The sequence below is a fragment of the Agelaius tricolor genome, unplaced genomic scaffold (assembly GCF_023055355.1).
Source record: "Agelaius tricolor isolate 1412-34295 unplaced genomic scaffold, bAgeTri1.0.p SCAF_12, whole genome shotgun sequence".
Classification (NCBI taxonomy): domain Eukaryota; kingdom Metazoa; phylum Chordata; class Aves; order Passeriformes; family Icteridae; genus Agelaius; species Agelaius tricolor.
This window is the reverse complement of record NW_027269272.1, coordinates 8,669,369-8,741,457: the sequence shown is the minus strand read 5'-3', so window position 1 is coordinate 8,741,457 and position 72,089 is coordinate 8,669,369. Positions and strand designations below refer to the sequence as shown.

The window sequence follows — 72,089 nt, the reverse complement described above, 5'->3', positions numbered from 1 at the left end:
TCCATTATTTACTTCTCCCAAATACATACCTTTCCCCTTAACAGCCTTGTTATTTCTACTGTTCATCATAAGAGAAATTATGTTCTCTCTGGTATTTCTTATTGCACTTCAAATGAATCTTCACTCATTTTTATAGAACTGGACTTACTCCCCTGAGTCTGTTTTTGCATGCATCTTTTGTTCAGCTTTGCTAGATGAAGTTTTTCTGCCACCAAGCTCCATGTGGAAGGCATGAAGAAGACTTATTCATGAACAGGCTAAGGGCCTTTTCATGCTTAGTGGTTTGCAACAGAGGAAAATTTTGAATTTCTTTTCTTGTCTCACTACATTGCTCCTTTTATCTTGGAACTGCAGTTGCTTAAAACTGTGTGTTCCTGATCTACTCAAGCTGCCCTGAACTCCATTGCTCTCACTTTGTATTTACAACTATTTTCCCTCCCCTTAACCAGCATTTAGTGTTATCATCAGCTAAACTGGCATCGTGTTTCTTCAAGGTTGTTTAGCATTAAAAGAAAATCTTTTCCTCAATTAGCTGTGTGATTTTCCCTTCACAGCCTGCCCCCCTTCTTCCCCTGCCTTGCCTGCTCTTATTAAAAGCAACCCTGAGAAATGGAGCATCAGCTCATCTCCCAGCCCCTGCTTTAGTGTGTTTTCTGCCTTTATGGGGAACTCAGGCACTGAGGAGCTCACAGGGCAGCATCAAGGGCCCTATGAAGGTGTAATGTGTGTGCTCTGCACCCAGCAGCAGCCCAGGAACCCTTGCAGCAGCCCCAAAACCCCAAAACCCCAGCCTGTGCCAGCCAGAAAATACTCTCTGTCTTCTCTACCCATTTCTATACAGAGCTCCCTAAACCCAGCTCCCTAAACTATTCAGCTGAGAATAAAGTTCTGTTTCTTTTACATGTCCAAGATGATCTTTTTATCATTGTTTTGAATGTTAAAAGCTTTGGAATCCATGTGGATAGCTCTGGCTGAGCCTGGGCTCCAGTGCAGGGTGCAGTCTTTGCTCCACACTTGTTCACATGCAGGATTTTGTTATGCTGCTGCCAGTATTGCAGGAGTTGATTCTGAAGCTCTGTGTGAAGCAAGCAGACTTTTTTAACACTTGTTTATCTTCCAGCATCTTCCTTTTCCCCCTCCATTGCTCTATCCCATTCAATTTCACCCAACATTTCCCCCTTTCTTCTTGCTGGCAAGTAATTCATGTAGTTATGCATCTTTGCAATGATGAAACTTTCTAGCAATCTCTTCTCTGCAACAGAAAACTTTAAAAACTTCCCTGATATAAATGCTCAGTCAAGTGCACAGTTATCTCTCCTGAGCTGTGCTAACAGAAAACATTTTTCTGGGCAGAGAGTGCAGAGAATTTTCTTTTTAGTTTACTGGTTATTTCAGGACACAATGTATGCAAAACATAAGAAATCTCATTTTACTGAGATAATGCATTTTAATTACAATTTTCATTTTAAGTTAGTGGTCTGAAAAGTGCCATATATCAAAATACATAACCATAGACTGAGTACTACAGGAAAATCAGAGTAAAGCAGCTTGACAGAAAGTTTTAGAAAATTCTTTATCTCACTCTTCACCTTTATTTTCTGTTTCTGATTTTATGACACATATTTCTTACAGACATTATTTAGTTAAGAAAGAAAACTTAGGAAATTTTAGCAGTTATCGTTCTTCTAAGTATTTTGAGAGGTTGGTTGTCCATTCTGCTTCTGAAAAGACTCTAGAGAGCATCACATTTCTTAGTCAGCCCTGGTACTCTGAACTAAGCAGTCTTTAGTATCTCACCACCATCAGATCAAGAACTTTATGGGAAAATACTAGGACAACTGAAATGCATTATTTTTTCTGTATTAATGAGCTCTCTTAGCTGTGAAGTTTTCTTTTATATTCCTTATTATACTTATTTTCGGAAAAGGAGCACCCTAGTTTTCACACTAGTACTGATATCTCACTTCTAAACTGACATGTGCAAGGTGAATTTTGGTGGATCTCAGAAGAGAAACCAGCAACTAGTTTGAGGGAAAAAGCCACATCTGGTATTTTCTGAAAATCAGAGTGTAAAACAAGCCTAATATGTCAGATCAGGCAGTTGAGGATTATGTAAAACATTGTTCAAGCTAATGTAATTTCACTGTTAGCTGTGTTTCTTATGATTAAGTTTTTCATATCACAAGCCATTGTAAGACTGCCAGTAGTATATGTTGTCTGGAGTAGATGAAAAAATTTATTCCTAAAGCATTGTTAGGACTGGGGAAAGCTACTGGCAGTGCATTATTTCCTTGTGCTTTTTCAGGAAAGAGACAGGATTCATGATTAAGGAGAAAGACAACAGGAGTGTCTCATACTTATTTGGGACCTACTGGGAAGCAAAAAGTGAATCCAGAGCAGTGCTCAGCCTGTTGGCTCCTCTATGGGGAAGCTGAACTTTGAGTACATAAAGTGACTTGTGTTGAAAATTGTGATATAGGAGGTACAGTGTTATCTTTTACCTTCATAGTCATGAGTTTACCTCTGAGTGCCAGTGATGTTATTTTAGGGCCCTGGCCCAGCCAAAAGCAAGAATGACTTTATCAGCACATCAGCACTGCAGGAACTGCCTGACTGCCAATGCTTCTGATGCTGAGTCTGATGTTGAATAACAACATTGTTCAGTAAGAGCTGTTTCCTTGAGGCTTAGTTACAGAAGTGTTTGGAACATGGTGGTTTCACTATTAGCATTTTTGGAGTGAATACTCTTCATTGTATCTTATGCAATTTATCACTAGAGTTGACTTTTCCTTCTGCAATTCACTGTAGAATGAGCCAGAAGGAGAATTAAGCATGTAAAGTTTAAAACAAATATATGTAAAAATACTTATCTGCATAAATCCTGCCATCCCATTCATCATTGATATGTTCTGAATACAGCAGGACAAAGTATGACCCCTTTTATCTTTAAATATATTTCAGGAATTGGCTTGGAGACAATTTACAGCATGTTTATTTTATTTAACATGCTACTTTATTTCCTATATCTGGATAATGGGGTGCCTCTTCTCTCTGTTGAGAAACTTCTCTGTTCAGGGTAGAAAGATCCTTGTCCAAGGCTTAACCAATAGAAGATTCTTAATTGATCTTAATAATTGTGCCAATGCATCCAAGACAGCAGAACTACCAAAAGGTCTGTCTCTTCATGCATCAAGATGAAACAATAAAAGTTAAATATTTGATGGTATAAAGCCACGAATTCAGACTTTTGTAGTCAAAAGTTTGAGGACTTAAGCTTGTCATAAAGACAAGTTAGTGTGATGTTTGCTGCTTACACATCTTTTTCTAGGTCCCAAGTGCCCCCAGATTCCGTCACTCCAAATGGAGTCACCTGTACATCAGTGTTCACGTTTTCTGGACTGTTTTCACAGGTTTCTCTGTAATTATATGTAGGCACAGAGTTTGTGGTGATTGGGATGGGGCTGGCCAAGCCTGATCCCCAATGAGCTACAGCTGTGAGCAGCAGGTGAGCAGCACTGACAGCAATGAGCCATGGAGTGCCCAGGGGCACTGCCCAACCACCAAAGGGAGCAGAGGGCACACAGGTGCAGGGCATCAACAGGAGGGGATAAAAGGCTGGGCTAAAGAGCAAGAAGGGCAGTTACTTGCAGCCTTCTGAAGTGATAGGATGTTATTCTGTATGAGTTGAAGCTTTCTGAAATTGTGTGGTGGTACTCTCTGTATTGTGACCATCTCAACTGTGACATTTGCTGAAGCAATTATAGAAAAGATCCAAGTTCCTGCAATGGCCTTTGTTTCTCTGGTAGGCTGAGTGTGTATCCCTGGGACTGGAAAGGGTCTGAAGTGTGTCCTCTGCAAGGTAAGAATCTCACCAACACATTATGTATTTTTTACCTTGTGAATTAGATTTTGATGGAGTATGTATGAAATTTATATTTCAATAATTATGTAGGTTTTTTTCCAGGAGGTGAATAATGAGGACATGTGGGGACTTTGTGGTTTAACATGGATAACAAAATACTAAAACAACCCCAACTTGTCAGTCAATGGAATTCATGCATAAAGCCTGGGCTCACAGTTTGATATTTCAATTTATCCCATGGATTGCTTTAACATTCATGCATGATATATGCTGAAGTGTTTTTGGGTGGTCCTAGGCTGTTTCATGTGAAGATGATGAGAATAAAGTGTAACTACAGCAAACCACTGATACTGCTCTTAACATGCCAGGCTAGTTAGTGAGGCTGTAGTTGAACTTTAAAACACCAAGGAATTACCCAGAAGTCCTTGGTCAGTGGACAGAGACCAGTTTCAAGCCTAAGCTTAATTTTTTTTTTTTTTTCTAATGTGCCTGGAGTGTCTTGAACTTAGAGCAGGATCAGAATTCCTTGTTTATAGTCCAATTCATGTTAGTTTCAGCAATGCTTTTTTTTCCCTGATCAGACCTTGACACTAACTGACTAATTCAACACGATAAGGCTCATTTCACTCCTAGGTGAATGAAGTCTATGGGACCAGGAAGGATACCTTTTTAAACAAAAGGATATTATTGAAATCTGAGAGGTAAACTCAAGAACTACACTGGCACTTTTTTTCCATAATAAATCTGGCTTTGCTTCAGAAGCAGTGGATATTTTTGAATGACTAAAGATTACACCTTGCTAAAAAAAAAATCTTGTTTAATAGTCAATGGATATGAATGGTTCTTATTTTAGTGTGGTCTAAAGCATTGTACAAACAAAAATTCAGCAACTTGCCAGTGTGCTGTTCCTCACCTATACGATGCCTATGATCTTGTTTGTATATTTTTCTGTAGCATTCATTCAGCTGAGGAATATCCTGTCTTCATGTTTTATACAGAGCAAGTGGTGTCTGCTAGCTCCTGGTGAGCAGATTTCTGGTTTAGTCTAAAGGTTCTTTTTCAAAGAGCAAGCATTTCTTTGGCAAATTGAGACACAAGCAAAAGAGTCCTTGGAGGTAGAAGTTGGACTTTGGATCTTCCCAAAGATTAGCTGGGGATCAAAAACACATAGAGCACCATAAAACCCAATCCATTATTTTTATTTTAGAAGATTATGGTGTTCTCTCACTGGATGGTGCATGAAGCCCTTGTGATTGACTTCTATAAAAATGGACCTTCATTTAGTTTAGTGGAATTCAGCAAAATGGCATCAAAGACAACACTGAACAAGATGAACTAACTGCCATCAAAAAGTACTTGGGGAATTCAAATAACATTTTTCAACAAGGGATAATTAATTATGAAATAATTAGAAACTACACATGTAGTTGAATGTGTCTAAATATGACACAAAATGATTCTGAGAATGTTCACTGAAGTACTCAGTGATTTAAATTACTTGAATTTTATGCCAAGAGACATGTAAGAACTTTGAGACTGCTTCTCTAGATATGCAGGATTTTCAGGCAAACATTATTCTAACTTCCCAAAAAGAAACGTTTCACTTCTCTTACTGCTCACTGAATAAAAAATTTGTTCTTGTTTTTGAAAGCATTTATGTAAGAGTTTTGTAGGCATACAGGTAACATACATTGTACACAAGGACTGTCTTTATCTCAGACCTTGAAAAATGGTGTTTGCTGATTCTGGAGCAATTTATTTCATCCCAGGTTTGGTACATCTTTAAAGTTTAATTTTTCTCTTTCAAGTCAGCTTTGGAGAAACATGTTACTGCAGTTTTTTTAACTAAGCATCAGATTGAAAGGAGAAGGAACACAGATCTAAGAACATTAAACTAATGTTTGACACTTCCAATAGATGTGTGTAAAATCTAAAGAATGTACAGCAACAGACCACTATGATGCTAAAGTAGGAACATAAAAATATACAAGCCTATCTGAGTTGTGTTGATAACTGAGCTTGAGGAATGTGCATTATGTCCTGAGCTCTGACAGCTTTAACTAGACAGGAAAACACAAGCACCTTTTCTCTGATAACAGTTGGTGCATTGATAGTCTTTACCCACCTTATCTGAAGAATAATAAATGCTTCAGTTCCTCAGTTTGTCCTTATTGCATTTCTCGGTTGATTTTTTATTTCCTTTGCCTTTTCAGTGTCAGATTCCTCAGATAATCAGGAAAAAAAATCCCCAACCTTTCGACCTGGACTGAAGGGATGACTGAGAAAACTGGCAGCAAGACACCTCTAAGTGCTCTATGGATTAAGAATGGCCAGACATTTTCTGAGGCCCTGTGAAGTGGTGACTGTGTTAACACTGATGTCAAAGGGATGCAGAGCAGTCACCCCTGTCAAGGTAAGACCCTAAAGATGCCAAAGGAACTGCTGTGTACAAATCCCAGGGTATAAGTCCAGGCAGGTGAATGCTCTTCCCTCCAGCACACAGCCCAGGTGCTCCCCAGCCAGAACTCTCTATTTGTGCAGCTGCAAGCAGCAGGAGAGTTTATAGGCAACAAACTTTCTAGAAATCCCAAGATAACCTCAGAAACATAATGAACCAAATAAATGTGAGTAGTTGTCCTACATTTAGCACCTTCAAGTTGGCTGGACTGTTCAATTATTGATCAGGAGGAAAATATCACAAAAAATGTCAGACCAAAAGCCTTTGATTTCTCTGGGCTTAATGTGTGGAGGGTTTTAGGTCAAATTCCAAAGGATACTGTGACAATCATACTGTCTTCAAGAAAACGAAACACTTACTAATAATTTCACTATTTTACTGCATATAATTTAGAGGCTGGATATTCTCCACAGTATGCAATCCTAGTTTTTATTTATTTTTTAAAAAATTATCTTCAGCAAATAAAAATACTTTCATATGGTTTAAAGAATGTTACTTATTATTTAACACCATCCTTTGAATCAATTGCATAAAAGGCCACAACAAATAGTCATAAAACAAATACAGATATTAAACCACATCATGGGCTCTTCCTATGTTAGCCTAATTCAGTTTCTTTGTTTACAAAATAAACATCAATATAAATATTTAACACAGTAGCTGCAGTAAGGAAAAGGACAAACTGTTATTATAGTGAGAATGCTGAGCACTGTGGAAACTGTCTTTTAAATTACAACTTTCTCTTAGCTTGAGCTAGGGCCTTTTTTCATAAAGGAAAAAGTCATAGCACATTAATGGCAAATATCCATCAGGAAATAAGTCTAAAAGCAACTCAGGAAGTATATTGCTCTGAGAAAGATGGCTTTGCATTTGTGCCATGTTTATAATAAGCTCAATTCCAATATCTTGAAAATAACAGTAAATATTTAACACAAGGAATATTTCATAAGATTGCAATAAATGTTTAATACAATGTAACTTTGCAGTACTTCAAAAACTTATTGCTACAAATATTTATCTAGAAATTTAATTAAATACATGTATAATCCATGAAATAAACTAGCTCAGCTTTGATTCAGCAGGCTGCTCTGCAGAAATGCAGAGATATGTCCCCATGCAGCTGGTCTCTGTGCCAGAGCCTGACACTGTGTTTGAGCTCCCAGCCCTCACCCTGATTGCAGATTCATCAGTGTCAGGACTACTCCTCTTTTCTAACTATTCCTACACAAATTCACTGACTAAAAAATCAGTGTCTGGCTTGACCCATTGTTGTACAAAGCTGGGACTGTAACCTTTGTCTGCCATTCCTGGGAGTTAGATGATCCCTTCTCCTTGCACAGCCAGCCAAAATGGAACCATAATTGTATTAGCCTCAGGAGATGTCCTCCTTCTGGATTGCTTCCAGGATTCTGAGTATCCAGCCTTCCTTCCCAAGGCTTCACTACTTGTAAAAGAAAATACATATTCTTTCATGTACTGGCACAGGGTAAATTTCATTTATTTCTTGTCGTGGAAAGAATAGAGGGTGCATTGTATCTGGGGAAGGGCAACTACAAATGCTGGTAGAGAGATTTGGGGAGGAGTTTCTAGCTGGAAATCACTCTGTGGCTTTGCCTGGAACATGTGGCAAGAGCCTGCACACTCTTGTGGTCTCAAGTAATTTCTGACTGTCCTGTGCCCCTCCTCAGTCCATCCTTGCACCCAAACATCCCCTGAGCTCCCCAACTGTGTCACTTCCTAGAGTCATCAGTCAGCCTTACATTTACTCATTTTGTCTAAAATGCCACTGTCTTTAAAACCACAGGCAAGGGATTTCTATGCACAGTTAGATTTTTTTGTGGCATGAAACACTTAAAAAACTTCTGGAATGATTTCTAGTAGTGCAGTGTTGCTCAGGTCTGGAATGACCTGTTGGTAGGGCACCACTGCAGCTTTCATTAAAATGAGTTATTTATTGGCCAGCTAAACCACTCTCTACCTGAGCATCAGGACACTAAGAAAACAATTCTGATAAATCTTGATTTAATGCTGCAGTGGAAATGTATTTCTGGCAATAACATGTTAACAGAGCAATGAACATTTCCTTCTTTTTGTAAGTCATGGTGCAGTAGTGTGTGATCTCTTTGACCTGTTTTGGAAGGATTTTCAGTGTAAAAAAATTGGCTGTCTGGGAGAGGGGAAGTGAGGAAAAATAATGCAGGGAAGAAATTATCTGCAGCTTGAGTCTATTTGCCACTTTCTCTTTTGGAATCCATAACTTCATTTCCTGATTCTGTTTTTGTGGAACTAGTTATAAAAACAAGTAAGGAAGCAAAATACTGGTGTTGTATGTGTTCATAACCAGTAACTAAACCCATTGTCTTTAAATCCTCTTCCTCTTATATTAGTTTTAGCAAAATTTTATTACTCCTTTTGCTCTTTTTAATGCTGAAAAGATACTATGATTGAACAGCTAAAAATATAGAGTTTCATTTGACATGTTGTAGTGCTGTGAATCTCTAATTTTTTCTACTGAAGTGCTGCTAGTCAGAGTAGAAATAGGCCCTGAGATGAAATAGAATTGACTGATCTCAGAGGGATTTGGATAAAACTTCAGAACTGCACAGATAGAGAGTGAGCATGTCATGAGAAAAAGAATCAAGATATTTCAAGGAAGAGCATCTGCATGCTTAGTGAATATTTAGTAGTGGTGATCATTGCTTCCTTTTCCTTCAGCCAAACAGCTGAGCACATTGGGAAGGTGATGTGGCACCAGAGCCAACGTGGAGCTCTAGAATTTGACCTACTTCTATGTGGTCTGAAAACAAGCTTAGGTCAAAAATCAATGAGTAGATTTCAAATTTTAAGGCTTTACATGACAAAATTACATTATGTTCGTACTGAAATAAATTGAGTTTGTAGAGCTGATTTTGGCAGGACAACCTCAGACGTTAGGGACCTGCATAACCTGACCCAGCAATTCCTTGCATGAAGAGCCTCCTTCTGTTTCTCAGGCTCCTGCCTCCTTCCCATCCTTTATAATCTGTCTGGAAGACACTTGCCTCTCACAATTCCTTCAAACCAATGAGTATTTGCAAGCAGACCATCCTGAAAGTACCCTCCCCTATAATTGCTTTTCAATCTGCACCCTTTCCTTAGTAGCCTATTTGAGCAATCATCAGCAAATAGATGCTACACATAAAGGCATTTCTGAAGCCATGTTTTGATGGTGCTGAATGGGGAGCCCTTAAAAAACCCACCTCTGTGTTGCTATGTGATATGCTTAGAAAAAATCAAGTCTTGAGTCAGGCAGAGAGACACTGTATGCATAGAAAAGATTTGTATCACAGCTTGGTAAACCTGAATGCATCTGGGGTTGAAGAACTTTATAAAAATGACTACTGCTGTAGTTTGGGCCATTAGTTATTCCATGCTGGGCTCTGTATTCTTTGTGTGGAGTACTTTGATAGAAACATTCCTTTCTTTTGAACTGTGCACTGTTTGTCATAACAGCATGGGATGTTGTGAAAGTTAAAAATGACACTGTCAGATGAATCATTTTAAAAAGATTTCTTATTGCTCAAAAGGATAACCTTTGAAAATGCAAAGATGAAGGCAAGTAAACAGCTTTTTAGAGGACAAAACTGGTTTAGATTTTTTCAGGTGACTTGGTGTTCTGTTGTTGTTTGTCTTGTAGTTTAGTGTTTCTGCTCCTCAGCTGACTTTGTGTCCTGCAGCCTGGCTCAGTTATTGCAGTGGGATGTCTCAATACATTTACCTGCATATCCACTTCCCTGGTGCTCTTTGCAGAGTGGATCCATGCATTCTCTCTGTTTCTTGTGAGTTAGACTGGCATTTTCCAAACACAGTGCATGGTGAAAAGGCAGGAAGGCAAATCATCATTATACATGAAGTATCAAACCTATGCTAATTACAGTTTGAAGGGAACATTGAGAGACACATGTGTAAGGAAAATATTTCCTCTAAACAATAATGTAGTTGCCCATTCCACCTGTGAGGAGTAGGGAATTTGGCTTTACTTCCTTGTGCTTCTGTTTAGGTAGGTGGAAATCTCAGCCCTAACAAACACGGGCAATATTTACAAAACAGGAATATTTCCATCCAGATTACTTTCTGGAGAAGCTGCCTTTATCTGAGCAATGTTCAGAAATCTGGGGACAGAGTCCTGTGTGGTACATTGATGGTACAAGCTTGAACAAAATCTGTGTGGAGTGTTGCAAAGAGGGGATAAATGGGAACAATTGCTTGTGAACCTCACCTCAAGGTTAACAGCCATTTTCCAAATGTTGTAAGAAGACAATCAGGTCTTCTTACAAAGAGCAAAGGTGCAACTGGTTAGAGGCAGTCAGTGTTTACTGCTCCTGTCTCTGCTGTTTACAGACCCACTTGGACATGTGCAATGCTGAGCCTGTGAGTCACACATGAGAATTCAGCCTCACGTTCTTTCCCTCTCCAATCCTGAGATGTGGCTCACTCATTTGGGAGCACTGGGAGGAGAGTCCTGGAACCTTCCATCCATAGCCCCAGGGCTCTGTGAGGGTCCCTGTGAGGGTCCCTGCGACTGCCCTGCCCCTGGGGCTGTGCCACAGTTGCTGGCAGGACCCCAGGGAGGCAGAGCAGACCCCACCAGCTGCTGGGACTGGGATTTGTCCCCCCGGGGGACCTCACATCCTGGAGCTGTGCCTGACAGTGGGACAGGTCATTGTGCTGACACAGCCACCAGCAAAGGAGCTGCTTAAAGGACCTGCAGAAGAGGTGACAGCTGTAGATAAGCACACAGACATGCTTCATGTCAACAGGAACTGTTCGTGGCCAAGCACTTCTGAAAAGGTTGGGATGCTGCAGTGAGATGGCTGAATGGGTGCCAGGGCTCTGGAAAATCAGGGCTCCATTGTGAGGGCTGAGCACTTGTGCAGAGGCAGCCTCGGGTGCAGATGGCCTGGCCCCCTCTCCACAGGCACAGATCACAGTTCCAAGGGCAGCAAGAGGGGGACTGGGGGCTCTGGGGAGAGGAGGCAGACAGGAGCTGGCAAAGGACAGGCTGTCAGGTGCAGCAGCTGTCCCAACAGGCACATTTGCCATGTCAGGATGCTGCTCTCTCTCTCATCCAAGCACTAAACTCTAATTATATTTGCTATGTGTTGATTATCATGGTCAATCTTGTATTTTTGTTTGAGAGTTGTGTATTTTTGTTGTTTGAAACTGTGCCAGCTGCTGGCTGAAGAGATGAATTAAAAACACAGAATTAACTACAGCCACCTGAGAATATTAGAAATTCCCAAAGAGGGAACTCAACTGTAATCTTGACTCTCTTATTCACTAAGAAAAAAGCTATCTGATCCCAAAATTCCCTAGGCTAAAGGAGACCTAGTCTTCCCCTCCTTTTTTTTCTTTTGAGACAATTTATTGATTGCCTCAGCCTTTTCTACACCCTGTATTAATCCTTAGAGAAATGCTGTAGTATTTCAAATACTATCAAAACAAATTTGAGAACCTTTTGGGAAAATACCCCAAAAATAGTTAAGCTTATGACACGGTAAAAATTAGAGTTATTGTCACTCAAGTAACCCTGACTCTGAACCTAACTGGGAAATGGAAACAAAATTTGGGTCAGCCTCAGCTTCCTGCTCCCTCAAGAGCAAATCACTCCAGCAGGTTGTGAGGACATAGAAGAGAGCTCAGTATCTTGTCCCAAAGGTTTGCAAATATAGAGGCAGATGAGCTGTTGGAATGAAGCCATTGCACCCTGTGGGTGTCATTTTGTGGAAAGTTAAAAACCAGAGTGTGGGAGACAAGTTTCAATGGTGAAGGCAACAAATGCTAATAATGACTGCTGTAGAAAGACAAGCAATGCATTCCTTGCCACAGAACTTACCAGAGCCAGGAGAAGGGCTGGCTAAAAGAACTGGAGTGGTTTAGCAGCACTGAGTTACCTCAGCCACAGCTGCTGTGGGGCTCACACCTCTGCTGCTTCCAGCTCTGGCACACAGGGAGAACAAACCCTGAACACACACCTGAGCCTTGGCACCACTGAGCCAGCACAGGCTGAGGTTTTGGTTAAATCATCTGTATTCCAAATGATTACACAGAATATTTTGGTAATAATGTAGCGTACAAAAATTTGAGTTCAGAAAGGACACTAAGAGGATTGAAGGGGTAGAACTTGGAAGAGAAGATTGGCACAAACTAAGTTGAAGTTCTTTATTAGACTTAAATCTTTTCTCTGATCTTTCCAGAAGGAAGATTATTTGAAGATTTAAGGAATGATAAATGTTCAGGAATCTCAGGGTTTTATTCTATGAATGAATATGTTAAACTTCCACAAGATCATGCTGATGGCCTGATGCCACCCAAACATTCTCATTGCTGTAATGGACACACTCCATGGCAGGAGGGGGTTTCAGAGGGAAAGGCTTTGGGGAGAAGGTCCCAATGCCAGGGTGACTTGGAAAAAACACAAATTCCATATCAGAGCTCAGCACATGGAGTCATACCACTGCAGGCTGCTCTGCTGAAATGTTCATTTATGGGGTGTCCTAAGGAAATGGGCCCCTGTATTTTAGACAGTGGCACCTCCATAAGAGGAGATCCTGGTCTCTGGAGCTTGCAGAAGATTATGGGAAGGGATCAGAAAAAAAATTATTAATTTTGCCAGGCTGTATGTGCTTTTTTTGATCAGTGAGCTGTGCTGAATGGTAATCTACATAGCTGAAGTAGGGGTGATAACATTTTGTTATATCTGATTAAAAGCATTGAAAAGCCTAAAATAATAGTTTTGCCCAAAATGACCTACTGACCTTTCTAGTTGGTTCTCCTATCTAGTTGGGTATCCTAGGCATTAAAACTGGACCATCTGTCATTTTTTTTCAGGTAATATTTTGCCTAGCTTTCACATGGAAGTCTCTTCTAATATACAAAGATGCTTTTCTAAAACTTGATGTAAACAATATGCTTCTGCTAAGCTAACATTGACTCTTCAAACCCCAAACACAATGTCAGATTTTATAGCTGATAGGTGAGATTACCTTGTACCAAAACTAAAATAACTACAGTTTGACTTAGTTTTTGCAAGACAGGACCCTTAATGTGATAAGCTGTGTGGTTCAAGAGTCACACACATTTCATTGCCTGAAAACTGCTCTAACCTTACCTTTTGCTACCCTTCAGCAGCAGTTAATCATCAGAGCAGGATCATTGCTCTGTGTGAGCAGAATGGAGGCATTGTTCCTGATTGCAGCTCTAATGACTCCAAGGGTGCAATCTCATAATTAGCTATGTCTTTAAATGTTGTTTACTTGACTTCACCTCCCAGAATTCAAGGAAGTGCAGTTATTGTGGGGAAGTTTTTGCATGTGCTGATGGCTTGCTTTAAAATTCTGCCCAACCTGTCTCCATCTTGTGTCCTTGTGACTTGAGCATAACAAAACTTTGGAAAAATTTGGATTCCCTTCTGAACCAGCATCTGATGGTTATCACCCAGGCACAACCTTCATTTTCAGCAAGTGACCTGGGCTGAACAAACACAGAGTGCTTACATATTTTACAAACCCACAGTTTATACAGAGATTATTTTATGTTTAGACATCACTCTCGAGCAACTGGGACAAAGCCAGCTGCAGACCTGTATAAACAACAGATTTTGCACATGAGGTAGTTCTAAAGGATCTGTTATAGTATGAAGTAAAGTGAAAATCTAGCAGTGGAAATCTAGCTCCACCCAACAGATTTTTTTTTTTTTTTTTTGCCAAGAAAAGCAATAGGGTGGCATTTAGACCAAGAAAATATTGAAAGCAAATGAGATATGTGCAATGTTCTGAATGAGGAGATGCTAGTGCTTTAAATGACTGCCAGATGTCAAATAACAAAAAACCCCTCCTTCCAAAAGAATTCCTAAAGAATAGTTGACTAATAATTCACTTTAGAAAACTGAGAGCCCAGATCTCTGTCAGAGATGTATTTGAGCTGTAACGTTTGATATGGGATGGGAGAGAAGATGCAAATATGGATGTAATAGAGTTTACCCTATAATCAAAGGAGGAGGAAGAAAAGTCTTTGCATTTTTGGATACTGGACCTCCATAAAACAAGAATTAAGAACAAATGCTAAGAGCAACTTTCCTTTCTTCTACCAAAGAAGCAGCAGTAAATTATGACATTGTTTAAAGACTGATGGTCAGTCTGAGGGCATACATTTCCCTGTAATAAATTCTCATATTGCAGGAGGAACCATGGCTGATCAAAATGTGATGCACTTCTACACACACATGCAGATATCTGCATCCCTGTGAATGACAGTGAGTGGAAATTCTATCTGTTTAGGAGGTTTTAATTTCTATATTTTAGTGATCTTTTTATCATATACAGAAATTAAACCCAGTTTAGTGCACGTCTCCTATATAATCAAAACCTACCATGTTTATGAATTGAGATTTTACAAAATCATGTCCTTAAACTTGCTGTACCACCACAGGTTCAGCTAAAGAATATCATGCTGCACTATTTGTTAGTGTAGGTGGAAGGAATCCATGCAGCAGTGGAAAGAAGGCATTCTGACTCTATAACTTTTTACATTTCAAAAGGCTTTGGGGAGGTATAATCACAAGAGACTGGAGAAAAAGAGAAGTGAGGAAGTTAAAGTTCAGTAATTCATCAAAAGACTGTGTGAGGCAAAAAATATGAGTAGTAAGGATAAAAGGTGAACTTTTATAATGGAAATCACAAAGTTTTGTGCTAGGACTAGACCCGATCTGGAAAAAGAAGATAGGCAGAAAAATGACAAAATCTGTTACTTTTGTGAAAGACAAGGAGAAAATTTTGGAGAGAGCTGGAGAAGGCTGGTGTGATGATAATGTCAAATCCCATTTTTTCTTCTGCTGGGGTGCGTTTACATGCAAAAGAAGCTAGTGTGCTAAATCTACTGAATGGTTCTACAATAAGTTTAATAATTTTTGCTATTAAGCTATGGTTACTGCTGGAGGAAAGAATAAGAGGTTTTATTAAATGTCTTAAGACTGCTTATAAAATTAAGGATCATTATCAGCCTGCATCAGGCTTAGATTAAAGTATGCTGTATGCATTCTTTAGTATTGTATGCTTGTATTAGAAATTCTAGTTAATTATGCAAATGTATAGGACATATGAGGATAGGTTATATGTGTTAATTGGCAAGTATCTATGTGAAATTTATGCCCACCCTTGAACATGAGAAATTATTGAGATAGATTTTTTTTCAGTGATAAGTTCCACTTTTCTTAACTCTGATGGTTTAATTATCTGCTGAGCTTGAAGAGAAAATCAGATTTGTTTCTTTTCTTGCTCATTGTAAGGGCTTGGTGGCCCTTCAGCCACTTTTGCAGAATTGTGTCCTGCAATGATTTATGGATGCTGCTTCTGGACTCCTCAGAAACATATCTGGTTCTGTGATGATTTCTCCTTAAATTCCCCAAAATTATTTCACAAACAAATCTTCCAGTTGAGCACCAAAAACGGAGATAGCACTGCTTTTGAACTGAACCTGTCCCCACTGAAAACCCCTCTCATCTCTAAGATTGGAGGCTTTGCTGGGGAACTTTAAAATAGCAAGCTGAGGAATGCTTGAAAATAGCTGCTAAAATATCTCCCAGCACACAGGCTTAAAGATGTTACTCAGATTAATTTACTGCTGGAGTATGATGCTTTATGCTCTGTACAAGCAGCAATTTGTGGGCAACTTACAGGACTGTGATTCTTGTGTGAGAAAGTGGGAGTAAAGAGGAGCTGAAACCCTTTCAGCCCTGCATAAAGGGCTGGGGAAATGTGGCCCTTTAAGATTACATTGTTTGTACACTGACTGACACACAAACGTGCTACAAACACTAAAAACCTGTTTGTTTTTAGTGCTGTTCTGCTCCAAGAAGTCTGTAAATGAAACTGAACATAAAACGTCTGGGAATGGTAGTGATGCATGTAGGAGGAGTCCTATATGTGAGGAGTCCTACATTGTGGTGTGCTGTGAGAAAAGTTATTTTGGCTGAAAAGAGCTACAACCTGGAGAATGAGATATGTGTAAAATTGAGATTACTGTGATTTTTATACTTGACAATTGCATTGCACTGACCTGGTGAGGCAAGTGAGGCTGGAGACTGTGGAGGATAACTGTATGGTGCCACAAATTATACTCTTAATTTTGCCTTTTTTCAACATCTGGTTTCCATTCCTCCTTCTCCTGCACTTCTATTGTATAATTTTGGGGAATTTTTTCATACTCTTAGCACTGTACACAGAAGATACAGTAATGCACTCTACCAGCCCAGTAATCAAGCAGAAAAAATATTTTCAGTTTGGTTACTCCCAGCCTTTTAATACTTCCTATAATATTTTGTTTCCATTTCATGCTCATAAAATGTAGTTCTGGGTTTGGAGTCCAGAGAGGGGAGTGGAAGGTGTGTAGAGGCAAAGCCAGGAGAAGCCTGGGGAGCAGCCTGGGGGATGTGTCAGGAGAGAGCTGGGCAGGGGCTGTGCTCAGAGGTGGCTCCAGCCTGTGTTTATCGAGGATGCAAGGCTCAACAGCCACGGGGAGCTCATCTGCAGCCCTGGGTTTTGTGACAAGGAGGGGGAAGTAGCTGATTCCACTGACTTATCTTCTTATTTTAGTGCAACTCACCCCTGGTTTTAGTGGTGCTTTTTGCTTGGACTAATCTGTAAGGTGCCCACAAGACATGACTCAGTTTGGAGCAGCATTTCAGCAATGTGGGTCAAATGTAACATACCCAAAGAACAGGCAGGAAATGTTTTAGCAGCTGCATTTAATTTGCAGTGTTAGTCACAAAGGTGTCTATCAGTGTTTTAGCCCAGAGTGGGGTAGAACTGACAGTTGTGGGGTACTCCTACCTTCCAGAATCCTTCTCTTTTATTTTTGTTTTTCTCCAGATTCAAATCTCTTTCAAATTGCTAAGAGGCAATCATATTTCCTGCAGAACACAGTCTTAAAGCAAATTATTTTTTCATTAATCCAGATTCTATTTTGTTCTCTTTCTCATAGAAAACCATTCAACAATAGCATGTCAGCACTAAGTCACCTTCAGGAAGGTCAATGGGAAAAAAATAAACCAACCATGTGATTTGAAAAGATGTCTCTGAATACACATGCATACTCTTTTTGTTGGCATAATCACCCACTCCCTGAAGAGTTTTGCTATGCCCAGGAGTTCAGAAGGCAAATATGCAAAATAAACTCAATTATTGTATTAGCAACTCTCCATGTTAATTCACAACATCATTTCCTGCTAAACCTTTAATATTTTACAGACACTTTTGACCATGTCATTAGAGCACAAGACTGCATTTTAAGAGTTCTGGTTTGATTCTTATTTTTGTCAGAGGTTTCTTATGGGGATGGGGAAAATCTTTTAGTCCCTCAGTGCCTAAGATCATAAAGTGTTCATAACAAGGCTTTTATTTCCATTCCCTGTCTTTATTGTCTATTTATACTGTAAGGTCTTACTTGAAGACATCATTTTTACAACTGGGTGTTGGTATTTTTCCAGTCTCAAAGTAGGGTCTCAATAAAAATACATGTATGTAGAGATTTATATTAGAGCATCTATTTATCCATTAGAATAGAAACACTATTGTTTCTATATTATGCATAACAAGTAAAGAAAAATCCATAGATATTTTTGTGTGATGCTTACTTTCTCAATAACTAATATGGGTAATTCCAAATTTTCAAGTGGCACAACCTTGATTACATCTTTGCATTATTAAAATACTGATAGCAAGGTGTTTTTACACACATACCAGTAGAAGCAATCTGTAATGTGCAGAGGGACATTTAAACTCACACAAATCAATTTGTGCTCATGGTTCCATGTCCCTAGTAGTTTTAAATTAACTTCTTAATGTATATTTGCCTCCTGTCAGTATATGGATTCAACTGGAAAGCTATTTTTAATAATTACAGTTCATTTCCCAGGAATCAGATGTTAGTGTACATGAAAGATCATTCCTGACTGGCTTTCAGCTGCCTTGAGAGTTTCAGTTATTACAAGTTAATTGAACGAGAAAAGTTGAGGATAAAAGTTGGCTTATCAGATTGAATTCTGTTAGAGAGGCTGATTGTTGTGTAAGGAAAGGCAACAATAGGTGGGACTGTACTATCATCACCTGCTTATTTTTAGGGACAGGATCAAAGAGGATGTTTGGTTCCTCATGGATGCCTGAAGTCAAAGCTGGGTCTCCAATCCTTTAGTAACTAATTGCACGTTGGATTTGCTACCTGAGCAGTGCTGGTACAGCCCCAGGCAGACTCATGTTGTACATTTTAACAGAAAAGCTCTATTCCTTTTCCTCTTAAAAAAAACCCTTGGTGGGACTATTTTGGGTACTTGTCTGGGGTTAAGCTGGAGGGACTCATGAGAAGCTGTCAGGTTTCCTCTACCTTGGTGTTCAGTGCTGCTTCATGAGCCCAGAAATATTGTGAGATAGGCACAGGATCAGCCAGCAAAGCACATTTCTAACCTGCCACTAAGGAAGTCTCCCTTCCTATTCCCAATTAAATGAGACAAAAGAAAAAAAATCAAAATAATTATTTAATTTCAGAATTGTTTTTGTTATGCTTCTTTGAAATTTTCTTTTTATTAGCATGATAGAAATAGGAGGGCAGACGCAAAATCTTGAAGTGCTATTCCATAAATGTAGACAACATTTCTTAAAAAAAACTCTTTGAGGAAAAAATGTTTCTCTCAAAAATTTTCTATTAAATACATATTTCTATGTGTGGATTTTAATTTTAGGGTAGGGAAGGCAACAACTGTTTTCCAATATTCAAATTATGTTGACACTATTTTTTTGCTCGACTGAATTTTAAGGCTGATGGGGTCATCCATGCTGCCCAGGGGATTTGGCTACTCAGATCCCATTAGAAAAATCTCAATCTTCATCCCAGTATTGACTGGAGAAAGCATTATATTAAATTCTATTATAGGTTGTTATCTAACATGCTCAGTGTTGAGTGACAAGAAGAAAATGATAATGTGCTCACCTAGGGACTGTAAGACAAATGTTTCATGTTTTCTGTGGGCTTCTGTTAGATAACATTATGGTCATGTTAAACAGGCACATCCTGCTTTTTATACTGGAGAAAGAATTTGAGTTATTGGCACAGGCAGATTCTTAAAAGGCAGATCAGGGTTTTTCAGCTTGATTTTTGAGATGAGTGTGTTTTCTTGACATATTTCTGGAATTGCAATATTTCACAGAGCTCACATTTAACATTACATCAAGTAAATATTCTCTGTGTGAGTTACAAAATGGAAATCACTAATACTACTGTATATTATGCAAATTGCAAAAAGGCCTATCCCTGTTTTTCAAATGGCACCCTGTTCTTCACCTGACACCACAAATTTGTTTGAAAGGTACAGAAATGTGATTTCAAAAGAAATCTTTCCCTTTGATACAGATATTTCTAAATACATCTATTGTTGCTCTATTATTTCTAGAGTCCCATAATGATATTATCAGACTTCTGAAGGCCATACCTCTTTGGTGTATTCTCATGGCTGCTGTTCTCTCTCAGGCCAGGGCTCCTCCAAGGCTCTCCCTGACTGGCTAACCCACCCCCTTTTATCCCAGTTATCTTCATTGGTCACAGCTGCAGCCCAATTGAGGACATGGCAGCTGCAGCCCATCAAGGGCAACTGGGACCTCTGGGGCAAAGCCTCTATACAGATATTCACATACATTTCCTTTACTATATGCATCCATTACTTGGCACAACGAGGTTCCATTTAAACCTTCAAATTAAGCCCTGGTGGTAACCAGGCTGGTGGCACTTGGGCAGGACAGAGCCTGTCCCCTAAAATCTGCTCCATGGCCACCTGTGTCTGGTCCATGAGCACAGCCCCTGTGCTGGACTGCAAGGTGCCCTCAGCCTGGGGCAGACTTTCCTCTGCTTAACATTCCCTACCTTCAACATCTGAGGCAGGCCAGGGATGGAAATGCTGGTTTTATTCTTGTTTTCATAGCTGACCTTTTCTGGGTATCTTTAAGAACAGCATATTTCCTGTAATTTCTTTGGGTGTGACATATTATTGCTTGCTTCTCTCAAAGAGGTTCAGGAGGTTTCTTCTGAAATTGAGAGCAAAATTGTAGTAGGTCTTGTAACAGGAAAACTGATTGCTCTGAAAAAGAATTGATATGAGGACATATCAAGGCAATCAGTAAGATCTCAAACTATGAAAAATAAGGCAATATTCTACTAAAACCTGTGAATCTGAGCAGACTTGGAATGATTTGCCTCTTTTTCCATTTGTCTTGGATGCTAAAAGAGAATAGAAATGTAGTATGAAAAGCTTCACAAGTGATCAAGCCTTCTGAACTGTCAGATTTCTGTAATAAAATGTACCTCAAGATGAAGTTTTTCAGTACAACTGTCATTTTCAAATACCAATACATTCTCTGTGATTGTTTCACAGACCTGTATTTCATCTCTTGTAAATACAGATCCTTCCCCTCAACTCACAAAGGTGACTCCAGCGAAAACATTTTAAGTGTGCTTCCACCTCCTCCCCTTAATTATATGATTCAAACTGAAAATAAAGAGGGCTTTCAAAGGCCTATTTTTTAATAAACAGTCTCAAAGGAACAAAGCACCATGAGCTTACTCATAAGGTACAGTAGCTTCATGGCTGAGAGCAGAAGAGCACAAAGGTTCACATTCCCTTGTTGCTTCAGTAGCTCTTTTCAAGATGTTTCCCATTTGACCTTTGCCACATAGATGAGGTCTGTCCAGAATCTTTGAAAAAAGTAAAGGAAAGCTCATGCAGAGATGTCTTAATATGGGCTTTGCACAAGGCTCTTTTCATGAGTACCTAAAAGCAGTGGACTATAGCAAATAAGTTGTGGACAGGAGCACTCAAGCCCACATGGCCTGGAGGGACACATTTTGGAGTGACCTTTTACCATCCTTTGACAGGAATCTGCATAGATGAAGTCAATTGTCTGAAAGCTCTGGCAAATAAAGGATGGTGAATGTCCCAGTTGTCACATTCCTCTGCAGAAATGATGCAAATCAACTGCTCTAAGTTTTTATCTCTGATTTTTCTGAGATTCTAAAGGCTATTTTAGGGAAGCAGAGGGGTTGCTAATCTTTAACAGTTCCAATAAATCCAAGCAAAATTATTTCATACTGAAAATCAGTAAGAAAAACTGAATTTGGCTACTAAATTGTGCTGATCTCTTTAGTAGTTTTTCCTCTGCTGTATGATTCTTATTGAAACTGTCTTTCTCTAAAAGCAAGTATATTGAAATAAGGAGTCTCACAAATTTTAGAGCTGAATTCCTCTTTGATGAAAATGTAAGATTAGTAAATTTGAATGGTATCTGAACTGAAAATGGGTTCAGAACAAGAATTTTCTGCTTGTTTCTTAAATATTTTCTTGCCCTTCACTTTTAAATTATATGAAAATCTTGCCCATTCTAAAAAAATGTCTCAAATGCTGGTATTTTTGGACAAAGTAAACTGTGAAAAGCTTTCAGTTCCTGCCTACAGAGTAATTGTATCTTGACTATGTGATCAAATTATCAAGTTTAGCTGAAAGGAAGGTAGGAAGCTGCTCAGCCTGACAAAATGTCAGCTTAGTTAGAATGCAGGATGTGGGGAAGCATTCAAATGGGCAAAGCTGATTAGGGTTAGCAAACTACAGGGTAAGGGAGACTATAGAAGGTAAGTTCTCTAATTAGCTGTTTGAGCCAGAGCTTCAAACTTTAGAGGTGGACTTGTGAACTGAACAAGAAAGGCTCTCAACAGGGGTTTTATTGTGGATTACAAGACTGGTGAGGAACAAAGGAGGGAGAACAAGGAAGAATGACAATTTTGGGATGCCTCCATCCTTCTCCTGTCATATGTCATGCAGTCAGGTAACAGAAAATTTTGGACTGCAGTAACTGACTTTATTTAAAGTCTGTCCAAGAAAATAACCAGTCTGCAAAGGGCCAGAATAGCAATAGGAAAGTTTTAAAAGTAGTAACCAGATTCAGAGGAAAAGGGAATTAAATCCAGTAATAAGCACTGGTGAAGCTGCACCTTGAATACTTTGTTCAGTTTTTTGGAATTTTATTGCAGGGGAAACATGGAGGGGCTGAAGTAGGTCCAGAGAAGGGAATGGAGCCGGGGAAGGCTCTGGAGCACAAGGGTGGCTGAGGGAGCTGGGGAGTTCAGCTCAGAGAAAAGGAAACTCAGGGGGAGCTAATCATTCTCTTAGCTAATCATTGGCATTAATATCTGAAAGAAGGGTGTAGCCAGGTGGGGGTTGGTGTCTTCTCCCAGCTACCAAAACAGAACAAGAGGAAACATCTTCAAGTTGCACCAGAGGAAGTTTAGTTCGGATATTTAGAAACATTTCTTCACAGGAAGGGTTATCAAACATTGGAACAGGTCATCCAGGGAAATGGTGGAGTCCTCACCTCTATCCATAGGTTCAAAACACCCATGGACATGGTGCTTAGGGTTATGATTTAGTGGTGGATTTGACAGTGTTGGGTCAATGGTTGGACTTCATGATCTTAGCAGTATCTTCCAAGCTAAATGATTCTGTGATCCTCCATGATTAGGTTTGCCTGTGGAAGATTTACAGGAAATGCTTTAGCACACTCATTCCACCTGATGGATTTGGCCAAAACAAAAGACAGCCTGAATTCTGAGTATTTGAACAATGCTGCAAACACATTGTTTTCCATGTACCAGTGTGTGTTTGAATAATTCACAGCCACCTTGTGAAAATTCCATAAGCAGGACCTCTGTGTTAATAATTCATTCATCATTATTATTGATTACTGAGGCTTTGGAATGGCAATATTTAGGTTCATGTCTACTACTGCTAAGAAATTAATACTATACGTTATATAAATGTATGTGTGCAAAGCTCCTAATGATTCTAAAGGCATCTGCTATGAGCACATTGCATTCCTTGGCAACCAGCAGTGTCCATCATTGGGAGTTGTGCCATGAATTTTGGCAGCAGCACAGCTGGGTCCTCCTATTAAAATCTAAGGTAGATTGATGAATGAGTTCAGCAGCAGACCAGCTATTCAACAACACAGAATAACGAGCAATATAATTTTTGTGGGAGTAGCAGCAAGTTTAAACACTGGGAAATAGCTGATTTTCAATATGTTGTATAAAATCTAGGCTTCATAGGGAAAGAAAAAAGTGCCTGGACAAGCCAACCTCTTCCCAGTCAGTGGTTTTGAAAGAGGTAAATTAGATATTGTTTAGGAAAACAGTGCAGATGAAGCCAACAGCTGCATTCCTTGGTTATATTCATGTTAAAGTTTTGTGTGTGCTTTCTATTTCCCCAGTTAACTGAATCTGCCTGGGGTAGCAGCATCCCTGTGTTCTGAGGAAGGCACATCCCAATCTCCTGTGTGCCTCCTGGACGTCTCCCTAATTTGAAACAGAACCACTACCACCCCATGAAGCTTTTGAAAATAATTGAGGTCTGACCAAAAATGTTCAGTGGTTTTATATGAAATGCATTTATTTCCTCTTCCTTTTTCTATGGAAAAGTTCTGGCTCCCTGGTTTATGGAAAGGAAAATATGTTGAGAACAAGTGGTTTTCTTGGTGCTGCCTAATGATAACTGTTTAATATCAAACTTTCCATTGAGACATAGCAAATTCCCAACTCTTAATCCTTGCCACCAGAAAAGTGGACTATCCCAGAATTAACAGTAATATTTATGGTCTTTCAAGTCCACTTTGTGTGATTCATTTTTATTTTCTCAATATTGAACAGAATACTACTGAAAAGAAACCATAATTGCATGTTTTTAAAGATGCTAACTGAATACATTATTAATGGGTTTGCAAAGAACAAAAAAATTGTGCATTTACGACATACCACCACTTTATTTTGGATATTTTCTATGAAACATTTGGAAAGCTTTGCTTGTTTTGTAAGACATCCATGAGGCAGAACTCAAAACTTGGTTTTGGTTGTAATCAATGCCAACTGAATCCCCAATGATTAACATCAGTGTTTTTGTTTTTCTGTCCTTTATGCACTTACAAAGCTCAAATTTTTGGTAACAAACTCATTTAAAATCTGGAGGGAATTAAAAAAATTGCTGAATGAAAAAAAAATCCCTCATGAAAACCTCATATATTAGACTTTAGAAATCAGGGTTCCTGTCAGTAATATCAATTAAAGATCTGGTTTTTTCCTTTCTCTGTCATTGCTTTAGGCAAAAAAACTACTACCATGAGGACACCATGCTTTAATGAGTCTAACTGAAGAAAAAGGTGTAAGAGAGGTGGAAGTGGTGATAGAAATTGTGCCAGAGAAGGATGAAGAGTAAAATAGGACTGTTGGTGTTGAAAATACCTCGCCGTTTCAGTAAGTAAAAATATCAAGTATCTTCCTGAAGTTGAAGAATTTGGGAAAATTAAATGTTAAGGGTTAGAAAAATTGGGAATTACTTTAAAGGTCCGTGAAACACTTGAAAGCAAGAAGCCAGCATCCAGCCAAAAGGGGATTGTCATCTGGCACTACTGCTGCCCATTCTTCAAAAGAGAAAGCACTCCTGACTTCAGCGGGTTTGTTTTCCTAGCAGACAAAATAATTATTTTTGGATGCTACGTTGTTAACCCAAGTCATCTCTGGCTGACCTACAGCTAAGCTTTTCAGTCAGGAGACAGGGCACCCCAAACTTAGCTCCTTCTGGCTAATTCAAGTGAATTTAGCATTGCACTGACCTTTTAAAAGATTATTCCTTTGCCACCTCATCCACGTGAATTTGCTTTTGTGCTGGTATGTTGGGTATTATGAGCAGAAAGTGACACACATGTTTGTGTGTTCTAAATAAAGGCCTTTTGTGGATGGTTCATTACATAAATGATCTTTCTATTTGATGAGGGGCTGGCAGAGCAGAGCTCATGTTTGAAAGATCAGGACCATTTTCACAGGTCACTGACTCTGTGTGTTTGCAAGAGAGCAAGTCTGGTGCAGTGAGTGTACCCAAGAGAGAGGGCACACAGTGACAAAGGTAGCCCTGCTGGAGCTTTTCAGGGTGTTTGAGTGTGAACTTGGTTTTCTGCAGACATTTTCAGTTGTGTTACGTGTGCAGCTGTAAGAAATAAAGGCATGTGCAGCCTTCCCTTCACTGTTACAGGCGTGGTTCAGCCCTTCCTCTGGAAAAGGATCTGGCCCAATATGAACCCAGAATATTGCAACAAAACAGCCACTGAAAGAAGAGAGAGGAGAGAGAATTGGTGCCAAGTAGGTATTTCCAAGTAGGAGAGGCTCATTTTGCAGAGCCTAATGAGGGCTGAGAAACCATGCTTCTGGGATCTGTCCAGATTCCATGAATAAGCCACAGAGAAACTGATGAAAGCTAATAATAGTCTCAAATTCCTCACTTAAGTTTGTGTTCATTGTAGACTTGGAGTCGTTAGGGGAGCAGCAGCCTCTGCTCTGCAGCAGTGTCCCAACCTCAGCCATTGTTACTGTTGGCCACCATCTGCCTTTTAAAATGGGTTTTTTTTTTCACAAACATGGCCCTTAAAATACTTTTAATCTGACTTTTTTTTTTTTTTATGAAGGAAGGCATGTTTGAAAAATCACTTTATGGAAAAATTTTCCTTAATCTGAAAAGCCTTTCTGATGGACAGTTTGCTAAATTAGCTCCACCTTAATTTATGAAAAGCAATTTGGAAAGAACGGGGTATTGGCATTGCATGGGATAGCTGAGGGAAGTGCAAATGTGCCTGGAAGTCTGCTGCAAAGTCACAGGGACTGCAGTTGATACAAATCAGAGGTTTTATCAGAAAATCCCCCTCTGAAGTCATAATCCTTATTCATGCCAGGTGAACCCCCATATTCATCCAGGGAATGAAGTGTTGCTCTCACATGTCCTGGCTATTAGCTTCTGACAGTTTTTTGGCATGCTTTAGCCTCATGGGATTGATCCTGCACAGCTAAATGAATGGAGACCTTGTGACTTGAAAGGGATGGAGGATCATTTCAAAGAGTCTGTAAGGTGAACTACAAGGGTGCTAAGTCCTTGTCAGCCAGTTGTGGTTGCCTTAGATTTTTCAGAATTACTTGGGTACCTTGAAGAGCCCTCAGTATCCCTGGCCTTTAATATCCCTATCACTCATTTCCTCCCACCTGAGCACAGAATATCAGGAATCAGTCCTAAAAGTGCAAATACACACAAGTTGCAACACTGAAAATTATTTTCCAAAAGACTTAGCTCTTGGGAGTAGATCAAGAGGGAGAAAGAAAATAGAAAGAAAAGTAACAGCAAGGAAAACTGTAAATAAGTAAGGTGCTGTGTCCTGAGTCCTGTAGGCATACATAATTTATGAATTTACCTACAGAGTAGCTCTGTGTTGACTTGATAGTGACTCCAGTTCAGGAGGAATCCAAAAATGGTTCATGGCAAGTTAGTGCAAATTATTCTTTTTGACTGCAAATTGCTTAAGTTTGGTGTGTGGAAAATGAGGCCAGTGATGAGTGCAGCACATGATTCTGGTAAAAAGATTTTTCTTTCAAAAATCCCAACTAAGACATTTATTAACAAGGAAATAATGGCAATATTTTCAATAGTTTTGATACTAAGAGACCATCTATTTATCATGTTCAGCTGTCTTTTGTGATTACATAGGATGTTAGTTTTCTCAGCATTACCAAAAAAAATCAGGAAAGAAATATGTGAATGCTATCAGAAAGATAACAGCACACCTCTTGCTCTAGGATTTGTAGCAGTAATTCATACACATACCAGCACTGACATGACATTAGGATGTTAATTAACACTGCTCTCTCAGATTTACACTTCTCTATTGAAAAACTAATTCAAGATTATTAAGAATGCTTTTTGGGCTCATCATTTTAAGTTTTGTATTCTTATTTTTTTTTCAAAGCTAAGAATCCCAAAGTTTTCTTGACAGGCTGGGGGAGAGGGTTTTTTTTCCATTATCTATCTTTATTCTTAAATTCTAACATTCTTCGTCCTTACCCTTTTTCATCTTAATGCTTTTATTTCACTATCCCCTTTTCATTCCTTGGACTCCTATTCCCAGGTATGGACATGGCCATTCCTTGCACGGCCTGGGAGAACTCAAGGTTTGGGTAAGGGAGATGCAGAGGGTCTGACTGGGATTTACTGAGCCTGTGCAGAAGCTGCAGCCATAGGTCACAGATTTAGGGCAGGCAGGAAAACAGAAAGAAGCTGGGAAGAGTTAACTCCTATTTCATCTGTAAATATCAGTAAAAAAAGGTGGGTGGCCTGTGGTTTGGGTGGAGTCGAGGTCATGTTTCCTCACCTTTCTTGCTACTCCTGTCTGTTCTGTGCTTCTAAACCTGTCTGACAATCGTCTTCCCCAGCTGTTTCCTCAGATTGGGAAACATTATTTGCCAACAAACACCCTGCTGTTTTTCTTCCTGCAATACCCTTATCAGTGGAAGCGAGCATTTCGTTGGGATAGAGGGCCATTAGTCAGGAAAATCTACTTTTACAGAAGCAGGAGACTGTAACCTGGTGTTGTGCAGCTGAACTGACATAAATGGCACAGCTCAATTTTCAGAATGAGACCTTGGGCAACACTGAGTGAAGCAATGTTTAATCCTTTCAAAGGCTTGGGCTTATCTCTTTAAAATGCACTTTGACACATTGGAAGGAAGCCCTATCCATATAAACTGCCACTGGTTCTGCTGGACACAGGGGAAGCTTCTGGCACCTTCTCAGAGAAACCACTCTGGTAGCTCCCCCCCTACCAAAACCCTGCCATGCAACCCAATCCACAATGGCATCTTAAACATGGGCCACCATCAATTCTCATTTTTCAATAACCTACTTCCCCCTGTTTCAGTCCTACAGAGCAGACATTTGCTGCAGTTTAACCAGATTTAATTTTAACTGAAAATCACTGGAATGTAGGAAGGAGAATTTCCTTTCTTTTATTTTTTTTTCCTCCAGTTCAATTAGCATAGAAGTGCTTTGAGAAGAAAGGAAAGAAGTAGTGAAAGAAATACCACAAGATATGTGTTTGTGGCTTTCTTACCCAAGCTATCCATAAGATTCTGAGGGTCACAGCTGAATTGGAGAAATGGCCATAGTTCAGTTCTTGTACAAAGATTCAATTTCCTCTTGACTTCTGATGATCTCTATTTGCATCCAGCTGCTTGCTAGGACTTCACATGCACAACCACATTTGGTAGTAGAGTTGCATAGATTTTCTCATAAAAAAAGATGAAGAATGCATGGCAAACTAAACCTGACACAGAGTTTGACTTTAGAGTGGTGGATAGTGAGTGAACATCTTGGGATGTATTTTATATGTACTCTCCTCCTTGTGGAAAGAATATTTCCACAGAATCTGCAGTCTTCTGTGTTCAGGTGACCCCACAATTAAGACAATTTTAATTAATAAGTTTGGCAGCACCTCCAGGCTGCATAAAAAGTTGATTCCTACCTGGGGGAGGGAAACATTGATGGCTGTGGCTATTTTTTTGCTGTTTCAATAGAAAACTTTGCTGTCTCTCATTTAATAGATTCACATTGAATTTACTTCCTGCCCTTTAATGATGGCCTACTCATTTCCCTGGACTTATTATTTCACAAGCTTTCATTTAAGAAAGTTCTGTCTGTAAATTAATTAATCTGTAGTGTAGATTTATTCTTCAGCATGTCCACATTTGATATATACAGTATTTAAGTTTGTATTCACTTAGCAAAGCATTTACTCCATTATCATCTAATAATTTCCAGTCCAAATACAGAATCCAAAGATTAATGTACTATAAATTTCTCCTTGCAGAAGTTTTATTGCTATATTAGTTATTAAGTTATGTTTGCACTGATGTTCCAAAACAGGCAAGCTAGATAAGAGATTTGTTTATGTTTTAAATTAAAGTGAGTCTTTTACAGTGACTTCAGACTGAAAGGCTAAAGATTATGGCACATACACTATCTTTACAGCTGGACAAATATTGCCAATCAAATTTGAAAAAAATCAGGAAGAGTTTTGACATAGTTTTATGAACAGCCAGCCATGCTTTTCTTTTTTCTTTCATTTGCTGTGAAAGTGATATTGTGTTATTTTTTTAAAGGCCACTAAATGCATGCTGTGGAAAAAATATTGTATCTCTTTCCAACTTTTTTTACTTCCCCAGAAGAAAATGTTGTCTCACACTTCCAATTCCTTTGCTGTTCAAAGTGTCCTAAACTCCTTCACATCAAGGAGACTGAGCAAAAAATAAATAACTAAGGCAACCCTTGGCTCCTAGATCACCTCCATGCAGAGCTGGTCAGTAACTCAAAATGGAACATAAATACTTAACAGCAGCTTAAGACAGGGCACAAGGGTGTTTTAGGATTCACTAAGTCATAACTTCCTTGTAACTGAAAAATCCATTATTTTCCCCATGAAGCAGAATGTTCTTAACTGAGAGTCCCACTGGTATCTGTTCCAGTTAATTATTGTGATGTGTTTGTTGTACTTTTGTGAGGAAAGTTGCTGAAATTTCAGTCTGATCTCTAAAATCTCTGATTTTAGAGAAGAAATTATTTTCAGTATTATTTTCTGATATCAAGAGGAAATATTATTATTATTATTTCCTCTTGATATCCAAAATCTCTTTCCAGTTTCAGGAATATGATCTAGGACTGTAAGAAGAAATGTGTCATGCATTAATCTCAGTTTGTCATATTTACACACTGATTATATGATAGACTCTGTATGATGTGATACCCAGTAATTTGTGGGACAAAGCCCACATTGTGTATATCAGATTTAAGAACATCTCTGTATCTCCAAAGGTTATGTGCTTACATCTATTTACCTACACAGATACTGTATGGGTAATCCAGGGAAGTATTTTGCTTGGCTGCACTTCTCTTTTCCTTTCTCTGCCTTCTTTAATCTTAGACAAGTTACTACTCTAATTACTGATCCCCATTAGGAACAAGAGCAAACAACAGCAACAAGTAAGCCCTAACCAAATCTTTTGAAGCACATTGGTGTATTTTATATGGTAAAATGTGTAAATCATCTACATTAAGATCTGTTATACAAGTTACTTTGAGGTGTAATATATGTTATAAGAGATGTGTGCAGTTTTCATTGTCCCAGCTAAATTTCTGGTCCTTTCAAATGCAACTTAAGCACAAGCATGTTGGGTCATTTGAGAAGATAAAATTTGCATTCCCTGTTTCACTTCCTGAATTTCATTCCCATCTCTTTTTTCCTCAGTTATTAAAATGCACAAAGCCACTGCTGCCAGCCCACTTATCCCCTGCCACATTGAATCAGTGTATCCACAGAGAGTGTTTCCTGTGCTCTTGGAGCTGTCACAGATGGACTGGAAGAGCTTTCTGGTGATGCAGTCCAGCAGGGGACACATGCTCCAATGACAGCAGTGGTGCACAATTAGCATAGGCTAAAAGAGCACAAAGGAAATTGTGGAGCAGAGTGAAAGCTGCAGAACCCTTAGCTGTAACTCACTCAGGGCTTTCCAATTCTCTTTGCAATAAGGCAAAAAGGCAAGTTAATAAAGCACTGAATATTTTGGTAAGGCAAACTATTGGGCTATTTTTATATAGAATTATGAAATATCAACGGACTAAGGCTGACTTCCTTATGAAAAATGTTCTTAGAAGTTTGGAACTCAAATGATGAATTGTCTTGGGTTTGCCATTCTTTGGTAAAGATTTACAAAACCCAACCTCAGTTTTCTTGATCACTTTAATACCTTAAAAAAGAAAAATGTTCCCAAGGGATCCCTACTGAGAAGGAGGTTTTGCTGTGAGTCCCTGTGCGCTGCCACACTAATCAATAGTTGTGACTGATTGCTGTAACTAATCCATAAGATATAGGACTGAAGCATGGAGGGGTTTTCAAAACTTTGTTCTGTGTCTCCCAGGGGGAGAGCAGCCCTTCCACTTGGAATGATGGGTTTATTCCAACCTTTGCTCAGTGCTGTGATCCCTAGTTCTGTCTGTGTGGGCACTAAAACCATCCCCTCATCTGGTGTGTCAGCCCTGCAACACCACTTCAGCAGCCACGTGCTGGCCTGGTAAAACAAACAGCTCTAATGATCTCCACAGAAGCCCCTGCAGACTCTGGAACTCTTCTCCATTTTCAAGGTCACAAATCTGCTTGAGGGTGATAAATTCATGAATTAATAATACTAAGCACTTTTCATCCAGGAGTGTCAAAGGTGAGAAACCATTGTTAGTCCCATTTTTATCAAGGAGGAAATTGAGCTGTAAAGTGACATGTACAAAATGATTTTGGAAGCCAGTGGTAGATCCAGGAAAAGAGCACAGTTCTGTGCACTCAGCTTGCACTGTAGCCATTGCAGCACTCTGCTTCGTGCTGCCTTTTGTGCAACAGCACACTCCTATTAAAGCTGAGATTTAAGTTCCACAAGAGCCAGGAAATTAAACTCTGCTACACAGTGTGTTCATTGTACATTTTTATTGGACATGGCCTGTACATTACCTAGTGATCATCCTTCTCACAAAGGATAGTTTTCACAGAGCCTTATATGCATATTTCTTTTGTCTTATTTGTGTAATACTGTAACTGCAAGCAAAACAGCAAATACTCTATTATTCTAATTGTCAGGACTGCACTAATCGGGGTATTATCTATTATTTTGCCTTTTTAAAAATTACTTTATCAAATGCTTAGAGTACAAATAAATGTCTTAAACACTTTTCTGGGATAGCCCAGAATTGATTCAGACACTTTCAAGCTCTCATGGAACATGAGAAAAGTAATGGGAAAGTACCCAGGGTGAAGACCATCCCCTCTGGAAGAGATCTCTTGTTATGCTTAGCTTTGACATTCCTTGAAAAAAAATGTTTTATTCAGCGAGGATCTTCTGTCTGTTCCCACCAGCCCCTTTTCCCCAAAGGATCTCTTGACTGTCTATTATAATTCTTGTTTCACTCACAAAACACTTCCTTGAAATGAGTACTTCTAACAAGCACCTCTATTCATGTAAGCACTCCAGAAAATCCTCTAGATGCTGAAGAAACACTCAGAACCAGAGTGAAGCTTTTATCTGCCAGAAAATTCCGGGAGAGTTATTCTTGAGAAACACTGAATGCTCTGCCAGGCACATCAGCTACCATTTAGCCATTTAACAAGTCAAATAGCTTCAGGTACAGTCCTGTGCAGAATATACAGATTAACCTGGGGGCTGAGGCAGGCAGGCTCTGAACAGGTCAGTTTTATTGTTAAAATCCTGAAATTGCTTCTAGAAACAAACTGTAATGATGTCTTGCATTTATAAAAATTGGTTTAAGCTTAAATTAAGCATTATTTTTTAACAGTTTCTTTCTACAAAAGGCAGCCATTATATAATACATCTTGCAATAGGAGTGGTCCTACCTATACTGATTTTATTGCATTATTATTTTTCCCTAATCTTGAGCCTTCTTTTTTTTCCTAATTTCAGCAATATTTTCACTGAAATGCTTCTGTGTTGTCTCTGCTGCCTTGGATTGGGCCATTTGTAAATTTGTTTTGCAAGAGAACTTAACAGAAGAAGGAAAGTCTAAGAAACACACTGCAATGGCAGTGTAGTGGTTGGAGAGTAGTGGCAGAGGTGGAGCCTGGAGGAATGAAAGGAGCTGTTTGCCTGTGTGGCCAGGGCAGCACATTCACTGACAGCTTCTCCACAGCACCAGAGTGCCCAGATCCTGAGTTTTAGACACTCTGGCCCTGTCTGTAGGAGATCTGGGTCAGCTTTGATTTTGCAGAAGCATTTTCAGTCCATAGCACCTGTCACTCCCTGGAGGACAAGCCTTGTCAGCTGCTTAGAGTGGCACTTTCTGCCTTTTCTGTTTACTTGACTTGGCATTTAGAATTTCTACTACTTTGCACATTTAAATCACAATTACTTCTGCATAGAAATAATTCTATAATAATATTTTCTAGTAACATTTCCTTTTTTTTTCTCTCCCTGCTTCTAAGGGCAGATGCTTCTAATTTCCTGTTAGAGATTCCAAATCTTTAAGTTTAGTAATGTGGCAATTTCCCATGTTAACAAACAGGACAACTACCACTAGAGGGCTTGAATAGGGCCCAAATCTTACCTCTGTTACACCTTTTACAATCTGCAGTAATTTAATGGAAATTGTAGTTGCCCATTTTCCTTTAAATTTGAAAGACAGGATGACAGCTTTTTTTAAATTTTAAATTAAATCGAAGTTCAGCTTAATAAATCATGGAGGTGATTTGCTTCTTTAAAGTTCTGTTAAAAAGGAGACAGAAATTTTCCGAGATAGCACTTGGAAAATGAAAACTTCTTTTAGTTGTGAAGACCAAGGATCACTCTTTAAAGTCAGTTTGCAGCCTGGTCCTTTAAATGCCTTTAAGGTGCCTGTGTTTAAGGACAGAAACTCTGGTGTGGCACCGGCAGTGCTGAGCCAAGGGGACCCAGGGGTGCTCCTGTGCACCAGAATTCACCATGGCTCAAACACTAATCCACAGAAACAAAACTTCTCCAGGGTCTAATGACTAAAATTCACTTAGTAACACTTAGCACTTACCACTTTTGGTACATCTTCAAAGAGCTGAACTAATAGCAGCTAATTTAATCTTCAAACAAGCTGAGTGAGGAGCATTATCGCTGCTGTTAAACTGGGGGCAGAGCAAGGGATTGGCAGTGCAGAGAAACAGAAACCAACGCCTCCACCCAGCTGCTTTGTGCCTCACTAAGAGAAAAGGTTTTTAGTGGATTTAATCCTGGTGGGTATTTTGGGGTGGTTGCTGACTCTTCCCAAATCCTAAATAACTATTATTTTAAAATCTAAAGGTAAAATCAAGGTTACAAGAGGGAAGGGGGAGAGGTAGGGAAACTAAAAAAAAAAAAACGGAAAAGTATATTTCTATGGTCCTGGGAACACATTCCCTATTTTAGGAGATGTATAAACCATCAAGGAGGAGAGACATTTCTGTTCCTTCTCCCCAGAGCTGTGGTTCTCAAGGGCCCCATTTATCCTCATCTACATTACTTTAAAAGGAAACAAAGCATGTTGAGCTGGGCACCTTCAGCAGCCTGCTCTACCATGGGATTCCTTCCATGGGAATACCCTGAGGTGGCCTAAGTAGGCAAAAGATAGCACAGTAAATTGGGAAAAATGCCAGAGAACAGATAGAGGAGTAAACAGGGACATGGAAGGGCAATGTATAAGCTACAAAGGAACCATGCAGTTGCTTCTAAATAAAAGATGAATCCTGGCTGGAGGCCTATTGGATTTAATGAAGCTATGGACAGGTCTTCAGGTACAACTATCAAAAATCCAGAGATCTGGGCTCACAGAAAGAGGGGCTTGATGAATTTCTGCAGTTTGTATTCTGCCTTCTCTAAAGTCTGCATGAGGTATGAATTAATAAGCAGATGCAAATTAGCAAATTCAAGGCTTATTCTCAGGTGCTCAGGTTTAAGAACACATCAAGTAGCATCATCTTCAAAAAGATTTAGTGAATAATTGGTTTTCTGCCATTGCAAATCCAAACCTGAGCATGGACTGTAAGCACTTCTGTGTGTATATATACATATATATAGGCATAAAATTAACACTAGTTTTAAGCAAACAACACAGTTTAAATAACTCAATAACACCTGTTTTTTCACAAATACACCTCTACATATTAATATGTTTAAGTGTGAATTTCTGCAGGAATTGCAAAAATGCTCAGGTCAAGTGAGATGATTTGTTTAAGGATTCTAGTGTTTTTAGGGGTTATACTTTTTATCAATACCTCCTGGCATTTGAAAGAAAAGATATTTTGAATTAGAAAATTAGAACTTCTTGCTTTAGGAATGGAAAAAAAAAAACCCTTTTTTATTTTTTAGTAATTTTATTATTATTATTCAAATATTGGGGTGGGGTTTTTTAATGAGTACTTTATTGCCTAGATTTTTACACAGAAGAGAACAACTATATTTCTTTACAATGCTGGGCAATTTGCCACGTTGTTCCATACTCCAGCACCTTGGCTCCAGTCCTCCCTGGCAATGACTGGTCCAGTAGAGCAAAAATCCCTCCTGCCAGCCAAGTCAGTATTTCTGCAAAGTGTGTTGGTCATTTTCCCTCTGCACCTCCTGCCTCTGCTTCCTCACATGCAGAGCTTCAGGAGATCCAGAGTGGTTATGGGATTCCACAGTTCAGGGCACATGATAATGAAAAGCACAAATCTCCTTCATCTCTTCCTCCTGCATGTCTCTTTATGATGATTCCACCACATGAACACTCCCTGCAATGCTCACACTGCTGCACACCGCTGTAGCAGTATGTGGTTTTTTAGGTTGGCTCATTTTCCTGGCCTTCCTCTTGTCATGGATCCAACTCAGGTGAAAATGAAAAATGATACAACACAACATTAGCCATTGCTTTGGAAGCTGGGTACAGGGCAGGAATTCTGGGTGCCTTAGGCAGGTAAGCACTAATAGGTTACCTGCCTGAGGCACTCACTCAAAGAGCAGTATGGTCCCTTCTATGTCTGCAACAAAAAAATCCTGGAAGAGGAAGAGGTGTAATGTGATCACAGAGTGCTCAGAAACGTATTCATTGCTCTGCTTTGTCTTTGTAAATCTTTCCAATGTTCAGCAGGACAGCTGTGCTGTAGCTGCTAGCTATTAGGGCTGCACACTGCTTTTCAGATTTACAGCTGTGTGCTTGTCATTTCCAGATGCAGTTTTACTAAGACAGTCACTCAGGAAACGTTGTGAGAAGCAGCAGGTTTCCAGTAAAACATGCCCATAAACACCACGGTTGCTGGCAAAATAAGACTTACACCCAGATGCTTCAGGAGAAAAACAGTCTATTCTTTGTTCCCTTTTACCCTGAGGGTTCAGCTGAGCTCCATAAATATGTACAATGGAGAGCCCATCCTGCTCTGCTGGTGGACAGGACACGCAATTCCTCCTTTCAGACACTGCTGCTATTTCTGCTGCATGGGTCTGTACAAGGATTCTATCTGAGGCTAATAAATCAGAAAGCTGTTTCAATCAAAACTCAAATCGTAGGCTATGTGGTTATTTTTGCTCTCAGTTGAAAACTGGACCTCAGCTGAGAAATTCAAGAATCCAGAGAGTGAAATACACAAAAACTCCTGCTGTTTCTGAGTTATCCCAACAATACCCATTGCCCATCAGACTCTGGAAACAGGAGAGTGCAGCACAAAAATTGCAAAGATTTAATTGGCACCTGACAAAGGATAAGCAAGGTGGGGACCATGGGCTGCTCAGGCACTTCTGTCTTGCTGCTGTTGGATGAAAGCACTAACCAACATCAGGGAGCTTTTGTATGCTGCATTTTGCAAATTAAAGTTATAACTGTGACTGGTAACAATAGATCACATGACAGTTTTTTCTCATTTGTTTCCCCCAGCTTTTCTTCTAAAGTGAAAGAACTTCCTCAGTCAGCTTCCACTCAGGCAGCAAGCAGCATCACAAGGAAGGTAGGAGCTGTATGTGTCGTGTTGTTATTTGCCCCTGGTAAGAGGGGAAGGGTTTGTAGTCTGCTTCAGTTCAGATGGGAATCAAGTGCCCACCAAGCTGCTCTATCACTCCCCTCCTCAGCTGGACAGGGGAGAGAAAATATAACAAAATTCTCCTGGGCCGAGGACTGGGAGAGACCCCACACTGGTTACCAACCTGTGTTTGCAAAACTGACTCAACTCAAGGGAAAATTAATTGAATTTATTACCAATCAAAGCAGTGTAGGATAATAGAAAAACCCCCAAATCTTATAACACCTTCCCCAACCCTCCTTCCTCCCCAGTTTAACTTCCCATTCTTATTTCCCCCACCCTAGCAGTGACACAGGGGGATGGGAATGGAGGTTTTGGTCAGTTTATCACACATTGTTTCTTCCACTGCTTCCTCCTCATGGAGAGGACTCCTTACACTCTTCCACTGCTCCAGTGTATGGTCTAGTTCTCCATGAACTTCTCCAACAAAAGTCCATTCCAGAGGCTGCAGTTCTTCATGAGCTGCTCCAGTGTAGGTCCCTTCCATGGGATACAGTCCTTTGGAACAGACTGCTCCACTGTGGGTCCCCCACAGGGTCACAGTCCTGCCAGCAAAACTGACTCACAGTGCTCACCCCATGGGCTCACAGCCTATTAGGGCATCCCCCTGCTCCAGTGCAGGGTTCTCCACAGGCTGCAGGGGGATCTCTGCTCTCCATGGACCTCCAAGGCTGCAGGGGCACACAGCTGTCCCACCATGGGCTGCACCACTGGCTGCAGAGGAATCCCAGCTCCACAGCCTGGCCAGCCTCCTGCCCCTCCTCCTGCACGGGCTGGGGGCCTGCAGGATTTCTGCTCTCCCCAGGTGCAGCTGTAGAGGTTCTTTCCCCTTCCTTAACACATTTCCTGGAGGTGCTGCCCCTGCTGCTGAGGGGCTCAGCCTTGGCCAGCAGTGGATCTGTCTTGTGTTCCTTTGGACACAGGGGAAGCTTCTGGCACCTCCTCAGAGAAGTCACCCCTGTGCTTCCCCTGTTCCCCAGACCTTGCCATGCAAACCCAGTACGATGGTGTAGCACAAACAGAGCACTTTATCTTTCTCCCTCATCTCTCTGATGGAGCAGGGCATTTATTTTTCTGGCAAGTGTTGTGTTTTCTTTTTAGCCTGTGTACCCCCTCTGTAGCATAGAAATAATTTCCTTATAGCTGTTTTTACAGTGCAGGGTAAAAGTTGATGTATTCATTACCAAGGCTCCCCAGGCATTTTTTTGTGCAATTTACAGAGATGTACTGAATGAAAGATATCTACTGCCAGCTTGTCAGCCTGAGCAGGGGACTGTGCAGTCCTGCTCAGCCTGACTCCTGCCTGCTCTCCAGTGGCTTTGCAAAAAAGCAGAGGGGACGTGAGAGCCAAAACAATGGTGACAAATTGAAATGTACAAGTGCAGTTCAGAGCACACACAGTGCACCCTGAGCTCCACCCCTCCTGATCCTCACCCATTTTGTGGAATGCTTCATTCCAGAAGGCAGGAAAGGCAAAGCAGCAGCTCCTTCTCTTTGCTGGGCAGCTAATTAAAATGTAGGAGATGGTACGAGCAGCATATCAAGAGTGCTGTAATGTACAAATTTTGCACCTACTACGTGTTGACCAGAGTTGATACCTCTTGTAGGAGAAAAAATGTATTACCCTGAGGATTACAAGAAAAAAAAATGTTGACATAAACTGCTTAGAATTGTGAGCTGAGAAATTTATTCCCAGCCATTGTCAGATTCTTTTCCTAAAGGATGACGAGCTCCATCACAAATGGAAATCTCTATTGCTTTAGTAGCTTTTTTTGTGATCTGGCTTCTTTCACTCTTTCTGTATGGAAGTGCTCCCCTTATGAATGTTTTTACTTCTTTCCCACTTTATTTTTTCAGGTGTGCCTTGAGATTGGCAAGCCAGTGCATAAAATACCAAACTCTTGAAATTTCAAAATAGGATTTTTTTGTAGTCTATATTAGAAAAATATTTATTTATGCATTTTAATAAAAATTTTGCAGAGTTTTAGGATTGTCTTCCTCATTTCTTTCTTTCTGCATCTTTCCATTTTTTTACCAGTGGGCACTGAGTTTCAGACTAGTACAGCTTCATTGCATTTCCATCTCCATTTTAGATTTGAATTTTACTTTTTGTTCCCCTTTTTCTTTTTGCCAAAGTAAAGCTCTTTAGAATATTTATTTATTTTCTGGAGTTTCTATTCTTTTATACAGCTTCAACAGCCATAAATTAAGAGATTTCAGTCTTGTCTCACGCTGGTTTTTGTCATGTCTCTTCTCCTATGACTGTCCAGTGAGTATCCCAGCAGAAGCATTCCTTGACTCTATCACACTTCTCACCTTTTGTACCAACTCCAAGTTTTCTCCAAGGTGTTGTGGTCTAGCACAGCTTTGACAGTGAGGTCCTCCACAGCTGGCCAAAGGAGCAGCTGTGAGCTGGGCTCTGATGTTCCTGTGTGTTAATGCAGCTCCAGCCTCCCTCAGTTCCTCTGACCTTGGCTTGTACAGCTTCAGTGCAAGCAAACCTCATCCTGAGACACCTACAGTGGAGAAAAAGGCAAAGAAATGGAATTAATTGAAAAGGGTAATTAATGCAAACAAGAAGAATTGCCAGAATTGCCTGCTTGTAGTTCTGAGTGAGAGCTTTCATTCTATCAGCAGAGAGTGCATCCAGGTCACAGTTAAAAATAGTAAGATAAATGTTTACTTTGAGTGAGTGTGAATAAAAAGGCATTAGTGAAGATTCTCTGGAACTGCCTTTCAAGGCAGATCCAGCTCTGAACTTCTGTATGTAGTGCAGAGTTAGATGATCCAGGGTCAACAGGATGTCCTTTGAATCATTAATTGAGGAATAGGCTTAAAGTTGATTAGGCAGTTAAAGCTCAGTGGGAGAAAGGCGATTCTTTGCCTGTTGTTTGCTGTTTTCAGGGATTGTGTTGATTACATCAGGCAGGCAGGGAAGGGTGAAGCACAGTGGTTAGGTCACCTTAATGAGGGCAAATAAAATGTGTTTCTTTCAAAGAGGTGGAGAACCTTTTTAATTAGACATTTGTGGAACACTATTACTTTTTTATACGTTATTTTTATGGGGATTGTTTTCCCAGAAATCTCCATTCAACAGAGGGATGCTTTATGCGGTGTGTTCTGGTTTTGTGCATGGAGGCAGACTTTTTATTTTTTAATTTTTCTTCTCAGGAGCAAGGAGAATATATAACATATATAGTATTTATACCTGCTCTTTTAGACACACCATTTCTGTGACTCAAAAGTAACAGAAATCGCAGCTTTTCATATACACCATTTCCCACAAAGTGCATGAAACATGTCTTCTGGGGGGGGGATCTGTTTGGTTGTGCTTTGTAGTTTCATATGTCTGCACTCTGCAGTAAAAAGGTCTATAAAAATTCCTTTATCATTATTTTAATAGATGAACCTTTCTCATACAAAAATGTTTAAAACAAAAGTCTCCAAGTAGCAGCCTACTGTATCCATATATCAACTTTATTTTGAAATTAACTTAGAAAATTTGGGGATTTTGTAAAGGCTTTTAAAATTTTTGACATCCTTGAATTTTCAGTGTGAAATAATCTAGAATAGAGTTGGAAAGAAACCTGAAAGGGTTGAAACTTGAAGACCAAATGCTGATCACTACAGATGTCTGTCCATTTCTGTAAGGAGCAACTTCCCAAAGAGGTTCCCTGAGGGATGTATGTGGATGTTTGAAAAGAGAGGAATAAGAAACAAAACAAGACAAGCAGGCAGCCACCTCTGCATTTGATGATTTAACGAGAATATGTGTGTTAAATGTTACACTTCATCAGGACTTCATGTTTAGATGCTGTGAGGATGTCTGGAGGAGATAGTTGGACTTTCCATTCCAGCTTCTGGGGCTGGATTTCTAAACCTTTTCTTTCAAAGCAGAGCTGCCATGGAGGAGCTAATGCCCTTATTTAATATAATAATGCTGTGATTAATATATCCTGTCAGTGTGTGGGAAACCTGAACTCAATTTCCTCATCTGCCTGAGGGATTTGAACTCCAGACCACACAAAGTGACCTGATCAAGCTAAACTATTTTGTGGGTGAAGAAGACTCTCTTCATACTTTCTTAGTCACCCAAGCAACACACTAAGCCAGGTGTGGAGGAGGCTGATTGCTCTGATATCTGGTAGCTGGTGTTCACAACACACAGGGCCTTGAACACAGCTTCTCCCCTCCTGGGCAGTGCCTCTGGCAGGAGCTGGGTACCCAAACTGCCTGGTCCAGCCCTGTGCTTGTGGACTGAGAGGCCCTGGCACTGGCTGAGAGCTTGTCTGGGCTCTGCAGATCCAGCACAGGGATGTGCTCCCACTCACAGTCCAGCACAAGTGTGTCAGGCTTCTCCCTGATGTCCAGAAGCTTTAGGGAGCAGGACATCCCAAAAATCCAAAAGGATGAGGCAACCATGGGTTACAAATTTGGTGTGGGCACAGGAATCCACCCCAAGCTTTTTGTAGGGTCAAGGCAGGAAGGTCTCAGCTGAAGGAAAGGCTGAGATTTCTTGATCAGGTTAGTGAGTCTGCAGGGCAATACCATGCTTGGCTGATTGCATTGGGTATGGTTGCCTACTATTCCAACTCACAGTTATAACTGTTACATTTTATTGGCCCCTTAGTTATTTTCATTCCCAGTGCCACTACAGCTCTGAAACCAATTGTGGACGTGTGTAGGTCAAGGGGAAGGAAAATTAAGGGTCATCTTAAGTTTATACAGTGGCGCTTTTTCATTTTCTGTAAAACTAACTACATTTAGGCTCCCTGTCGGGTAAGCCTTTTTTCCCTTGTCTGTTATTTTCAAAGAAGAGAGTGCATATGACAGTCTGAGAATAGCACCAGCCTGAACACAGATGGTAGGGATTACACCACACTGAGCCTTGACCTTCAAAAGCTCGCCGTTCCTTTTCAAGGTTTCTCTTCTTTGACAGGTGTACTGGCTTTTGTCAATTACTTTCATTAATGTGTTTTTTTCATTATGATCAATTACCTGTGGTTTAGATTGTGACTCAAAATTACAGCAAAACAGGTTCCAAACTGAAAAGCTGAAATTGTTTTCCATACTTTTCCCCGCTTTGTTGTCCCAAAGTGCTCTGAAACTCTCAAAGACTTAACTCATAACGGAGAAATATCTCCCAGGTTCTGCTCATTTCCATTAAGCACTTGGTCTGTGAGATTCTGGCTGGAGCACTAGGCTACACCTCACAGATCAGGTTTGCAGGGAACTGTATTTAAAAGATACTATTTTCTGACATGTTGAAAATTATCTAAAAAGTAAATATGGGAACAGAAATTAAGCATAGCCTTTATAATGTGGAAGGAAACTTTTCACAGGCCAGATAGAGCCATTCCTCTAGTGTATTGGTACCAGAGTGTAAATATCAAATGGAAATCAGCTATTTCAGACCAAAGTCATTGAAGTAAATGGTATGCACTGGTACAGATGAAACAGGATTCAGCCTTTTCTTCAGAGGTACTGGCAAACAGCTGAGAAATGCAAATGCACATTGTCAGCCTCACGCCTTGAACAGCCAGAGCCATGGCAGTCTGCAGAACTGGGCTGCTGTCGTAAGAACAGATTCTCTTGGGAGGTTGGTTTTCCTCTGCTGTTTTAGGTCTGGCTGAAAATGCCATAAATGGTTCCTCTTAACATCACAGAGGGATGTCTCTGACTGCAACAATGATGAGAGTCAATCACCAGTCAGTAGGACAGTGCAAGTTTCTCCCACTGTTCAGCATCTCACCGAAAGTGTGGTCTGAATTTATTTCCAACAAATTTCATTTATTTATTTCCATTCAAATTTCTCTGATAACAATCTATTCGTTCCAAACCTGAAGCTGTCTTTTCAGGATGTATATAATGAGGAATCAGAGCTCACCTGCCAGTTTAGGACACTAAAGCAGAATGAGGCTCTCCATCCTCTCAGGTCCCTCCTGTGGCCTCCTGGCTCTCTGCAGCTGGAGCGAGGGGCAGAAGGGTTGGGCTGGGTTTGACCTGCTCGTGCATTTTGCCCTTTATTCACCTAAGAGAGCATCAGAGCTGCAAAAAGACTACACATTGTTTGGCCTGGCTGAGAGAAACCAGTGGATGGGTTCTCAAGGGCAAGAGAGATGAAGGAAGAAGGATTGAAATGTTTTTCTGGCTCAGTGCCTCCTTTCACACAGTGCTGAAACTGGAGGGACAATCTAGTCCCAAACCAAACCTTAAAAGGTGCTAACATACAGGACAGCCAGAGGGATAGAAACTCCTCACAGTACACAAGGGAGATAAGCAATTAATGTTCATTAATGCTCATAAGAATTACTGTGTGAATCCTCTGTTTCCTGGACTAAGTAAAAGAAAGTCTAAAACCATAATAAATCTGTCTCAAATTTAGTAATATTTATTCCAACTACAGTATAATCACTAGAATAACATTGTGGTGCTGTAAAACATGTTGAAATATAGTGTTACATCATCACTGCTATTTGTTACTATAATTTTATCCAATAAATTATGGTGCAATCCATGGTTTGGGATTAAAATGACAGCTTTAATATGGCATCTTTAGTCTGCATAATGCTTGTGGTTCAGGACAATAAGAGTTTTGATCTAAAGTAAATAGGTGATAAAAAAAGCCACATGAGATTGGCTTTCATTTTAAAACTTCATTAAAAAGGGATTTGTCACTATCACTAAATATGTGAGGAAAAAAAATCAAAATCTGAAATGCTCCATAAATTGACTATATTTTTACCATGACTTCTAATTTGAAAGTTACTTAACAAACAAATGGTACTAATTTCCTGTAAAAAGCTCAATCACATTCAAAATGAGCTATTCACTTTGAAAGCCATGAGCTACCTAAAAGCTAAAGACAATTACAGAGTAGGGTTTTTTTTTTTGTTTCAACACTGAAATGAAAATGATTTTCAGACTCCTCAGATTCCAGTAAATGTAACTTAGATCTCTCATGAGTACTCTGCAGTGAATAATGGAGGAACTAAGCCAAATATGTGCAGGATTCTGGGGTTTGTTGGTTGGTTAGTTGGTTGATTTTTTGTGGGTTTTTTTATTGATAAATAATATGAGAGTAGGAACATATAATACTTTCCAGAAACTGAGGTATCTAGAAACAATTTGCTTTGGGGGAATCTTAAAATTGAAAACAGTACCTACACTGTGTCTTATCTGCAGGTATAGCAGATGCTTTAGCAGTAACAAGAAGTATTTATTTTAAACAAAAAGGCTTTGAAAAAGAGATTACATTAATTTCTTCTTTATATACCACCCCTTTTAAAAGGCACTGGAACATTTTACACATTAAAACCCTGGAAATAATTTCATCACTGAAATGATGCATCTGAGGCTGCACAAACCCTAATTTGCATCCTTCCTTTACATGACAATGACAATGACAAAGTCAGCCTTTATTTGCATGAGGTGCTTGCAGACACTCAGGAAAACCTGACCAGTGGCTGCCCAGGTTAGGGAATACAGCAAAATGCTCTCATCCACAGGATCTCTGAGACATGGTCTGAGAACTGCACACTGAGATTCCTGACATGGATTCTGGGTATTTATGGGTTATTGTTCCATTCCCCAGCAGAGGAGTCTCTGTCAAAACACTCCAGCAAGAAATTGCAGTAATACAATGGCACAAATGAAAGTAGTTTCTTAATAATCATTTAGGGTATATTTTCACACTTCTTATCAGTGAATTCTCATAAAACTAGTGCTATTATAAACCTAAATAAAGTTATATATATAAAATTATCTGAGATAGCCAATCTTTCTGTCGTGGGCTTGTGCTTATGAAATTATCTGATTATTAATGATATTCCCTAGAATAAAACCCCATAGTATTTAAAAAAAAAACCAAAAAACCAAAACCATAAAAAGACCAAAAGCTTTGTCTAAATGATGTTAAATCACTTATCAGAAATATTATCATTTACTGCTGGAAGTGTACCTCATTTGAAACTGTGTTTCACAATCACTCCAAAAAAGTTCAGCAAAAAGTTTTCAGCAAAATATTTTTCCTTTGTCATATGTAATTTAATTTTATTAAAAACCTGGGGCTTTTTTCTTTGTTTGTTTGGGTGGTTTTTTTTTTTTTTCCAAAGAGAAACATTCTATATTACTAGTTAATAACTTATGATTATGTTCTAAAATCACCTTTTTTTCCTTGCTGATTTGAATTTAAATTTGGAATCCCTTGGGCATTTATTTATTGTCACTATGAAAAATATGGGCAAAAGAGGAAGACAGAACAGACATCAGTGGACTACACCAAATATTTGCTTATTGATAAATGTGTGCTTAAGTTATGCTGAAATGTTCGAGATTAATTCCAGCAGAAAACTAAAAAACCATGGGAATAAATGTGAATAAATTATGTTGTTGATCAGATCACTCTTATTGAGATGAGCACAAGTAGCTCTGAAAGGTGCATCCCACAAGAATTTGTAGGAGTAAAATTTGCACAAGAGTTTAGAACTACTCTACTTAATTGGAGAGCAATTAATTCAGGTTCAAAGTGGAAGTTTATTGAAAACTTAGGTCCTAAGGTTCTAAGCACTCACCAAGAATGTAAATGTACAGATCTTAAGATTTGCCTAAACATGCTATTGCTGTGAGAAATTATCCCAAAACTTGGTGCACACTTTATTCTTTAACTCAACACTTTGTTCTTTAACTCAACACTTTGTTCTTTAATTGGAAAGCTTTTAAACACATAATAAGTCAAATTAAAGTAAAATAATCTGTTATTTTTCATATTAATGACATAATTACATTGCACCACTATAAAATTGCTTCCAGTCTAATTATGTCTAGGCAGAGATTACTGGTAATTAATATAACAAATAATTTTGACTACAACTAGCAATAATTGCTTTCTTGAAGACTTTCCTAAAACCTTTGAGTAATTTTGTTACTTCTACAAACACTATTGCAACAGTTCTTTAGCACTTAGCAATTAATTACTTATTTTTTTAAGTAATTAATTGCTACATGGAACTGCATTGAATTGTTTGAAAGAGAACAAGAAGAGGGGATACTTTTGTTTTGAGAGGTGTTGGTGAATGGCTCCTTTGGTCAGTGGCTCCACGCTGGTGAATGTGAGGCTTAGGGTGCACACACATGCACTGGTGCCTGGGAGCAGGAATGTCATCCAAAGGGAAAGTGGTCCAAAAAATTCCTGTTTCACTTAAAACATGATCAGTGCTGGGGAATAATTTGGGGACCTCTGATATAATATATTATCTCATGGCACATTAAAATACGAGCCTGTGAATATTTGTCATTTAAAAGCCCATCTACTACCACGTTTTATGCCCATCTTATCAGTAAATCTCTTTTTAAAAGACACATGATCTAAAATTTAAAAGTAAAATTTAATTTCCTCTCCTTACCAAATACTATGCCTCAGTACCAGGCTCATGTTTCAAGATCCATTTCACTAAGGAATCATTTTCATCTTCTGTACTCTGTGAGGCCTCTTTATGTCAGATATTTATCCATGCTTTATGTTTTTGCCTGACCTTACCTTCCCACTAAGGCTGAGACACCAATTGCTGCTACTGCTGCCACTTCTGTCTATCCATTCCCTAAAGTCTTTGTGACCTGTTAATCAAGGTGGGAAAAATTTCACTGTCCTGGGCAAGAAGGACCCCTTAAAGTAAGGGAAAACTAGGGAAAATAAATTAATTTTAGAAATAATGAATTTCTCTCTGAAATGAGATTTCTGGTACTCTGTAATAGGTGTACAAGATAATAGCATGAGTTAATACATCTCTAACAAAGCACCACAATCTTCTTTCTCCAGCATGTCATCTGGGAATCATCCAGAGGTGTTTATACAGTGAACTAAGACTTGTTTCTTCTTTCTTTTTCTCTAAAATTTAAGTTCTATAGTTCTGTAATACCACGGACTTTACTGGACATGGGGATGTTTCAAAAAAGCTTTATTTTGGAGCCTTTGGATTTTGGTCTCCTAAACTTAAGCCAGTATATAGACTGTTATTGTTAATATTATTACTAAGCTAAACAAAATCTAAAATGGACCTCAAGTCTCTCCACAAACACTAGAATCAGAAAATCAAAATGTACTTTTCCAAACATACTACAAATATTGAGCAAAATACCCAGGATTTACAAGAGTAAAACTCATAATCATCTTTCACTATGTTGTTCTATTAATGCAATAAGCCAAAAATATCCTCTACATACTAAAAATAATAAGCATATTCTAAATCCCAGCCTAAAGGTTTAGTGTGGAGATTCTGTTTCAGATCTTATTCCTGTGGAAACTGAGTCCAAGCTGTAATGAGTGTGATTCCAGAAAGCATTCCTCAAGCTGTTACTTGTAGGCTTGGGTTTAAGAAAAACCTTCTTTGGGAATTTATTATTGCATTGCTCATAAAACAACATCCCATAGTTTTATTTCACTGGCTTGTGCCACACAAAAATCAGACAAGGATTAGCTGACTGTAATGCCAAATATATGAGAACAATCCCTTTGTACCTGACAGCAAATTGCAAACGGCAGCTCTGATTCCACGAGTTCATATTTCACAAGTGCTGAAATATTCAGCAGCTTATTAAGACTTGATACTTATTGTTTCCACTGATAGAAAATGCAGAGTTCCTCCAAATATTTGAAGTGACATCAAGAGGTCTGTGTTCTGAAAAGAGAAATCTTGGGGATTTCAAAGTGGCCTTGTTAAATTAATAAGCATCAGCAATGAAAGCCCTACAGTTCTGATAGACATGCACATACTGAAATTCATACAACCACCAGCTTCCTGTAATCTATATTTTAGCACTCAATACATGAATACTTGGTGGTTTGTACTCACAGCAATGTTTGAAAGAGGCTCTTAAAAACTTTATAGCATCTTTTACATTGGGACTTGTGCAAAAGGGTTTTGCACATGGTGAAAAATACTATACAATTTAAGGAAAGGTAATGCAATTAAACCATTTACAATGATTTACAGGATAATCTAATAATCTAGAAGTCATATATCTTATATGTAAAGGTAATAAATGCTAAAATTGTGATGAGAAGCAGCTTCAATTCTAGCATTAGCTCATAGTCAGAGCTGAAGAAAATTAATGTCTTTTCCCCCATAAAGGAAAGATTTTAGAATGAGAGGAATTGTTAATTTTGATTTTTTTCTTCTTCTTTCATTTTTAAGAAAATGGATGCTGCTGTAGTGGACAAAGAACAGGAAAGAGGGGACTCTCTTGTGAATACCAGCACAAGGTATGCAAAAATTTATCATAAATGTAAGATTTGAGAAAGAATTATGCAAATATGTGGAGGATTCTACTCATTTTTTGAAGATTTCATATGGCTACCCATGCTCCAGGCTTCACAGAGAGCCCTTGCAAAAACATGCAAAGGCAGAAACACTTTATTTTTGTGTTCACACTATCAAAATTTGCTGTTGAACCCTTCAGGAAAGAGTCCTGGCAGCTTCCAGGAGCACACTCCAAGCAGAGCAAGGCTGCTGAACACAGCTGATAAGGCACATCAGAAGCCTCCCTGGCAATATTGCTTTTCTGTGGAGATTCCCTTCATGTACATTTGCTATCTTACAACACCTGCACCTTGTGCTACTATGCTGCCATTTGTGCTCAGGTGAAAAGAGAGAATTTGTTTTCCAGGGAGAAAAGATGTACATGGTGTTTTCAGTCAGACACTGGGCTATAAATCTTTCCATGACTACAGATGCTTTTTGCCTCAGAGTGAATATTAAAAAGCTATGAAATGCTCATGTAATGAGATGCACAAACAATGTAATATGGGAACTTTTCTTAATTTGGCATTCATTTACTCATAAATCCCACTGAACAGGACTGCAGAAGATTTGAACGATTTTTAATGAAGGAATGTATTATTAAAGTACCTTTTCTCCTTTTGCTTCATGTAGTTTAGCTAAAAACTGTTTAATGAGTGCTTTAGAAAGAGAAATGCAATGTTAGAAGCTGAAATGGAGCCTTCTCACTGACCTCACTGTCACATGAAGAATACCACACAGGTTGCCACGAGCTGTTTGTATTCCTTGTGTTTATTTTATTTTTAATGCCAGAGCCAAAAGTGCTGCTTCATTTTATAATAAATCAGAAAATTTGCTCACACAGTTTAAATGTGAGTATTGCAAGGGGTGACCTGCTGTGTCCTTCCCAATTCCCAGATGCTTACATTCATGGGTTGGTGGATATTTTTTTTCCTCCTGTGTCTGAAGAGGAGAATTACATAAGAAATCCATCCCCTGTTTTAGGGAGTTGCTTAAGGTTCCTAACTTTCAGCAGAGGAAGGAGCTCTCCCTGCCCCGTCCCCAAAAGATCACTGGAGGGAATATTGTGTTCTCCTCATCCTGCTAGATCCATTATCATTAGCTAGAGCAGGTAAGCAGATGTGCAGGCTGCCTAAATGCAGGACAACATTTGTAAAGGGAAATACAGACCAGAATATCCCATTCTTATTAATTTGCACACATTGTAGGCCTGTCGAAACACATTAGGTGCAATTGTGTCCCTTCCTAAAGATCTCTGAAGCATAGCAGGGTAGACCACAAGGTCAGGAGAAGAGGGAATTGCCAAGCAGCTGTCATTGAGCAAATGATTCCAATGCAAAGTTTGCAAAACCCTTCCCAAAGTGCAGTCCTCAGCTCCAAGCTAAGGCTGCTGCTCCTGGCTGAGCCACAAACACTGCTTGGGTGTGGGTAAATGTTTGCCCTGAGCAGTGGCTGAGCATCAGGCCAGGTTCCCTGGCTGGTGTGCTGCTGCTCAGCAGGACCAGGGCTATTTTGAATGGCTGCTGAGCTGACACCAGGCAGGCCACAGCACAGAGCAAAGGATCATTCTTTGGGGCAAATCCAGAACTGTTATAATGCAGCTTTTGGGCTCACTCTGACTTGAGTCAAAGCAATTAAATTTAGGCCAATTGTGGTGTTTAAAAAAGGATCACATCTGGGTAACCACAATAAATTAAATGGGAAGGCAATTTGTAATCAAGCCTCAGGTGTAGAGAAAATGTTCTTATATTCCTTTTGGTACTAATTTGAAAATAGAGCCATCAGTATAAGTTTTGAGAGTGGATTGTCAGAAACACCATGTAACTGTACAATAAGGAAGCTATTTAGTCAGATGAGGCTGGTTTGACATTAGAAATTTGACTTATTCCTTGAATTCCAGTCTTTCCACACTCAGGACAACCTGTTTCTAGTGATCAAAAGCCTCTATAAACATTTCCTTTGGGTATCCTGGCACTGTTTTCCCTTCATCCATATTAGTGATTTGGATTAGATATAGTTCAGCTGTTTTATAGGCCACCATTTCAGTATTCTAAAGGTCTTGAAATGAACTGGTGCACATGTGAGGCCCTCTAGTCTACAGGGATGCTGGAGAATGCCTGGGAATGAAAAACCCTTAGGTCAATAATCAGCCTAGGGAGGGTAGGTTCAGTTCACCAAGCAGCTGGGCAAAGGGATTGCTTAAAGAAATCAGAAATTCTCAACACAAAGCAGTAACATTGACTCTCTTATTAATTTGTATTAACATTACCAACTTCAGCAGCAGCAATCATTATCTAAGCTGATAAGTAATTAAGAGAGAAGTCCTGAATACATGTAATTTACTAGACAGGATTATTTTTTCAGCAAGATGCACTCAGCCTGGATGGTTAAATGCTGACAGCACCATAGCCAGACTTGTATTTTTCCACTCTAAATTTTGCAGTCCCCAGTCTTTGCTTACTTTGCTTTGCTGCTCTTTCCCTTTCTTTTGGAAGTCCAGAGGTTGAGGAATGTCCATGTGTTTTCTCACTGAAGACTAACAAGACACAGATGATTCCTTTTATTTCTTTGTTTCTCATCAAAACCCTCCCCTATTATCTCTCTAGATCACAAATTAATTATTACTTGTAACATATCTGTATCAGACTTTTTAGACATGGCACCTGTCTGATTTCATAAACACACAGCTGGGAAAAGCTGGTTCTCAGCCTGGCCACCTTCTGTTGTCCCAAGATCAGCAGGGACTTCTGTTATAAAACACACTTAGCTTACTACTATTTTGGAGTTTCTTGCTTCCATGCTTTTATCAAATGTTTCACAGTGTTTGGTATTTCTCCTCAAGTCCCATTTCCTAGGGTAATGTGATTATGTGAGACTCTTGGGTGTCATTTAAGAAAAATTAATTTCTTTTTCTTTTAGCTTCACAGAAAAGTGTAAAAACATGACCCAAGTGCATTCTAAAATCTGGAAAGCCAAAGGCAATTAAAAAGAACACACAGTTTATTATTTTAAAAGTAAGAGTCTTTAAATGCAATAGTGATGATTTTTGGAAGGACAAGACCATTTTTCTCAACACCTGGGACACAGTTTGACATGGCTGTTACATGGATTTAACTATGGAGTCTTGCAGTGTATATTTGTAGAAATAGATTTTGAATTAACAGATGGTGGCCTTTCATGTTTGTCTGTTTTCTTAGCTTCCTGTATAAGAAATGGGTTGTTTCTGTTTGTTGAGGGAAATGATGCAATTTCTTTGCAACTGTAAAATTAAAACTGCTAAAAGCAATGTTGAGCTTTTTCCAGTAGTAGCAAACTCTTTCTAAATTCTGAGATATTAAGCTGGCAGGCAATAAATCAAAATTAGCAATTAAATTAATGTAATTTTTTAAAGTTTCTTTAAATTCATCGGGGAAATAATAATGAGCATTCACTAATAACTTTTCATATTCCTGCTTTATCTGTCCTTGAAAGGACATCTGCCTTTTCAAGGCAGATAAGGCCTACCTACAGACTTTCCCTCACCTATGCATAATAAATATGATGAAAGTAGGATGAAAATAGCCCTCTCCTGAGTCCTGTGGACTACTTTAGTAACAGATATTTTGGATTTAATCTGGAGGCAGTGTCTTCAAACAAGTACAGATATCAGATGGAGATAACCAGAATGCAATAATTAATTTCAGAATAATAAAAAAAAAAGCTCATCTCAATTCCTTTATATAGTGCCAAAGCATCAATTCAAATTATTTGTGGTTAAGGTTGTTATCTTTATTTCAATAATATATGAAAGTAGCCAAATATTCAGTTTCATAAGCATGTCAAAGTGCAGATTTCAGTCCTAACTTAAACCATCATGACCATCTGCAATAAAAATCATTCTCGCTTTGCTTTGCAGAACCATTGTTAAGCTTGTAGACTAAACATTCAACCACTGCAGGCAGTCAGCAGCTTTATTACTTCTCCTGCCCCTGCAGAGGCATCCTGGATTCAATTTGCCTAAATACATCAAAGTATTTTAATTTTGAAGTACCCCAAGCATTTTGAAAAGTTTAAAGGCTATTTGTCTTCTAAAATGTTTGAATGTAAACTCAAATGAAAATCATCTTGATGATTTTTTTCCAGTTTAAATGACTGTCACATTCCTGTGCTGAAAAGCCCCTCAAGCTCCAATATACAGTTTCCCCTGCCTTTTTTCCCTCCAAGTAATTATGAGTGAGCCAGTTTTAAGTTACGTGGTCGGATTGGCTTCCTTCATTCTGAGACTCCTCTATTTCTGCAGAGTTCAATGAATTAAACACTTACTAAGCCATCAATTTGTCTCAACTTCTCAACTTCACTTCAAGCTTTATTTTTTTCCTTTCTTTAACACTAGATTGTGAATAAATACACAGTCAACTGATCCACCAGGATAAGATTGCACATAACTAGTTCTGAGCTAAAAATGACAGGAATGTCTGAACTGGCTGACAGTATTCAGCAAGCACAAAACTAGATGACATATGGGTATCTGGCAAAAACAGTCACAAAATAATTCTCTTTGGAAATACATTAAGTACTTGAAATATTTGAAAAATCATACAAATTTCGTAAAATATTTGGTATTACAGTCATTAATTCACTGATATTTTTACTTGTTTTTTTTTTAAAGTTTTAAAACTCATGTGAAATACAAGCATATGCATAACCAAAAGTTTTATTTGGTCACTATATGTAGTATTAAGTCAATCCCTGGACAGACTTCCTGATGGTACCTATGTTCATTCAAAACTCCTCTAAAGTCATAGAATTCTCCTGATTGTATGCATAAGTTTTTGCAACCACGCGTGCTATTTGCATATTGGAAATATATATGCATTCAATAATTAAATATATCTGCTTTATAAGTCATTGGGCTGAAAAGGCCACGTGAGCTCAGTCCATTCCTCACTCCCAGGACAGAACCACTGAGCCCATGTCATTCCTACCAATGTCACTCCTACCAGATCTTTGTCACAAAAGAGACATCAGCAGGATCAGGACATCCCCACTAAAATTGTCTGTCCCAGTGAGTCCCCTCTATCTACACTGAAAATTTTCTCTCCTAACCTTTCTTCTAAAATGTAAGCTCTGTTATTTTTAGTTCTATTAATTAGCAACATGAATAACAAGTAATAGGCTTCTATTTTTTTCAGTATCTATTTTTCTTTCTTTATACTTGAAGCCCATTGTTACATTTCCTGTCATCCCTTTCCTCTACATTGCCTGTCCCCTGCTTGACCAGCCATTATTGGCAGATCATGGGTTACAGTGCTTGGTCTGAATTCACTGTTCTCCTCTGGATTCCAGGTTTTAGACTCCCTCTGCCCTGTTCCTCTTGGATGGATCACCCAGAGCTGAAGCTCCAGGGGAAGGGCACAGGGACATCTCTGCAGATTGCACAGCCTGACTTGTCCTTGGTGCTCTTTGTCTTACAGGGATGCCAGAGCATCATGGATAATTCTGCAGCCTACAGTCATTTAAACAACTGGAAATTGCTAAATATATCAATCCTAAATAGAGGCAAAGGACCTGATTCATTGGGAAATCCACACTTCTGTCCTGTGTGCTTTAGAATGAAAACCTCTATAAACACGAAGTCCCACTTACATAAATTTTGTTGTTGTTATTGTTGGTTTTTAAGAAGAAAAGAATAGGCTTTTTAAAATTGCACTGCCATTTTCCCTCCCAGGCTGGTAACTTCTTTGGCTGCATACTCTTTCAGTCCCACAATATTAGTTACCACAAAATTACAGAGTTGTGAGAAGAAAAAAAGTAGCACAATAAGTTAAAGGATGTTTAAATATAGTCCTTATTTTACAACTTGGGCACTATATTCCCATTTTCAAACTGCCAATGAACCACTGGGAATTTTCTTTTTCTTGCTGATTCTCCTTAAGACCTCTATGAATAGCAGAGAAAACAACTTCACTGTAATAAAAACAGGGAGCTGTTTTCCTTTTTTAAAATTGAGGCATTGAGTAAAATCAAGGTCATTGCAGCAACCTTTGAAAGAACAGAAAGAGTAATTCCCCCCCCCCCTTTTGCTTTTTTTACTGGTTTTCAATGAAATGTGAAAAATCATTTTTAAGTTTGCCCATCTGTTTTACATAAAACCTTAGCTGACCTTACACAAAGTGAAACAAATGGACAAAAAGCTTTGCTGTTGGGCTCTTGCCAGTAGGAGGGAGCAAAAAGAAAAGAATATGTAAAGTTAGAATTCTGCTCTGGTGTAAATTAGCCCAGTTCCAGTGGGGACTTAGGTTGATTTATGCCAGCAGAGGCTGAGGCTTGTATTTCTTATAAAAGCCAGACTTGTTAGACCCAGCCCTGCTACCACTGAGATCACCTGGAGCTTTGCTGTCAGTTTTTGGGGGGAGAAGGACCCTTAGTGAGGGATTTGCCACATTTGGTGCAGATAAACAGGGCACATCCAGCCATCCAGTGGACTTGGCAGCTTGGGGAGAAAGGTCTCAGTGTGAGAAACTGAGGCTGTGGAAGGTGGGAGGTGTGGCTTGAGCTGCACCCTGGCTTTGTACAGCTGCTGCACCTGCTGAGCTCAGCACATCTCCAGGCTAGGGAGATGCTCTGACACCAGATTTGGGGCAGAAAGATGCTCACACACCGTGGTGGGCTCCTGTCCTGCTGCTTTTCTCCTGTTAGCCTGACCTGGCTGATGTGGGGTCAGCACATGGAACAAAAGTGGGTCCTGAGGCAAGGAGGATGTGCCATACACAGAATTAGACAGGGCATGCAGAAGCAGAGCACACCAGGAGAAAAATATCACCTTTAATCTTCACTCATCTTACCCTGCACTTCCATAACACTTCCATTAATGTGTCTGAGGGGGAACTATGCCCATTATATCAACATTCCAATCTAATATGATTAATGAGTATAAAGTAAGGTTCAAGCTTTTAATTAAAAAGCTACTGAGCAGTGAAGGTCTAGCTAAGTTTCTCACAAGTTGGTTATTTTATAGAATGAGATGCCCCAAAGAGGCAATGGGTCAAAAATCTCTCCTCAGTCATATTTTGTGTTCAGGTACTGACTTTTGATTTATAGCAAAGGGCAGAATTGGATCTATACAGAAATGAGCACATATATATGTGTGTATTACATGTGCACATATGGTGATGCCTAAATTAAATGATGATTGCCTAAACTTGCCAACAATAGCCATTTTTTCCTGTTGTTAAATTGCCATACCACTCAGAAGGCAAATGCTTTGTCGGATAACTGCCACACTTTAAACATTTTCTTGTGTATAAAAAAACCCTAAGAAATGTTTTGACAAGGCCAAGAAAAGACTTTAGTACAGACTCTCTGTAGGCTCTAGACTTCTGAGTTTCAAGATTTGGATTGAAAGTGGTTGCTGTGTACTTATCAGAGACCTGCCTCTTTTTTCTTTTTTATTGAAAATAGTCCAAATTTGACCATGTCATGGATTTTAGTTCACCCATGTCCAATAAAGACTTGACAGAGGTTGACATATTCCATAATTTTATCATTTTATGTTTCAATTAACTTAAAATGAAATTCACAATATAGCTTATTTCACACATTTTTCTCTGGCCTCTGAACAGAGTATCCTCTGTCTACCTTTGCAAGGATGAAATAAAATGGAATATTTGCAATGAATAGCCAGGGTTTTTTTAGGAAAAAAAAATCACTTAAATCATATACTTTCTTAAACACAAATAATACACTATAAGGCATATGAATACAATTATTTTACCTAAATGAATAGTCCATCAAAGACTATGTCTTACTGACCAAGAGTATTAAGAAATATGATCAAAATGCCCAAACCATAATTGTATTCTACAGAAGTTCAATTTTAGGGGTAATTAGTAGTTTCCTTCTCAGTGAATGTGCAGGTTTTGTGTTTTTCTCCATTTCTATCCTATCCAAAATAGCTGTATTAATCATGAAAAGGGAAAACAACTGACATCAAATGCCTTCCACTTTGTTTAGAATGATGAAACTAATCTGTAAATAAATGAACACTGAGTGGAATGGTCAGCTCTCTCTTTTTTTGTGTGCTTAATGGTGCTATTTAAAGAGGGTGAAAGTCACTAATTTCCATACTGAAAGCACTGAAGTAATCAAAAACCAGTGTGTTGGAGGAGGAGAATGCGTGGCAAGAGTTAAGAGTTGAAATCACTCACATTTAGGGCCATTCTTCATACATGAGCACACTTTCCCAGAAATATTTTTGTCAAGCAAAGAAATTATTCACCTAGAAAAAAGTCAGCAATGGTTGAAGCAATGAGGACAGGAATATATCTATGTCTATATATCTATAATCTATGTCTATTCTATCTATATAATATACCTATATATCTATTTATATCTTTATCTATATCTTTATATACCTATATCATCTATATCTCTATCTCATTCATCTATCTATCTATCTATCTATCTATCTATCTATCTATAATCTCTGTATTTCTATATCCATATCTATATATCTATATCTAATCTATATCTATCTATATCTATATATCTTCTTCCTATAAGAGCAGCAGTTTTTTGTCATCTACCAGACTTTGGGAGCCTTTTCTGACCATTCCACTTCTGCCCACCTAATTCAGCCAGAGGTTTTTGGTTCTCTTAGCTAAAGCAGGAAACCCTTGAGGCAAGAAGTGGTTTCTAGAGTCACAGAATGGTCAGCCTGTCTTTCCCAGCTGCCAGAGGCAGGTAACCTGCAGAGCTGGGTGTTTTTCAGACATGTCTAATGCCGTGTGCCAGCAGGCTTCCAAAGGCATTCCAGCTTCTCTCCCGAGCCAGAGGCTGAGCCTGTAAAGGCTTCCTGCAGCAATAGTCCCAGGGCTGGCAGCAGGAACTGCTGAGCAGCTGGGGGAAGCTGCTCCTTGAAGGACAGGGCTGGGCTGGGGCAGCTGCTGCCCCACTGAGGGGCAGGGATTGCTCAATTTGAGCAGGAGATTTTGGCTGTGTCTCCTGCCAAATCCATCCCCAGTGTGAGCTGGGATTTACAGCCTGCTCCAGCCTCTGTGTGAGCTGATGCAGCCCTGACCAGATGATTCCCTAGGAGAGGATTCCTGCCTGGCCATTCTGGCTGGCAGCCCAGCCTCCTCCTCTGGGTGTCTGTCTGTCTGTCTGAAGTCTTTGGGAATTGCTCTTGCAACTCAGCCTCAGCAGCCTGTCCCAGATATTCCTCTTGTGCTCCAGAGTGGTTTTGTGGTTTGGTGTGAGAGGAGGCAGAAAACATAAAAAGCCAGCAGCTCTGGAACTGCTCTCTAACAGCATTTAGGTATTTGATAGTTCTTACTTGAACCATTCTTTGCTATCTATTCTTTTCTTCCCCATAAAAATAATAAATAACCAGAGTGATAAATTGTATTCCTGAAGTGTTACATAAGACTTTCAGGTATGCTAAAGCTTTTGGATATAGTTCAAAAGGCATTTCAAAAAATACCATTTGGAGGCTGTTTTTTCCTCTCTTAGACCAATTCAGGTCTCATTTGACAATCCTTTTTGACAGAATTTTGGTACTCTCTTTCACTTTTTTTTTCCTTTTTCTAAAGGAAAGTTAAAGATCTAATAAAATAATTTTTGTTTAACTTAGATGATGCACAAGCCACTTCATCTCTGCAATGACAAAGGGGAAACACCATACCAAGAGAAAATTGTTGTACAAGTTCTCTGCCTCTCATCACCTCCACACTCTTTTTATTTGTTCCCAATTTTATAATTGGGTACAAGAACAACAAAATGTTGCAATTTCATAGCCAATCTCAGCTTATTCAGATGTAGTAGGTAGAGGTTTTTTGGTTTTTTTATCCACCTGCTTGGAAAACCACAGTTTAATACAGCTTTAGCAGAATACCTCTAGGCTGTGTCAGTAGGATTCATGGTCAAGTCACCCTGAGTGACTCCTCTCTCAAAGTACTTGGGCTGTGTTGTATCATCTGCTGCATTAGTGCTGCCCTGGTTCTTCTGGACAATTTAATGTGCTACAACAATTGAATTATCTTATAAATATGTGAGTAATCAAATTCTTAAGGAAGGATTGTTCCAAGAGTAACAGACCTTGCAGCAGATAGCAAAATGCAGACACATTTCACAGAAATGGCAAATATTGCAGAAATCTAAAAAAATCTAAAAAAATCTAAAAACTAAATCAGACTGTTGTGCACATATTTGGTCACTGACTGAAGCATTATGTACTGACAGATATTCCCTGGCAGTTCTCAGGTAAAGGTAATTCACAAATTTAGTCACTGGCTGAACTTGAAAGGTCTTTAAGTGTCATATGAATGTACAAAAAAAAAAAAAAAAAAAAAGGCAATAGTTTTCCTGCTATTTTTGCATCTTTCTGATGGGGTACTGGGAATTCTCCCTGAGTAGCTCTGATCTTAGCTACAAAATGTGAGTCTCTGGAATACAGACAGCAAATAGCTGACTGCTGAAGTATGCTGCTGAGTTGAAGCCCTGTGGTCTCTACAGGTGTCCCCCATGAGGCAGGTGAATCTGACTAAAGGTAAAATAACAGAAAAATCAAAAACCTAGTGTAAATGAAAGAGATTTCTATTTGTTGAGCCAAGATTTGCTTAAACTGCAAGCTGCAGTGCTTTAAAAGCATGCTGAAATGGAGCAAGGTGCTATTTTTTTAAGTGCTGTAGGGCATTCTTCCAGTCATTTGAGGAGAATGCACTACATATTCTAAAAAAGAATATTGTATCCATTCTTGTAATGCAGGCTCATTAAGCATCAGATTGATTTATTGTATTGTTTCCTTTATAAATTATTTTCATTATGTTTTATCACAGTACATGACTACTGCCCTAAGGGAATATGCAGGAATGAGCTGAATGGCAAGTGTAATAGACTGTTTTAATTAAAATAGTGTAATGCATATTTCAGTGCTATTAGCAAAAACAAAACTGATTTTGTTTTCTGGGTAATTGAATATATTAAGGCCCAGGTGCTCTTTTTCTATTGTTTAACCCTCTAAGTTCAGCTTCATTTGATGCTTTGAGCAGGAATTCCTGGGGAAGAGCAAACCATAAACAGGAATTTCATCAGTGAAACCTCCTTGATCCTTTCCAGTGTCTTTGAGTGAGCTCCAGACAGCGAGGAGACTGATCCACAGCAGAGAAAAACCCATTATTCCTCTGCACTATTTAACCTGATGCTCTTACAGACAGCAGTCACTTGCCACCATAATTCCATTAGTTAATGAACATCTCAGGAATTTGTCAATCATAAGAAAGACCCTTTAAAATTACAGTCAATCAATGACACCTACTCTTCTAAGCTGTTTTATTTTCCCCCTTTTCTCTTGGTTTATATTGGCTATGAGTCTTTTTCCCTCCAGATACCATAAGTTTACCTTAGCAAGAAGATGCATTGTGCCAGATGGTGACAGACACAGGCAAAATATCAGGTTAATGACTTCTGAGCAGAGAAGTCAGATGAAAACAACCAACCAACCTAGAAAATTAACTGAGAGCTGGGTTATGTGACCCATCTGTTCTTGAAGAGAACCATTTTGCCTAATGATTTTTGTCTACCATACCCTAAATACCAGAACCTCCCTCCTTTTCATCAGTGGAATTTTCACCAGAAACTGCTACTTTGCAATAAATATTGTGAAGGGTGTTTCTGATTCAGCTTTCATGGTCCCCTGGATTTTCATCACATGTCAGGGTGGAATGTTGTATCAGTTCTGAGAGGTCTCTTCTTACAGCAGAGACACAGTGGTATGGAAGATCTTATCTCCCATTTTATGGGATGAAAAATGGTGGTTTTCCAAGTAAATACTAAAATTCCCAGGAGGCGATTCACCATTTGTAAAGACTGCCCTATTTCCCAGGGACATGCAGCTTGCTAAAAAGGAATGGTATTGTGAAATTAAGAAATAGTAACTGTAATTTTAGCTATGTCTTTTTAAAGGAAAAACCAAACCAGACCAAACCCACTCCAAGCATCCTGAAACAGTATGAACTATGGTAATGTCTGTCTGGGATAGACATATAATTTAGAAATAAATCAAACAGCTGAACTGAAAGATAAGTCAGAAATTCAAAATAAAGCAAGGCCAGACAGCACAAAAAGAGTTACTGCTGCTCCATTCAGTTACTCTGGGGATACCCAGACAACACTAATCATTGTAGTAGTCTGAAGATGTTCCCTATAAATCTCATACCCTTTAAAATAAAATATGGGTATCTTCTTTTCCCTATCAAAGATTTTCTGTTGGAACTCATTTACTCAACAAGAGCCTTTTACAAATGATGGTCCTGCTTTTACAACAGAAGAAAGCCATAATTAAACTGGTGAGTCATCCCTCCACTGGGTTTCACAGGAAATCCCTTATTACTTTAAAGCACCTGCTGTAGCTCTTCGACTCATTTCCCAGAGAAGAGTTGCAGATACAGATTGGTTCCAAATAGTTCCCATAAAAGAATAGACCAGTGAACTGATTTTACATAAATTTCAGTCTTTATAGTTTCTCTTCCTCTGCAATTAATGAGATCTGGCTGAATCCCCAGTTACTTCTGGGTCGTGATTTATAAAGCACAAGTTAAGATTCAGATTTTTCAAAAATGATTTCCCACATTTTCATGTTATTAACTCATTTCTTACAGTGCATCTCCCCATGTTTCTTCTTCTTGGAACTGGTCACCTTTAATCCGCTACAAGATGGTTTTAATTATTAACAGGAACATGCTAAAGTGTACTGAAAAGTATTTAAATATTACATGACAAAATTACACGTACATTGGCTATTTCTCTATTTTGATAAATGGCTATTAACTATTTAACTTTTCAATACTCAATATTGAATCCAATCAATGCATTAAAACAATCTAAACCATAGCATTCTAAGATCAACATACATATACCACAGCTAACATTAGACAGACAAAAAATATTGTGCGTTCATTTGCTATATGAAATTTTAAAGAGAAAAAAAATGTATAAACAAGAGAAAGCAGAGCAATTAATTTAGATTCAGTAAATCAATTATATCAGAACAAACCAGAAAATTTCATTCTGAAATATGCTCAAATATTTCAAATATGTCAGAGATTTGGAAACTATTTTTAAGTACTGCTCTAAATGAACTATAATGATCAAATAATTCTAAACAAGCTGTGATAATTTAGGGAGATAAAAAAAAAATTCAGAATAAGGAAACTAATATTTTCATAGATAAGAATATTATAGAATCAGGATGTAGACAGTTTAGCTTTGGAAGAAGAAACAAGTCTTCATTATTCATGATCAAACACAGTTTGTATCCTCATTTTGATTGTGGTACTTTGCTCAATACAAATGTTCTTTAGTAAAAGGATAAGGCCCAAACTTTGAAGCAACTGCTTAGAAAATAGCATGTTCTTACTGTGCCAATAAATGCAAGCAGAATAGGAATCAAAAGAGTTCCATGAAAAGAGGTAAGTTTAGAATTAATAAAAATCTAAACAGCAAGTTACTGCTCCACTACATTTACAAAATGCAGGGTTAAAGACAGTTTTTATTTACAGTATAACATTTCACTGCAGTTGGGAAGTAAAATAGAAGGGCTGTTTTTTAAAGGAATGACATGAAATAGTTTCACTCAAACATGTGGTCTGGGAGCTAAACTTTTGCACTTTTTTTAGCTGACCCATGTTTGCAAAACACAAAAGATAATTCAGTTTGCTCAGAAAGTCACTCAAACCTTTCTGGGTCAAATCTTCACCTTCGTCAGGGAACATTCCCATTGAAGTCAACCTTTAGCACTTTCTCCTCTCAAGCATCCAGCTCTGATGTATTCTGTGAGAAAAAAAGATCCTCAGATGTGTGTCTGCAGTGTGTTCTATGGAGAACTGCTGCAAAAATAAAAATGGAAGAAAATACACTGAGTATCCTGGGTTGCTTTAGGAAGCTCACAGCTTCTATCACCACTGAAAAGGAATTACAATTTTTTTCAGAAGTAGCCAGCCTTTAATGTTTGGCTTCAGCAGAAATGATATAACAAAAATGCATATTTACCTTTGACTTTTACCTCACTCTTGTCATTTACCTTTTGTTTGCATTTTTATAAGTCAGTCTTGAAAATAGTTGTGCATTTGTAAAGTTCATGTGGGAGTAACCCCACTAGTCACTGTCACCAAGGGAGACTGTCCCCAGCAGACAATGGATGCTGCCAGGTATCTCCTCAAGGCTTTGCAGCCTCCTTAGAGGGTAAAGTCTTCAAAATTCAGGTGATAATTTTTTATTCAAACCTGTATTTGCACGAGTTGTTCAATGCTCAGCAGAGTGGTTGTCAAGCCATTTGGAATCCCTGTTCTCATGACACATTTAATTTTTATCACAAAGACCTGCAGTCAAGGATTAATAATGTGACCATTAAAGTTTCTCCTCCTAGATGAGACATTCTCTACTAATCTGTGTCTGAACCTTGTCCTGCCTTTCTTTCTGTCCTTAAAAGTCAGCCAGCCTTGCTTCTCTCAAGTCAAAATGTTTGGCAAACAGAAACTCTTTGCTGCTCTCAGATGAGCTACTAATGTAACTTAATTTTCCATAAATAGCTTCTGCATCATCGAAGTTCAACTATTCCTGTCTGCTAATACTGTCTGCACACACTGACTTGCTCATACAGAGCTTCTCTGAAGTCCAATCCACTCCAGCCAAATATGATTTTTCAGGCTGAGCTTTATGCAGCAGCTTTGGCTCTGAACCAGAGCTGGAACTGGACAGCTGGAACAAGACCTGATCTGGCAGCAGACTCAAATATAACTGCTGTGGAAGCCTGTAAGATTTTGCTGTATGAAATGCATACAGAACTGAAGAATGATCACAATAAAGCATCTTTCCTAGAACTGAATGAAAAAAATACAGATTTTTTTCTAATAGTCTTCTCAATCAGTCAAGGGTGAAAATTCTTTTCCTCAATCTCTTTTTTTTAAGGAGAGTGAATTCCAGTCTTGTCTATACCATTATGGAGCAGACCCTCATGAAATTAGAGCACTAAAATTAATTTACCCAATGTTTTGGTAATCTAGGATACCTCTGACCCTTAATGCAGGGTACTTATGAAGGAATTTAGGACACAACGAGATCCTAAGTCCTTGTATTACATTTTACCAGTAGGAGCAATTGAAAATCTTAGGCATTGACTCTAGAAAAGACTTTGAGGATTCATCTCTGGGCTACAATCAGGCCAACACTATGGATGTGTGACATTCTCAGTATTTCAGACACATTTGTCTAACCTGTTCTTAAACTAATGGTGGTCTCACAAACACTTTTTTGTTGCAGTTGAATATCAATTAGCCTTTCAGATGAAATATTTTCTCAGGCTGGCCTGTTTCTCATATATTGAAGTGTTATTATTTTTATCTAATTTTTAGTACAGAGAAAAACATATTTTCCATGAAGGCAAACTGCTTTGCATGTTTGTGAATTGTTCTGACTGTTCCTTTAGACAAATCCAAGTCTTTCACTCTTGCATCTGCTTATATTTTTCACTTTACTATGAGATCTCTTGACTTTCTTCACATTTCCTCTTAATATTCCCACAAGACAGCTCAAGGAATCAGAATCAGGTCAGAACCTGGATCAAAATACCTTTGCACAAGTCATTTATTGTCTGGAAGCAGTTTAAAAAAAAAACACAAAAAACAAACAGATCCAAGGCTTAATGAAGAGAAAAAGTAATAAGAAATAAAATATTTCACTCCTTTCTTCCTCAGACAAGGTCCATTCCTTTTTAACTGGGGAAAGATAATTTGATTATTTCTTAATCACTTTTTCTCAATGCCTTTTGATCTTTCACCATTGTTGTGATACTTCTACCCCTATTTTGGGTGTTTATCCCTGTAACCACATCAGGAATGTGAGAGATTCAGGGGATTTCTGAGCGGTTGGGATGGTGCTGTGACAAATACTCCCCTGAAGAGCAGAAGCAGGGAAGAAATGATGTGTAAATCTGTCTGTTCTGCATTATCCCGGCCATTGGCTATCTCACTGCTTTCAAGAAATCCAACAATTCAGCCAAGTTATTCTCATGCATAGTCAAAAAAAGAAACTATGCAACTTCAGGAATATGAACCATAGGGCTGATTCCTCATCCATTTGAGAAATTCCATGTAAATATTGAATTAATTCAATGAATATTTAGCTGATTAAATCAATTATTGGTAGTGTAAGCTATAGGAGAATTATTTGTCTATACATTTAGAACAAAACTATTTTGTCTGATTGAGTTCTCAGAAAAAGCAATTTGTATTGTCCTTAATGCCCTAACAGAATTTCTAGAAAATATTTTCCCTTTTTTTTTTTTTAATTTGGTTGCAGATTTTGTTTTGCATCTTGTACAATTTATATACCTATATAAACTATACCTATATATTTGTATACTTTTTGGACTCTGGTGGAACAAGTAACTATTCCAAAACTGAAGAAATAGCAGGTGTTTAATAATGGAAAGGTGTGAAGATATGTCTTAGCAATGTGTTATCTAGAGGTTTGGAAAAGGGATTCATTTTAAATGAAATGAAAGAAAGCAACAATGCCATCATATCTGAGCTCTGGTGCTTCTCTGAGTCATGAAACTCCCAAGTTACAAAGAGTTACAAATGAGACACTGAGAAAGAAACCAAAAGAGAAAGAAACCCAAACAGTTCTTTAAAAGACACAAACTCAAATTTTACTCCTTGATAAAATGTGATTAATTGCACACAGATTACTACCTACCATAATAAAAGACAATTATCTCGAGAGTGGCCAATCCCAGGGAAGTAGCACAGGGAGAGAATTGTGCTCCAGATTACACCCATTCCTTCTATATTTAATGTAAAAATATATGAAAACAATTACACACCAATAAGGTATTAAATATTACACTGAATGCAATAATACATAAGATACCAGGGTGTGAAAGGATTTGATGAACTGGCAAGCACCTGAATCTGCAGCTAATGCCCATTTGTTTGGGAGCCCCACAGGACGTGATGTGATTCCTAACTGCACTTGCTTTATTTCCTCCATTTTCTCAGCTTGACCTTCAGCAGATTAACGTGGCATTACTCTAAAAAAGCTGGAGGAATGTAAAGAGGGGTTGTATGTGTACATTAGAGCAAAACAATGTATTGTGCAGGGATTAAAAGTAATAGATTGTGCTCAAGGGTATTTACATGATGTTTTATCACTCCTTGCAAGGCTGGAACGTTCGCAGATTTTGATTCTTTTGTTTTGGAGCATAAGATTACAAAGAATACGAATTTCATCTGAGATTAACCAGGTTTGTCTTAATTCAACTTCACTAATTAGCCAGGGAAGTTAGCCAGAAGTCATTAGAAGACAAAAGTCTCAACCTTAGACTACCTTAGCTGTGGACAGAGACCTCTGAGAAGTGAGAAAAACACAGTGGGAGTCACTTTCTGGATGTTCCTTCTGGTTTATACTCATACAAATGACCACATGATTTCATTCCCACCTTGCCCACATCTTTCTATGACTTCTGGCAGTAAATGTGTCTCATGTTTATGTGCCAGATTCTTATAAATGCACACATATATCATATAAAACAGAGCATTCATAGGAATGGCATTAAACCAGAGAGGATCTGTTTTCCCTTCACTGCTGTGATGTGCTCAGGGTTTTATAACAAAATATTACCTTGCATCCATTTTATCTCTTGTACAATCATTTGAGAACACACGGTGCTTTACATGCACAACTCTGCAAAGTGCATTGCTTTGGTTAAGACAGAGGTGTAAACACATGACCAAAGCAAATGGAACTTGCTCTGTACCCTGCAATATGTGCTAAACCCTGTTCTTTAGGGAGCAGTGGTTTTCTCCAGCATCTCACTGACAACTGCACAGGGTGGATAAGTCTAGTACTGTCTCCCTCACAGCTCAGGTGGAAAAGTATCATGGTTCTACACAAATAGAAGAAACCTTACCAGGACTGGGCATAGAAGAATTGGATTTTTATCCTCGGGAAAAAAAAAAAAAAAAGGTCAAATTTTTGTTCAGAGTATAAAAAGAAATGTTAGCAGCATGTATCGTTCCCATACTCTCAGACACAGGGAGATTCTCAATTTGAACAGTTTTGGAGGTGATGGCTTATATTTTATACTAAGTGGTTGTAGAAGTATTTTGGCATGGCAGAAGTCTCTCAGGCACTTTTAAAAGCTCATCTACATAAGGCCCAAATTAACAGACATCTTAATTCTTCAAGAACAGAATAACAAAGCCTGCACTTCTGTTTTAAAGATACAGAAATCATGCAGCTGGAGGGAATTCTACCTTCCTCATTCTTCAGTGTTTGAAAATAAGAGTAGGGAAATCACCCCCAAACCCTTGAGCTTGAAGACCGAGTCTTCAGTTTATTGCTTGAATGACAATTGAATTACCATAAAGGTTTATTGTAATATTATAAACAGAGCATTTATTCTAAGCTGTAAAATAACTACTGAATCATTCTGTGCAATGGTAGAAATAAAAGCTGGTAAACTGTATTTGAAGCACATAAAACACAATTAGAGATGCAGATTAGCCTTGAGGAACAAGCTCAACAAGAAACCAAATGAATCAACTTCAGACAAGTTTCACTAAGAGCTTTATGATATCCAGACTTCAGCAGTGTTGCTCTCCAGAACAGATAATTAAAGAATTAAGTCATGGTATCTATTTGCCAACTCTGACACTTCTTGGTCTGGTATCATGCTACTCCCATACTCATTTCTGTACTAATGTATATCAGCCAATTTGGCTTTCACTTCTCCAAACTAAATGAGGTAAATTAGTCATCAGGGAGTAGGGAAAATTGTAGCAAATGCATCCTGCAGAAACTGTCTCTATGAGTTGTTACAAGTACTCTCATCCTAAACTGGCATCTACCCTCTGTGGTTAAACTACAATGATCTATGCCAGATAAGCATTCTGGTCTCTGCCTGTAAATGTGGCTCTTGCTCGGGGGCTCAGGCTGAGCTCTCTGCAGGCTCAGGCACTGCTAAAAGGGGGACAAGAGCATTGGAGATTATTGTGTTCACTATTAAAATTGTGCAAAACAGAACTGGAAGGAACCAATAAAGTTTTCAGCCATACCTAACATTTAGTTTGCATGCAAATTTCATTTCAGGATAAGGGGTACCTGAATGAGCCAGGTTGTTCCTCTGTCTGATCTTTCATGGTACTCTACTGTGGACAAATCTAAGTGACCAGAATGAGTGAAATTCAATACAGGCAGGATGGAAGTTACATCACTTCCCCCCAAAGAACCAACCTACAACAAACAAAAAACAACCCAAACAAACCACAGTAAGAGAGACATTTCAACCCAAAACTTTAAATTCAATTTAACAATGCATTTAAATGGCAATGCAAGAACATATAGAATATAGTGATTCAGCAGAGCTCTTACTGTAGATAGGAACTGCAGATAACTATTCCCACTGTGCTATCATCTTCTTTCAAGTTCCCAAGATGCTACTGAACAAATGTAACAAGTAGTTTTATTGGTAATAACCTTAATGAAAATTGAGTAGAAGCATTATTTTTAAACAAGTGCTCAGCAAGTGGGCATCAATACTGAATTAAAGGTACTTGGCTCAGGTCTTTGTACTTTTCTTATAAATAGCTCAGAAGTAACACTCCTGGAAAACTGACCCCAGGCATTCCCTCACTGGCTCTTCAACCTTTTCACTGGGTCAAGGATGTGATGTGTAAAAGGGAGAAGGATGGATGTGAGCAGCAGCTTTCAGTACTGCTCTGAACCCCACTGGGTGGGATGGGCAATTTATTTATTGTTTACTGCAAGACAGATTAGAGAAGATCTCATATATGAGATCCCAGACAGTATCCTGACTCAGGAACAGAGAGAAAATCAAGTGTAGTGCCTGTGTTCAGTTGTCTGTCTGCAGATGGAGATGGTGCATGACAGCTTTTCACAAATGATGTTCAAAATCACTGATACAGACAAAGGATTTCTATTGATTTCAGCAGCATTTGAACCATGTTATCAATGGGAAAAGAAAGGAAAAGAAAAAAAATTAAAGGAACTAGCCTATGTTCAAGACAACGGGGGCACAGAGAGGTGCCTTTTAGACCACTGAAAAACCCACCTGACCTTTATGCATATTTTGCTTTCTTTTAGAAAATCTTGGCCTTTCTAACCTAAGTGTCATGGGGTTTTCTTAAGATTTAAATACCCAAGGAGTGTTGAAATGGGATCTAATCTCATAAATCACCCAGGCAGTTCTGCAAGCATTCACATCTTGTTCCTTTCACTGAGGTGAGGTTCAAGCCTGGTTAGACAACTCCAGTGTTCTGCATCCCACAGTGTTCTGTCAGCACCTGCCTCTTGCTGCCCATCAGGCAAAAAGCTGGGTTCAAAGCTGAACCATTGCTTAGGGATAATTTCACCTGTGGAGCTCAACACCATTTCCTGATTTCTCAGCCCAGGCCCCTGCCTTCTGTTTATGCTTGGGTTTTGAAATCTAATTTGCTGTATAGCACAAGCCTCATTGACTATAGTAGCACAAGCCTGGTATTTAAGTAAATTAGTTGATAATTACTTCTAATGTGCAGCTAAGTATTTATAGGAAATTCGGATTGTTTTCTTTATTTTTGCTAAAATGCTATTTAAGGAATCTAGATGGCATTAATTTTAATTAGGAGGATATTATTCAGAACTAATAAAATACATGAATAATAACATTTTTCTGTTGTTAATAAAACTCATGTACTTTTGCATTTGTTCTTTTTCCTTTAAAATGTGCTCTTAAGCTGCAATCAAATAGGTGCCACCTATTTGATTAATAACCGAGTATGTTAATTTGATTTAATTTCACCATTCTTGGACAGAATAGTCAGCTCTCTTATTCAGAAAAATGAGCTAATTTGAAGAAGCAAGAACTAATTTCAGACAAGTGCTTCCACAAGATGATTTCCCCAACTTGTGCATGCCCTGTTTCCAATGACTTAACATTCACATTAACTTTTTGATGGCTCCATTGCACTGCTGGGCAGGCTGATGGAGTGATATAGAGATGTTGTTCATCCAAATTATATTCCAGCAAAGCAGTTAAGTATATGAATACCTTAAACATATTTGTACTCCACTAAACTCCATTCAACTACTCACAGGTTCACCTCTGTGTGTGCTTTGTTGGACAGAAGCCACAATTACCAACCTGCTGAAGTGGATCTTAGTGAAATATATTGAGAGGAAGCATCTCTGCGAATAAAAATAACACTTTGGGAATATGTTAACCATAAAATTACTAGAACTTAATTTTCTCTGTCATTATAGAAAAAGGAATGAAAAAATCTTTCCACATTGGTCTGTGTAGTAATTCTGAGCTGACTCTTGAGACTTATTACATAACTCACCCCCCCATGGCCTTTCCAGTGATGCCCATCCTCAGTCTTTTGGTCTTTCTTCATTTTAACACAATTCTCTCTGTCTTAACATAACTCTAGGTCCACAATGTAGTAGGGTCTTCTGAGACCTCTTGAAAGGTCTGGTGCTGTTCAGTTTCTCTGAAATAAAGCACAAATATTGATGCTTTCATACATGAGAGTCAGCCAAGATATAAAACAGCTTTTTTACTTGCTTTCCTTGAGAAGGGACACTTGAGATGATGCATGACGGTTTTTCACAAATGATGTTCAAAATCACTGATACAGAGAAAGGCTTTCCATTGATTTCAGCAGCCTGTGAACCATGCTATCAATGGGAAAAGAAGGAAAAAACACAGCATCTGCTGGTGCCTTGTGGGCTTTTTAATATAGTATCTCTTCTTTTCCTTAATTTTACAGAAGTCTCCTTGCTCCTGGTGATATCCCACACCTGCCATGTGTGGAGCTGGTGCAATGGAACAAAGAGCAGCCTTTGCAGCAGCCACCCAACATGCTACCACTTCATCATGAACTAAAGAGGAGGGAGGAGCTCTGTGAAGAAAACTGACATTTTTATTGATTTGGAAAGTACTTATTCAAAACTATTAGAATTTGGGTAAAATTCCAATATGCTGGCTGAGATTAATTTTATATATTTTAAGTAATCTGATTATTCCATACTTGGCATGCACTGAACATGTACTATGTTTTTCTTTTCCTATGGTTCTGTTCCTCTCTGAGCTGACTTGTAACTTAAACAAACCTCTTGTATTTCACACAAGTATGCAGTAATATAAGTATGCAGGTCAAGCAACTTTAACATAAATGGGAAAATAGAAATTATTTTTATTACATGGGAGTTGGAAATGGCAGAGTCTTCAGTCATGCTCCTCCAGTGGACAAAAAGGACAGACTGAAATCTATACTGAATGGTATATTAAATATTGGATTTATATCAGAGAGAATGGGAGAGAGATCACAGAGTAGCACCCATGATGTTATTGCTATTCTCCAGCACACAAACTGTTATGAATTTTTTTTAATAGAACTTAGGTTAAGGTACTTATTTTAAACTAGATCATTACATCCTCCAACCACCTAACTGCACCTGTACTTGAGAAAGCATCATAATGACTCCAAGAGGGATAGGATCATTCTACTAGATTTTTTAATTCATTTACCACAATTTTTCTTTGTTTTAGGTGGCTGGGTAAATACTAGAAATTTACAGAGCTAGCAAGACTCAGAAATAAGTATGTACTTTGTTTTGTCAGCAGCAGTCAGCAGCACTCCTGCTCTGGAGTCAGGGCTTTGTCTCTCACCCCTGGACGTTCTTTGCCGCTGAGCAGGTTCCCTGGAGCTGGAATAACTCCAGGGGTGTTACTGCACACCTCTGGTGTCTGGGCAGGGCTGGAAGTTGTGTTCCTTCAGGAGCTCCTGCTGTAGCTCCATGCTGCAGGGGCAGGGGGATGCTGACAATCAGGAGCCCCTGTGACACTGCAGCTGTGGCTCCTGCCTTCCACAACACAGAGCCACCAAAGATGGTACACTGTCAAGCTGCTATTTACAGACAGGGCAAATATGTAGAAATAAAAGGGCCACAAATGAGCTGTAATCAACTTCTTTTCACTACTTGTACTGGCTTTATAATGAAATTTCCAGGTTTACAGATAAGTTTTTCCTTTGTAGAGAAGCCTGGAAAATTCTGTTAGCAGAAGAGTGACTTCCCTTAGAGTTTATGAGATTGAAAACCTTACATAAACTATCCTTCACTCCACAATAGCTCATTATATTTCGATTTTATTTAATTTAAAGCTGTGTGGCTTATAATCAATGAAGTTCCTCCACTGAAGAGAAGGAGGTTTTAGCTTCAGAACAAATACACATCATTTTTTCTTTCCTTAATCTTGTGCTGTAGGTGGTCAGTTCCAACTGCTGCATTTGGCACTGGAAATTTGTCTAGTTTAAAGCCAAGTAAAACAGGCAGAGAATAGCTAAATTGAAAAATTGAATTTAATATGTTAAGTATTATGCTGCAGTTTACATATTATCAGTGCTCCCTAGGGTTATATATTATGGTGGTAGTGTTCTCTGACACAGATTGCTGTGAACCAGAAGTGATCCAAGGGCAGGTAGAAACAGTAGGTTTGCTCTTGGGGAAAACAATATTGAAACAAGAACTGCACTTGCTGCTCTTGAGGACTGAACATTGATCAGTTCAGTGCTGGGGGGCAGCCTGAGGACTTCCTTCATTTGCTAAGTTCTGCAGAACATTGCACAGTTTGTCCTGTGCCGGGAGAGCTGCAAAATGGCTTTGGTAGAAGAAGTCCTGGGACAGATTTCACTCCCTGTGGATGGCCAGGCCCTGGCAGGGAGAAATCCACACTGATCCACTGACTCCAATATAACCATGGTGCTGCCAGTAGCTGAGAACCCAGCCTGGACCTTCCACCTCTTAGATCCCTCCTTAACTGCCATATTCACCAGTCTTTTCATGGACAAGCTGTTTGGTTTGTGTACTGCCGCAGGTGAGCTCTCACTGACCAATTC

At 38.9% G+C, this 72,089-nt stretch overlaps 1 long non-coding RNA gene across 1 annotated transcript; it reads left to right on the top strand.

Moving 5' to 3' along the window:
• The first annotated feature begins 36,757 nt into the window (after positions 1-36,757).
• LOC139594682 (uncharacterized) lies at positions 36,758-70,807 on the top strand. The gene is made up of 3 exons (XR_011680729.1): positions 36,758-36,784; positions 48,049-48,116; positions 69,960-70,807. It is a non-coding gene; the product is annotated as an uncharacterized lncRNA (long non-coding RNA).
• Positions 70,808-72,089: the final 1,282 nt, after the last annotated feature.